General features: G+C 40.5%; 1 protein-coding gene across 1 annotated transcript; it reads right to left on the bottom strand.

Annotated features, from left to right (window-relative positions):
- Positions 1 to 610: 610 nt before the first annotated feature.
- On the bottom strand, positions 611 to 39,075 carry ACSL1 (acyl-CoA synthetase long chain family member 1). The gene is given in 22 exon segments (XM_032686397.1): positions 611 to 2,376; positions 2,573 to 2,644; positions 2,742 to 2,843; positions 3,341 to 3,484; positions 3,831 to 3,896; positions 3,898 to 3,948; positions 7,078 to 7,166; positions 7,714 to 7,786; positions 8,791 to 8,886; positions 9,638 to 9,772; positions 11,403 to 11,537; positions 13,834 to 13,911; positions 14,956 to 15,029; positions 15,824 to 15,875; positions 16,053 to 16,085; positions 18,904 to 19,082; positions 19,245 to 19,344; positions 21,407 to 21,508; positions 22,787 to 22,851; positions 23,242 to 23,356; positions 29,433 to 29,660; positions 38,944 to 39,075. Coding segments are annotated over 21 exon segments (2,097 nt in total). The 5' UTR covers positions 29,628 to 29,660; positions 38,944 to 39,075; the 3' UTR covers positions 611 to 2,235.
- Between the last annotated feature and the right edge of the window lie 21,873 nt (positions 39,076 to 60,948).

Raw genomic sequence — 60,948 nt, 5'->3', positions numbered from 1 at the left:
TGTTATGAACCTAAACCTTAGATCTAGCTGTCATCCATCTCTCAGCTATCTCCATTAGTGACACTTAGCAGTCTGTCTTTCCAAGCAGCATACACATACTTGGTTATTGAATAGGTAACAAAAATCTGGTTTAGATTTTTTTCAGTATGGAAGAAAAGTATAAAGGAACATACAGGATCACATTGAGGAGAAAGTCTACAACGGCTAGGAACAGAAGTGTGCTTAGTATCTCACAATGACATCTGTATTCACATAGAGCTCGAAGCAGTGTCCTGGTAAGTGATGCTTCATCTACCCTGGTGTGGTAACTTGGCCCGTGAAATCTTTTATATCATACCCCTGACTGAAGCCAGATGGACAGTGTAAGGGCAGGAATAAGGAAAACTACTACCACCCACAGCTACATAAGAGTTTAAGAAACTCCAGCTTTCATTCAAGTTACTTATGATGATGGTAAGAACACAACTGCCAGAAACTATACTGAAAACAGACAAAAAATACAAGATTTGTTTGTTTAGGAATATACTGAAAGAGCAAGTTACATATAACAGCATCCCTTTCTTACAAATATTGGCCAAAAACTTCAACATAAGAAGTTACTTTCCAGAAGTAAAAGTGTAAACAACCAGCTTTTATACTGTATTTAGTATGTTTATAGCAGTCGAGTTTTACAGCGTGTCAGTTACCAAATTACACCTGGGCTTGTTAGTCAGCAGCATTTCTTTGATAAACAAACACATCAAGGAGTTGAAATGCAGAAATATTTATTTTGGTTTCCTTCATTGGTTTTGAAAATTGTTTTGGTTTTATAAAACATAGAAATAGCCAACACTAAGCAAACATTTGAATTCCAATGTAACAAACTACTGCTCTAACAGTTGACTTGGATTTGTGTACCTTAATTGCACACATGTATGAAATTATGCTACAGAGTAGTGCATTACAATCACACACAAATCTTAGTGCAAACCTTGTTGTGCTTGTATTTTACATATATCCATGTTTTCAAAAAAACAGCAATGAATGCTAATGCAAAACCAATTCTATTAAGGATAGCAAAAGACTTATGCTGTAATAAGGCTTATTTCTGCTGATTTCTCAAACAAAAGGTAACTAGTTATTTTGCAATTTATCTGGGAATTAGGTTTTTATCCCTGAACAAATACCTGTCCTGGGCCAACACACAGTTCTGTTGGCATATATAAATACTTCCAATTGCTGCAAAGCATCAGGCAAAAACATTCTACCTGACCTATTTTGCTATTCAGTGAAGAATACTCAGTGGCTCATACATAAAGCATGGAAAACAGAGGTTATGTCAGAAGCTCTTCCACTTAGAGGACCTGGCACATTTTTTAAAAATGCATTTTAAATACAAGGTCATTACAGGGAAACAAGTGGCTAGTACAGGTGCAGTGTTTACCCTGGCTGTTAGCATAGCCCAGCCTCTGAATGGTTTGGTTTTTAAGTCTCTAGTGTTCTTGCCAGAGTTAGGATCAGCTCATTTGGAGGGCTGGCACCATGTAGCAGAGGCTACACTTGCTGATTTAACCACATCCACACTTCCAGTGCAGAACCACATCTGTAGACTTACTCTGACAAACTTCTATTCATCAGTCTCCTTTGAGTGGAGTGTTGACTTATGTACTTATGAAAGTACATCTCAGAACTGGATGCAGATATAGAAGGGAGATACAACTCAGATGCCTTGCCCCAGTTAATATTAGGACTAATGAAAGATGTGATACCGGCTATACAACTGTAAGGGCTTGGGGTTTTTTGGTGGTTGGGTGGTGGGGTTTTTTTGAACAGACTAAGTCATTTTTCTGAAGATGCAAGATACTTAGAGGCATTTTCATAGCTGCCAAATCCTTTGTGGAATTGACAACTGCAAAACACACTGCAGACAGCAAACATGCTGGCAATAAAACCTTAGCTCCTTGGTGAAGGCAAGTCCCATTTTTGGCCAAGGAAATATTAAATAACTTACATTAGAGTTACCATTTATAGTTAAGGCTCTTTTTGGAAATTGTAGGTCACCATAAAAACAGTATGCAACACGACTTGACAGTAAGGCAGTGTTCCATTTCTTCAATGTTCCTATGGCAAGTACCCATTTTTGTACAAGTTAATGATTGCACAGTTTCCTTCCCTATGTTTGCTGTAGTCAAAATACAGATATGAAGACCAACAGTAGACATCATATGTGTGCCACTTTCCTCATTCCATTTGCAGTTACATTTTGGCATTAGCATAGAGTTCATTTATCTGTGACTGGAAGTATTTTCGCAGTTCTGGTCTCTTCGCCTTCAGTGTTGGTGTCAACAGGCCATTCTCAATAGAAAACATTTCACTGTGCAGGGCAATGTCTTTCACCTGGAAAATAAGAAGTTACTAGCCAAGCTGCATTCCTTGAAATAGGAAAGGCTTTTAAAAACTTGCCCAGATATCATAAAGCCCATCGCTTTAAAAGTTTTCCAGATGCAAATTAAAAGCAGTTTCTGGAGAATCAGATTATATTGGTATTGAGAAGTTTAAAGAATTAGGTGTTTGGTTCTCACAAGTGTCTTACCTGTTCAAATGACTTCAAACCAGATTCTTTCCCAACTCTCACCATGTCTTCCAGAATATATTTTTTGACATCCTGTGGATACAGGAATATGTTATATAGCTTCATGCTTGTATAAGCATCAACTTAAAAAAGTTTATGCAGAACAGCTGTTTAGTCAGATATGTCTCACCTTGTTTTTGCATAGCTCTTGATAGGAGCCTTCAATTCCCTTTTTCTTGGCCCATTTGTGAAGAGAATCAGGATCAGGTACCACAATAGCTACTAAGAAGGCCTAAAAAGGAATTTTTTTCAAGTTTTTTTTTTTTACGCCAACACTTTAGTTCCTACACATTTCTTACTAGTTAGGTTTTGGAGTGAGTTTCTGATCCTGATCTACAGTCAGCAGCTGTCTGGTACCTGAGCAGGGGACTGCAGTTCAGAAGCTTGCACTTGAGAGAATTACTCTTAAAGACCCACACTTCTATTTACACTTGAAAGAACCTGGGGTTTTTTTGTATTTTTTCCCCCCCCTACGCAGTCTGAGCAAATTTATACACAGTCATTAATACCCAATTAAATTACTTCAGCTCCCCTACCTGGTCTAAAACTAAATACAGAAACATGCTATGTAACTGCTGAAATCCATTCAGAACCAAAATGTATAATGATAAAAATTTAAGATAAAAATTTAAGATTTCAGTCCCAAATCTTGGGGAAGGTGGGAAGAAGAAAAACTTTTCTGCAATCTCCTTTTGTAGTAATTTTTTTAATTACCTGAAAAATGCTTACCTGCAAGCTCTCTCCATGAACAAACACCTGTGCAAGTGCTTCACATCTCAGATACACATTCTCTATTTTCTCTGGTGCTATGTACTCTCCCTGGGCTAGTTTAAATATGTGTTTTTTCCGGTCAATGATTTTCAACGTACCATTCTGTTGACAGAAATAACTTTCACTCAGAAGAGGCACTTCAAGTGGAAAACCAATCTATGCAGCTTAAGCATGCTCAGTAAAACTGCACTAGAGCCAGAATACTGTCAAACTAATGGTAGAAGGGAACAAGTTACACATCCATCTAATCTAAACTAGGGAAAGCCTCAGGACTGATACTGCCAATACTTTTTTAGCCCCAGGCATACATATTTAGCTACAACAGTATCTATCCTCCTCCTCAAATTACTTATCTTTCACCTAATTCACTCTGTTCAATACCAAATGTTTTCTATTTTATTTGTTAAATTACTGCTGATAGCTATAGAAGTTCTATAAGTTAACTTACTGGCAGCCACTTCCCAATATCTCCCGTATGAAGCCAGCCATCTTTGTCCAGAGCTTCTGCCGTTTTTTTCTGGATCTTTCAAATAGCCACGGAACACAGTTGGCCCTTTTACACACACCTGAAAATAGCAGTTTGTTAATGTATGAAGCAAATTTAATAATCACTATTTGCAACAAATGCTTTCTCTGATGGTTCTCAAAAACCCTAAAAAGACAAGATGAAGCTCATGTGTTTGTGCAGATCTCTACTTACGGGTTTTGGAGACCTAACATTTTCCATTACTATGAAGTATACTAAGAAGTCATTGGAAGCATCTGTTCTCTTACATTCTAGCAGCAGTGTTCCTACCTGCTATTTGAAAAATCTCAATTCATCAGAAAAAAAAAAAAAAGTTTTTATTTATGTGAAGAAATTCTGCTGGATCCAGAAATACTACCCCCCTCAGCCTGGCAACATGTTCATTTCAGCTTTTTGTGCATTGTTTGCTAAAACTAGTGGGAAAACAAACAAAAAAGCTGTGTATGAAGCAAGTGACATTTGTTGTCCAAAAGTAAACCATTTAACACCTAAGGACTTAGAACACTCAAGACTTTTCTATAAAGAAACCCAGCCATTTCATTAAATTGAAGTTTGTATGTGTGTACCAAGCAGAAAACCAAGAACAACTTCTCTGAGTATAACTGGATGCATGGGAATTGTTAGGATCAAAAAATGTGGAGAAAAGCACCAACATGATTAAAAGTTTGTAGGTGAAGAGGTTGCCACAATTAGGTCAGACCTTACACACTAAAACAATAGAATATATGTCAGTAAGAGAACATAAAAATAAAACAATTATTCGGGAACATGGAATAGAGCCTGAAGCATCCAGAGACACTCCCAGATTTAAGTATTTTCTTTGCATATATAACACCCAAGGTTTTAAGTTTTCTTTGGTGGGGAGAGGGGGGACACAGTATACAACTCTTACTATTTAAGGAACAGCAGGACTATAGAAAACCTTCCCTAAGAATGAGAACACAGAGATAGGCAAGGTTAAAAAGATTGAAGCAGAACTTAAAGTGCCCACTGCACACAACTGTTGAGGAATCAGGAGTCCAAAACCCTCAAAAGCTCTACAAAATAGTCCTCAGAAGCAACAAAGGATTCAAACCATCACACTAGCATGGGAGTGACTTGCCACACATGATGACAGGAGACAGTAAAAAGGGTCTGGTCTGGGCAATAGTATCAGAATTCTAGAACAAAATCTAGAAGATATGGGATAGAAAATGCAGTTTTAAGTACAAATGGAGAATAAATATCAATTAAGGCCAATACTAGGCCAACTATTATTCTAGGGGATTAGTACAATTGTTAAATGGGCAAGGAACTGGCTAAAAAGTCTTCAGGCACTAATATAGATTCTCAGACTAGAAGAAATTACTAGTTCAGCAACCAATTCTTGAAAAACTCATCCTAAGTATTTCAGTGCTTACCACAGCATGCTGGTCAACTGTAGTACAATGAACAGGAGATGTCAACAGGAGGGAGATCAGAGTGTTAGTGAGGGTTCTGATGACCTTGTAGAGTACCAAACTTGGAACCAAACCAATATCCCAGTCAATTCCAAAGACTGACCAATCCAATGTTTAATTTTTCATGGTTCCTACTACCCCAGGAAGGCAGTAAGCGACAGCTTTTCCCAGTAGAGACAGCAAACCATTTATCTGTATCCTGCTAACTAGCACTAAGACCTCATTTTCATCTGATCATATATAACTCTATTCACAAATTTAGCCTTCTTGAACATGGATAACTGACAAAAGTGAAAGCAAGGCTGACAGAGCAGAGAATATAAAAAGCTTACTCTCAGAAAGGAAGACTGGGAGTATTTAATCCTCCCTATTGTTTGCTTTTCAGCTGGAAGACTTACTTTAGGCAAATGGATAAGTAGAGCTAGTTCCATAGCCATGGGCTTCAAGTTTTGTGAAACAAGTTGCAACACTTTTTTATATTCAGGATAGTTCACACTGAGGAAGTTTGTCTTTCAGGCCTAAGACAGTACCTAATATATTAAGGGGCTACCATTTTTATTCTGGTCCAAAATAACTCCTAATGCAGCAAACTTTTACAGCAAGTGCAAGCAAAATATATTTAAGAATTTAAAAAACAAACAAACAAACAAAACCCCACAACTTAACTGTTTCTTATTAAAAGAATTTATACTCAATTCCTCTAGCAGACCAGGCTTTAAAAGCATGCCTAAAGTGAAGTAAAAATTGCTGATGAAGACTAAATACGAGGTGATATGCAAGACAGTAAAGAATTTTGACATTGCTCTCCACTTGCAAACAGTTTCTCACTACCAAGCTCAACAAAATCCTTGAGTATTTCTGTCTCTAGTTGCATACAAACTACAACCAAAACAAAGATTATAAATTGTTTGTAGCCACAAAGCAGTCAATTTCTCAAGCTACGTTTTAACTTATTAATTTCTCACTCCCTAGCTGCCCTCACAGCTTCTCAAAAGCATATGAAAGACACCACAGTTAATTTGCTTTCACAGCTTGGGGAAAGTAAATTACTACACAGACATCTGTTCAAAGTATATACACAAAGTTCAATCTGTATTTATTTTACTTGGAAAAAAATATTTTAAACGACAGTCTATAGCATTACGTACAAAGCTGAGTCCTGAAAGTGCAATTTGTAAAACATGTTCAATTTGTGCAGGCTGCATAAAAAAAAAAATGCAGAAAAACGTGCAGGCACTCATCACAAATCATCAGCAGCCTTCATGGCATTTTATCTCCATTTCTCTTAGAAGTGTTGCAGCCATTTTAAATTACCTCATCTCACACATCAAATGCTAGGTAACAAGCTACATGCATCAGCTGCTCTCCAGCACTTGGCAGTAGCGTGGCAGGGAAGTTCTCTGCTAGCGTTCTGCTGAAGGATAAATGCAGTATGAGATAGCTACTTCTACCTTCTCAGCTATCCTACACAGCTGGAAGACAGTATGGTGGTCACACAACCATACATACTGTGGGGTAACTACATTACTATGTAAGCTGCTGCTTCTCCCCTCCAATATACTATTTCTGGGTTCACTTCTGTGAATCATTAACTGGTATTGCACGCAGGCATCTTAGATTTTAGGTAACAGGCCATGTTTAGCACTTTTATTAAACTTAGTTGTTATTTCAGTAACAACATTTTCCAAGATTTCACAAGAGGCTCATGTTGACCTTCTGAAATTACTTACCTCACCCTCTCCTTTGGAAGCCAAGTAATTCATTTCTTGTACATCAACAAGCTTGATGATACTGCATGGCATTGGTGCTCCAACATGACCTATTAAATAGAGTAACACCTCCACAGTCTGAACTGCTTTTTAACCAGATTCTTAAAAAAATAAGCTGGTTTCACACTGAAGAAAGATGGAAAATTGATTTCTGGTAGCTTAAGATTGCTGGCACTGAAACATTAAATATCCAGATATCCCTAGAATGTTAGAAGCTGAACCATCTACTTGGGCCTGCTTTTTCTTATAATCAGGATCCTCACTCTACATACATATTTAAGCAGCAGAAGCCTCATTATAGTTTCAATTATCAATATTATTTCAGTTAGGGAGGTAGAGATGTAACAGCTGACAGACTCTTCAACCCAACACCAAAAACTGCCATTTAGATTTCCAGCACATTCATTTTCCAGAACATTCATAGCTATTTAGGAGTAGAAACTTCAAGGGATGCCTTCAAAACTTTTTATTTCATTTGAAGAAAACCAATCTTCTCCTTCATGATAGGTGTTACTGAAGATTAAATAATATCAGGGACCTCTGAAAAATTTCAGCACCCTGAAATTTAACAGATAAGCGGACTACTAAACATCATACCTGCTGTCCAGTCACCAGGCAATGACAGGGAGCATCCAGCTGTGCATTCAGTCTGTCCATAACCTTCATAGAACTAGAATGTAGAATCAAAATATTATCTTCACCATTAAACATACAGTTTCTTCATTAAAATGAAATTAATATTTTGTTTCTTTTTTCTAGTTGTTTAAATTTGAGTGTAACAAGATTCCCAGCATCTTCTAAAAAGAATATTAGTTTTATCACAACACATAATTTTAAGTGCTTATATTCCACCTTCAGTTCCAATATTTACTCAAAGTCTCCCTCAATTTCACACAGCTTATGACACCTGTTTAGATTAAAACAGAAAGCACCAGAGGAAGCAAGAAAAAGAAATAAAGAACCATAGCACTAGCAGTGACTTCCTTCACATCATTTAAAGACAGGTTTGTCCAAGACAGCCAGGAATGGAATCCCTACACCCCATCACAGCTCTGTGATTATTATATACAAGACAGGCTTTTCTATGCAAAATGCATTGCTACACCAGCACACCACTGAAAAATCTGAAGTTACAGACACCTGATATTTTACAGTATTTTTGTTTTCTATCATTGAAATGTATTTCAACACATTTGTTCCATTCTGTGCCATTGTTACTCAGGTTTCACCTCCAAAACATACTCTGCAGAGGCTTTGAAGATAAATGCAATGTGTGCAAACTGATTCACCCCAACCTCATCTTCAAAGAAACAACACTACCAATATCATCACATGGATTATTAGATTCTCTAAAGCTGCAAATACTTCTGTAAGCAAGGCAAACCCCAGAAACTTAATCCAGATGTGTAATTTATTGCTTACAGCAGCCCACTGGAAAAAAAAAAATCTTCCCTTTAAGACAGGTCAGCTGGTTAGTTCATTTAAAAGACTTTGGGATGAATGCAGAAATTTCAGAGGACTGAGAGAAACTCAGAAAAAGAGTACGAACTTGTGTAATCTCCAAGAATATCAGAGAGTTATCCATATAATCAGACTACTGGAAATGCTCTAACATCAAAGCTGGAACCAGGCATTAAAATCTTTATGTTTTAAGATTAAGGCCAAGCAACTCACCTGACAACCAAGAGCTGTTCTCAGGAAGGTCAGTACACTTGCAGATACAGGTGCTGCTCCTGTAACCATTAGCCTTACTTTTCCTCCCAAACTTGCCTACAACAGACACAAGATACTGTGGACACCAAAAGCATTTTAGAGATATTTCCAGAGTCGCCTCCTATTCCACCCTCAGCCACTGTTCACCTACAGTGCCACCCACAAGCGTTAGAGAATAAAGTTTAGTCTACTATTGCAAGCTGTCTTTCTTGCGGTGTTTTTAGTCTCGTTAATGGCTGGAAGACATGATATCTCAAACAAACAGTACCAATACAGACTATACTATGGTGTCACTGCAATGCAGACTCTGCCAAAAGTTTGAAGAGCTTAAGCCATGGCCTTACAGCGATGGCTTTATTTTTAACTGCCTTCTATCAGCTTCTCATACATCCTGAATGCTATAAAAAGCAGCTAGGAGTATGTTGTACAACCAAGGTTAAGGCCATTGCAAGTGAGTGTCAGATGTAACAGCAGGCATAACTTACTAGTAACCAACAGGGAGGAGACAGTAGGGGCTACAGGTGGCACTGTGTCATATTTAGCATTCCTCCTTCAGGAGGACAGTGTTTGCTTTCAAAGCGGTAAGAAAGAAGCACCAGACTGTTTTAGAGTAACTTCCTTAATACAGTTAGCTGATACTATGAAAACTAAGGGAATTGAAAAAATGAGGTTGAAAATAAAGACAGCTCTGATTTTTATTCTGAGTAGCCACGTAGTCTTTAGTCAGTGATGAAAGCCATACCAGATTATAAACATTCATATGAAATTCAGTAACTGCAAATTTCAACTCAGAGGCTTTCAAGCATACCTGTATTTTGCGGAAGATGACTTTATCCCAGAAACTGTTATTTCTAATTATACCACTTCTGAGTTCTGCTTCTTTCCTCTTGGAAGCAAAATCCAGCAGCCACCTCTTTAATGAAGTATCTGCCTGTCCAAAAATCTATTAAGAAAGATGAACTACTGTTAGAAGTCTGGCAGACTACCTGCTATTCCCTTTTACTTACAGATGCATGCATGGTAGAGACTCTTAACAGTGAAAACCAAGGAAATTAAAACAACCTTTATTGGTAGGCATCTTAATTCTAGTAAGAAATACTTGAGTATTTTTATTTTAACCTCTACCTCAGTTCAAGTGTTGAAATAAGCACTTAACTAATTCTTGATATCCAAACTGTGTGATGCTGTTTCAGTGTATAATTTCTTCATTAAAATGTATGAATGAAAATGGATGGCTTACTGTTCTATTCTAGTATCATCAAAATTCAGATTGAGCATAATCAATCAATGCTGAGGCGCTTTCTGAAAAGCACCCTTACACAACACGTAAAGTAACGCGTGGTGTTCTGAGGAGATGCAGGTAACTTCAGAGACAACAAACGGAGATCTGTCTTGCATTCACAAACTTGCACTTTAGATCACTTGTCAAAAACTCCTTCTAGTTGTTCTCAGGAAACCACAGAGCAGACTCAACAGCAAACCACACATTAGTATATTCATTTGGAAATAGGAAGACCCAGCCACTCTTCAGCATTATGCCCCCCTGCCACTCAAGTTCCCCAACTTGTTCACTTCATGTGCCAGGTTACTGCGAGGCTGGATAAGGGTGAAACAGTGCTGTAGCAGTGTGAAACCCTCAGGGCACCAGACTTCACAACCAAGAGGACATCATGAGAAGAAAGTCCCAAGCTTTGTCTCTGCTTCTCAAATTCCAGTACAGAACGTGTGTGCAGTATGAGGCACTGCATTTGAAGCACTAAAGGTTGGTCTCAGGATTTCCTCCCCTCCAATGAATTTTGGTCCTGAGGCCAAACAGACCCTTGTGTTACTTGCTGTTCCTCTAGTCTCATAAGCAGAGAAATGTCCCAGCTAAGACCGCATAGACACCTCTGCCATTTCTTTAGCAGTCACAGGACTTAATATCCTTTAAATCCTCTGGCTGTATTCTACAAGGAGTCAGTTGTCCAAATGCAAAAGGACAACTTAAAATCTGAAGTTCAAGAAAGAATCTGCTTCCAAATTCCCAACTCAGACGACCCTGAGCAGGCAAGCAGCACACACAGGAGAGTGGAGCTACTGACACACCTTCTCTCTCCAGCACTCCCAACTGGCTGGTTTACAGTTCTCCCAGCTAGAACACAGTGGCTGCTGTGTAGGAAACTTGTATGTGTCCATGCAAACACAGGCAAATACCTGACCTTGCTTTGCAAATTCCACTCCATGAGTCAGATGCTAAAAGTGTGGCATGCAGATGCCAAGCCTCATTTTCATGTTGTAGACGAGACTTAAATAACTTGCTCAGAGCAAAACAGTAAGTCATTTATCAAGACAGAGAGAACCAAGTTCACTAGTCAAACTTCTGAACACTAGTATTTGCTGCCTGAAAGTGTTGTAATACAATCAGTACTACTCCCTGCACTTTGAGCTCTCTTTTAGGAAGAGAAACACAAATTTCTTAACATGCTCCATTTGATATTCCAGAGTACAGTCAGTTACTCCTACCCTGGCAGCACAAACTTCATGAAGTCTCTTAAAAACCCTGCACAGGTCTAGACATATGCCTGTAGACTTACCTTGTCAAACATTCTGTTCAACAGTCTTGGTACTACAGGAAATACAGTTGGCTGCAGTGTTTTTAGGTCATCCATAAGTAGTCTGATATCCCCTTGAAAGAATCCTATTCGAGCTCCATGGCACAGAATCACACACTGTTAGAAAAAAGTAAACACTGAAAACACAGGAAGTACAATGTGTTCTAGCTGTATATGTATGACTATGCAGTGTGGACTGTGCAGAATCCACCTTAAATCCTCTGAGTTTCTGGACTAGTTCTGCAGCATTCTCAGACTATAAGATGGCACTAGAAAGACCAAGTAGCAACACATGCCTAGTATACACAAGCCAAAGACTTTCAAGCTTAGCACAAAAACCCCTACGCAAAAAAGGCAGTTGGCCAAATAAGGCCATGTCAGTGACTCAAGAGGTACCAAAAGACTGAAAAGCAGAACTTCTCCATTTTAAATAAGCTTATTTAAAAATACTAAACTTCCACATGTTCCCTGATATATACTAAGACATTCTGCATTTAAACTCAGCACAAGCTATTTACTAGTCCAGTGGGGATTTCTGCCTTATGCTACTTCATTCCCATTCTCTTGAACTCCAGTTTTCCTTCTCATGTCCCAGGATTTGTTAGGTGATCAAGATGCTCTTTAAAAGAGCCTAGCAGAGCCCCTGCTTATTTCTGCATCACTTCAGACCTACACAAAGGAAGGCAGACTTAATCCTGTTGTGTTCTATATTCTCTGTTAAGAGCCTAGAAGCTTCCCCACCCACCCACCCACCCCTCCCTTCTTCTATTTTTTTTTTCAACTTACTCTTTTCAACATCTCTTCTTTCCTCAGGTTTATACCTACCTGTTTTTATTTCTCCAAATTCCTCCATAACACCTACTCCTCCCTCATTCCCTGCCATCCATTCTCTCATTTTCTGCATAAGACATGCTAAAGTGTCACTTTTCCCCTTCCCCCATGTTTTGCCACCATCTGCTAAAAGCAGCAAATGTATCAGTCCAGATGGACTAAGCAGCAACTGGCTTTACTAGGTGCAAACATATTTGTCGTGTCAAGTTCATTGACCCTCTAACTTCCTTATGAAGCCAAAAAACAGCAAACATCGACTTTATGACGGGACTCTAAAGATTGCTTCTCACAGAGCCTGTGTTCATATCTACCCCAAACAGCAACAAATCTTTCCTGCTTTCTACCAAAAGTGTTCTTGCTTCACGTCCTTATATAAACATACAAGTAACCACCTACTTTGTACAGGCCTCAAACAGCAGAGGAATTCTGCAATCCAAACACTTTATTTTCATTTTATCCTTTAGAATAAAAGTTCCCATCCTGTTTCTACTGCATAATCAAGAGCAGAGCTGTTACCTACAGAGCTTGTATCTTCTGGTGCAAGACAGGGGAGTAAAACAGACACTGAAGATGACTGCTACCAATGTTACCAGGAGAAGGAGTGCTGAAAGCCTAGAGTGCCTGTACACCTCAGTTATGCTCTAATTCTCAATCTTCATAACATATGATGCACTTATATATACATTTTTGTAGGTATACATACACACCTTTGGCAGAAAGTTTAGGATTCCTAACAGAAATCACAGGACAATTTCTGGCTCCATGGGACTTTTCACATTTGCACAGATGTTGTTTATTTCCCTATATAAACCCTGAACATATGTATTTGCAATCTCACCTGAGGAAGATATGTTAATTCAACTTCAATAAGTGCAGTAATTAAATACCTGTGCCTCTGCAGTATATAAGTAGTTGATGGAATTGCATCCTTTCAGTAATGTATAGCTCTCAACTATGGGCTCAGAGGCCCTCAAGACTGCCAGTATTAAAACAACCTGAGCCCCCTCATTCTCAAAAATTAAGCCCCAGATTTTTCTGTACAGTAAAACAAGTGATCCAAGAGAACTTCAAAGTTTGTCACTTAAGGAGTATTAAAAGCCACTTCTGTTTCCTGGAAGAGAATTCCACAGAAGCAAACCTCCTTCCTCCTTACAGAAATTGTTTGGAAGCAATGGTAAGTTTAACCAACTTAAAATTAGTTTTGTGTAAGCAAACAGGATGCCACATTATAAAACAAATTTTTCAAGTTTGCAGACTTAAGAATGGCATGGATTTTTAACAGTGCACTGATTATATTGGAAGGAACTTCTAGGCAGTGTACATGTGCTAAGGGATTGTCTCATGTTCTAGTAAACCAGTTTCTTATTAACCCTAACTGTAAGGTTAATGCTTATATTTTAGCATGAAAACCAATGGTTGAGTGCTCACTGGATATGGGACATTGTTTTCCTGAACCTTATTTCAAGCTTTCACATACATGTGCAAGAGTCAACGAGTAAGACCATGTATCACCTGGATCCAAGAGACATGCATTCTGTAAGACAAGCAAGCTTGTCAGTAATTCAATACAACAGATGCTTACCTCAACAATCCTCTCAAACATATGAGCCAGGGGCAGGAATGATATCAGAACATCATCAGAGGAAGGCATAAATGTTTTCTGAAAGTGTTAATAAAAGTTTAATTCTCACTGATTCTCTATTTTGCCTAAGAAACACAACAGTGAAATCTAGCATCTAAACTCTAGAGCACAGCCCTCACTTTAGTTTTGTTTGTGATGAAGCTGCTTTGTCTTTCCTTCATCAGGAAGACTGCAGCAGTGACTTCTAGCATGAGTAAAGACACACTGCAGAAATTATAGTCTTTTAGAGTTGATTACAGTGACCAGATTATTATAACTTACTATTTCTATTCATAGTCCTATGAATAAATTCTGATAGAAGCCACAGAAAGTTCCATTACAAGTATTGGGAGGGAGGGGAAACAAAAAAGGTTAAAAGAGTATGCCTTTGGGGTTAAAAAAACCCACTTTCATCTTAGATCAGTAAGTTTGCTTGAACAATTTACACTGAGGTTGATATCAGGAGTGCCTTACTTGAGCTAATTGTGAGACCAGTTGCTTAGTTTAAAGACAATTCTATTTGCATTGTACTTGGCAAAAAAAGTACAAGTGTACTTTTAATTGCATCTGCATGTGTTAGAACGATCTTCTTAACTAGCCTACAGATGAACTTTAGTTGTCTACTGTAAGCTATAAGTCAACACTGTATCAAGTAAAAATACAAAGTCATGCTCCTTGCTCCTTTATGCAAAGGCTTTAAATATTTTGAGGGTTTAAAATACATGATAGCTTCTCCCATCCTCAGGGGGAAAAGGTTAGGTTCTACACACACCTTCTAACAGAGCTTGCACTAATGAGAAACATTATATGCCCACGGCACAATGTAATGTCCATCCAACATCAGGATCTCTGACATTTTGCTTAGATCAGAACAATTTGTAAACCTGTCAGTTTCTTGACAGTGACAGAAGAAACCAGTAAACATTGACTTCTCACTAGCGGGGACAGAGAGCTGTCAAGTTACATTTTCACTTGTCTCTTACTAAAACCTTAAAACCTAAGTTAATGAGATTTTAACGTTTGTTTTACTCATGAGATTATTTCCCCTCATGCAAGTCTACAACATTAATCTTTGCAGTTTACCTCTGTAGTTTTCACAAAAGCTGAAGTATTGCTGACTATGTTTTGATGAGTGATCATAGCTCCTTTAGGGTTTCCTAAGGAAGAAGGATGTGAGGATTCAACAGTGAAATTTAGATCCTTTAAGTTAAGCAGTGGTAAAACTAATCTGATAGCATTCCTAGATATTAATACATTTCTTATGTATCAACTAAACAAAGGCTGAAAACTTACTAACACTTTCAATGACAGCTGGCAACAGTTAAGTAGTAAGTTTGTCCTGAAAGTTTTTTAAGGAGAGTAAATCCTTAAGAAATTGTTGTGTTTCTTGGATAAGCTTCTCATTCAAAATTCAACTGTTCTGTGAAGACGCTGCAATCAAACCCAGGCTAATTTCTGTTCTCATGGAAATTTAAAAGCGTAGCTTGTCATTGTACTCCTTCCTTTTGCTCTGTGCCAGTGTTGGGTATTAACTCACAAATGTCAAGCAAGCAACATCTTGAGAGTCTCTCTTTTGGTCTTACAGCAAGGCTGCCTAGAGGTATGGAACAATTTTGCTAATACAGTACAAAAAAGACTATGGAAGAATTGATATATTGTCTGAAGTCTGATGCATAGCCCTTATTACCATGCAAATACAGGTTCAGTACTTAACTTATTTCCAAGACCAAAAAATGTAACACCTCCACCCCCAATACTGCAATCCCATATTGATGGGGGGGGGATGAAAGAAAGATATCAGCAGGAGCCTTATCATAACACTTCCCCAGCTACTACTTGCCAAAAAGATGCAGCAGTAGGGGAAAGTCTTGGAAAAAAAAAAGTAGGAGGGCTTCTGAATTAATTTTGCACATACAGGACAATAAATTCTGCAGAATGTAATGAGGTGTACCTGTCGTTCCACTGGTGAAACAGATGACTGCTAGATCTTCTGGTTTTGGAGGCTATGAGAGTTAAGAAAGCATTAGTATGGTTAAGATAACAAGGAAAAATATTTTTCTGGACAAAATATCAAGATACTAGTGTTACTTTTGAGCTATGGGAGATAGGGAGATTTGCTAGTTTGGTCTAAAGAATGCTCATCAGCTTCAGATTGTCACTTGAACTAATTTCATACTTACCATAGGTTTTTGCCTGTGTGCTCTTCCCAGCTCCTACAGAAAGGAGAGAAAATGGGGAGAGTTTAGACATATATATGTAACTTTCTTGCTTTAAATATATTAAACATCACAAACACCATAATGCTTCACTATTTAGACTGTCTGTTACAGCATTTTAACTTGTTTAGCAACCTGATCCTAATTGGTGGCATCCCTGCCTGTGACCAGAGGGTTGCAACTATATGATTTTTAAGGTTCCTTCCAACCCAAACCATCTTATGATCACTATAAGAGTAACAAAGACTTTAAAAGACATTTTAAAAACTTATGTAATAACTACTATGTTCTACAAATACAAAAGGGATAACTTATCTAAAACTCACAAAGGTTTTTTCCAGCTAGTATACCAGAGGTCATGCTCAAGGGGATGCTCAAGGTTTAGCAGTGTTATGACAAGATAGACAAATCAATCCTATACTTCATGCAGAAGATGTGCCACTGACAAGTGTTGAATAGATGAAGCAATATCCATCTCAGTAAGCACCTCACACTATCACTGCTTGTGAGAAGGAAGACACTTTCCTCATGGAAGGGGTCATTGGTGGTTTGTACTCCTTTTATACAGGAGTGGAGGTACAGGAATCTCTCATGCAGAACCTCTTCCATCTCCCTCCTTATTTACTTAGGCCTGAGCATTAATGTCAGGGGTCTTTAGGTAGAAGAGAAAGGACACCAAAACGATCCTTTTATCAAAGGATACAATAATTAAGAAGAAATATTTGCAAGCTGACCTTCAGTATCTATGAGCTTTAATGTTTCAAATCGAGACATTACTGTTATGCCTGTTTAAGACAATAGTAGCTTAAGGACTTATGCAAGTTAAAGTGGACCTTTTGTTAAGTGTAGCTTTGAAAGCACCCTTTGAGGACAGACATCAACTTCACTATTGCCTTTACATTCCAAGTATACAACAGTTCCATGCATTCCTTTACTAGCCCTAGAATTCCTTTAGTATGATGTACCTCTCAGATCAGCCCAAGAGGTTTAAGACAAGGAATGTCTGGAAACAGTTAACATTCCCATACCTGCAGGCTTGCCTTTTTGAAAGGGTGCATTATGCAAAGACTTGCCATTATGGCAACACAGTGGTCTGCTCAAAACATCATCTGCGTTTCAAGTACCAGGGTAAGCTCAGTACCTCCCTACAACCTGCTTTGAGTAAGATCTGGTATTTAACTGAATATGTTGCTAAGATTTCCAGACACTTCTTTTGGTCTCCTAGAACAGAACTCCACCATCTTTCCCTATTAAAAAAACATTTATTCCTAGCTACTCAGCAATAAGTAGCCACAGAATACATACAGATACTGGGCACCAAAAACCAAGCTGATGGTATATGGGGGATACATAGAGGAAGTGGTCACATAACCCAAACACAGCTGAGCAATAAGCTCAAGACAGAAATCCAGAAAATAAGTACTTCAAGCTAGAAATAGTAATTCTATTGCAACCTAAGCTCCTAAACAGTTCATAGTTACTTTCCTGGAGAAAACAAGTCTCTATCCCTTAAAAAAAAAAAAAAGGGATAAAAACTTATTCCTGTTCAGTGAAGCACTGTTAGAAATATTAAAGTTTGCCTCTAACTTATCTTCAAATATTTAAACAAAAGGCTCTTGTAGCACCTGTTACTTACAACATGATGTTTTACATTAATGCAGTAAGAGCTACAAAGCACTACTGAAAGTCACTAATTAAGCATATAAACTTCTAATGTGAAAACAACATTCACTCCCAGTTTTGGTTTTATGTAGCTGAAAGATCCAGTGGAAAGCATCTTCCTCTGTCAAAACCTGCAGCTAAACTCACAGAAAGATGCTGATTTTACTGTAACAACTTACAGTCGGGCCAATCCTTTTCCAAGTCTAACTCAAACCTTTGGCCAGTGAGGTCTATGTCACTTACTCTGCATGATGTTTCTAGCCCCGTTTCACCTGGCTGCCTTGCTGAGGCTACTTAGCTACAATACAGTCAATCAGCTTTTATCAAGCAGACGTTTTTGTATCTTTACCAGAAGGTGGCCCTGTTAACGTAGCTGTCTTAACTGCTACCAAAACAAGTTCAGCAAAATGAGGCATTTCACAGGAGTTACTGAAACCTGCACAGGACAAGCACACTTACCTGGAGATATTCAAGGCCTGGTGAGCCAAGCCTTTACCAGAACTCCAGCTGAAACCAGACTAAATTCAGTTTCATAATCTCACAGTAAAGATGTAATTTATGCAATTTGATCCTGAGAGAGCGTTCTCCAAATAACAAGTGAAGTTATGAAATACATTTGCATAAGACCTATGCAGTCAAAATAACTACAAGCAAAAGTAAGACTTGGACATTAGGTGGTTAAGCAAAATGGTTTCTACTTCCAGAACATGGAAATCTCATTCCCCTGCATCATAACCTCATTCTGTAAAAAGTTTACTGACATTTTCCTTCTCCCCCAGGAAATATCTTGTAGATTCAGTGTACAGGGGAAAATGCCATTTTTCGCAAGACTAAAACCTACACAAGCTCTTTTTAAAGTAACTATTTCTGAAGTATTAGTCATGGTATATAATTATCATGTTGTGCTTCACATGGGCAAGCCTTAACACTCAGATCTAATGTTGAGTCTGGACTACGTTAATCAGCTTTCATTCTGTCATCTTGGCAGATCCACTTTTATACTTCAAGCACCAGGAAGTACTATTACCAAGTTGTTTTCTTTTTATTATTTTTTATATTTTTGTGTAAATCTCAATCCAAGAGACAGCTAAGTATCTTGAAACTAATCCATTACAATGGGATGAAAGCAGTAAATGAGGTTAAGCATGCTTACCTCTATTTCTCTCATACTGAAGATTTCCACGCCACACTTTTTGCCACGTTCCACAAGATCCGCACCAAAAGACTCCATGATAACAATGGTGTTGAGTATTGGAGTTTCTCCCTTTTCCACACTGGTTAGCAGAAGTTTGGCCTTGTCAGGTTTGTCACAGAAAACCAATGACAAGTCAGCTGATGGAAGAGAACTACATTATCAATGTGACGAGTTTAGACTAGATTCATACATAATTCAGTACGTCATAATAGAAGACTTTTCTGCAGAAGGCTATAATTCTGCCCTCAGTCAGCTCTGTCATCATATATTGACTTGCTGAATTACTGAAAATGTCCTACCTTTGTTCACAATGTATGTGATTGCTTCAGCTCCCAGTGTATCATAGAGTGGTACCACCACCATGGAGAACGCATAGCATCCCTGTTCAATGATGACCCACTACACAAAACGAAGAAATGCAAGTCACTGTTTTGCTTATTGTATCAGACTCCCATATTTAAATTCTAACAAGGAAGCTAAAAGGACAGAGCTTATTTGGACAAGTCTTTCTATAAAATAAGTGTCAATTTGTATCATTTATTTACTTTGAAGACCTACTCGGTTTTTATCTGCGAAAGGAGGAAAGAAAAATCCCAAATAATAAGGAGCTATGGCAAAGAATTACTGTGTTTTCTCAATCCAAAACAAAACTTACTTCCAGAAGAGATGACCTTCTTAATAACTCATAGAGAAAGTAATATTTTTATTGTATTTATATTTATTTTCTTTTTCAATGAATATTTAAGCAATTAAGATGCTGGAATTTTCCCTATCAGGGGTTTCCCCAACAGTTGTTCCCTGAACTGACAAATGTGAATCATTTCACAGAAAAAAACCTTCACATAATCTCCTGTCTGGATTAGTGATTATGTTCAGGATGTCACAACACCCATCCAGTATTTTTCAGAAGGGAAAATCCCAGATTTAAAATTGCTGGTTTAAACAAGTCTTTTCAGCTCATTCCTTACCCAACTCAAAGCAATGCAACTCAAGCACATTTGTGGTCCAAGAGCAAACCACATTTCTGTGCTCTCCTTCAGAAAATCCAGTTACCCAGCAGTCAAAGACTTTACACCCAAAGATCTATAGAGAAACAGTTCAAATGGGCACAACAAAACCATCTGTCTCCCTTTTTCACTTCCAGTTAATCATGTTATATGCACAGGAGACTGAACTGTAGAGCCTCTAACACCATGTAATTTAACAGCTTCCTAGTTGTGTATATTCCAGCCTTTTTGATCACAGAAATAAAATGGTAGCTGTTAGAATCAGAATTCCAGCAAGAAAATCTGAGTGGCAAACTACTGAACGCTTAGGAGTCTGGGAAAATTATTTTTTTTTCATCTGTAATAGACTAGACTTAGGGGGTTTCTTGTGGCTGGGAGAGGAAGAAGGAAGCCAAAGTCACTTGTCACACAGCTTGCATTTCAGTGACAGCAAGAGACCAAGACACTGACAGAGCTTCTAACCCTGTCAGCATTCTAGATGGCCCTTGATAATGGCATCCAGCTGGCAGTGTTTAATGAAGAGGGACAGCATCCTTTTGAAAAAACAGAAGAACCAGTCTCCTGTCTTAATACAGGTTTAGATTGAACTAGCTTAACACAGCAAGTACTAACTCAAGCTGTTAAGCACATAAACATAGGTTAGAGAAATTCACTCCTATTAAACAGATTTAATAAACAGGTCTAGAGAATACATACTTACTAAATATTTCAGAATATTTTTTAGAAACAGCAATCCAGAACCACTTCTAGGTTAAAATGGATAGACGCTAGCTAATCAATCTGACTATCCCTGTAGTTGTTTCAAGGTTTCTTCTTTAATTATGTCACTTTCAGTCTTTCTACCCCTTTTTACTAAATTAATTTTCAGTTTTTGCCTTCATCAGCAGTTGTTCCTCCCAGAATCTTTATGCCCAGAGCCTCTGGCAGAGACAGAATTATCACCTTTAGCCATGTTCTATTTGTCCGAATATTTAATCACTAAGTGTTTCTCTGTGTTTTGAAGGGTTTAAACACCTCCTTGTGACTTCCAACCACTTTCAATTATCTTGTACTCTAATGTCACTTTTTAAGAGAAAGCAAGTAGTGTTTACATTCATTAAGTACTACATTTGCTTCCTATTAAACAAGCCTCCTCTATAACCAGGAAACAGAAGATAATTAAGTTCTTCTGGATTCCCTGTTTCTGTTCCTGCTCTCCAGCCTTCTGCATTTAGCCCTGGGAGCAAAAACCCCACAAAAATATAAGACACTAACAGCTGTGCCAATTACGAGTTTTGGTTATTAGCTGAAGATGCCATGCCTATGGCTTGTAGGCCTACAATGACAGCCTTTAGCCTTTTTCCAACACCAAAGGGGCTCTCAGTAGGGAAGTTCAGTACACTGCCAAGAGATACATGAGTGAGCCATTTCAATAACAGCTAGACCACAAATGTAAACACTGTCAATTAAATTACCTCAGGTCTGTTTTGTGAAAAGATTCCTATATACTGAATGTGAGATGGTTTGAAGCCTCGGTGGAGTAACGCAGAGCCCACACATTCAGCTCTGTCTGAAACCTGGAGGGGTAAAAAAAAAGAAAAAAAAAGAAAAAAGACAAAAAAAATAAGAGCAAGCTTATAATTGCAAAATCCTCTCAACATTATTTTACTATGGCTTGCAAAAAACCACCAAAAATTGGTATGAATGAGACAGAAGTTTTCTAGGCTATTTTGAATGTCCTCTGTGACTCTGACAACCTAAACACTGCACTGATTATAGTTACTACACTTGCACTCAATATGCAGCAGAAGAGACACTTAATCCAGTCAAGACTTAAAAGTGTTAAAAAGTTAAGCCACATACACAGAAAAGGGTGTTTTGTTGTGTCCGTGTTAAACGCAAGAAGTGACCCTGGAATGATTCAATATTTTATTTCTGCTCAAACACAAGCACTACATATGCCATCCTTCTGCTTCATTCAGTGTCTCTGGGGATAGCACTTCTCCCTTCAAAAAGCAGGAGAACAAGGAGGCAAAACCCAGTTAGTTCTATAAACAAAGCTTGGGAAGGCAATTTTCTAAATTCTTTCCACATAACATGGATTCAAGTCATATGCTAAGTCACATGACTCAAACAGAAAAGCTTTAATAGAAGAGAGGTTGTACCTAAGTTCCCACCAAAGTCACCTTGGCAAAAAGTGAGGTCTGCTACATACAGGTGTTTAATGACCTTAACAGTATGCAATAGGCTAGGTTTACACAAATTTGAAGACAAACTGATTAAAGTGAAACAACCTAAAAACACACAGCTGTTAAAGGAGACTTACATACAGATATTTTCAGGGATCATGAAGCAGAATGCTGCTAGTTAGAAGTGTGTCTGTTAACACTCTATATAACCATCATTCAGCACTATGGAGACAAGTTGTCAAGAAGCCCAAGCAACACCTGGAGATAGGACTTCTAATGCAAAGTGAGCCTCTTGAAAGCAAGCACCTAAAGTGGTAGCAGTCTGAGCTTCTGAACACTGCTTCAAAGCTGCAGCCTTCCAGAGGCAGTGTCCAATATCTAAACAATTCAGCATCGAGATGCTTAAGACTGCCAAGATAATCCAAAAAATTCTGAAATAAAACTGTACTCAACCAAGTGCAGGAGATGCTCTTTTCTCTCCCTTGCACATACTTGAAGCTGTTCCTCTAAGCCACTGTTATAGGAACTAGAACCTTTCTGCAATATTCTGCTACTACTTTAAAACATTTATAAATAATTCATATTTGTTATATCACATTACTGGATGTTGTATCAACAGTGTTAGACCTGCTTTTGCTTGCTGAGATCAAGTTAGAGACCACTTACCTCTTTATAGGAGATCCACTCATATGGTTGGTTTGGTTTTCTAAAACCTAGACATGGACCATTACCTAAAAAAAAAAAAAAAAAAAGGTAATCAAAAGTTACTGAAAATTTAACCCCGACTCCTCTGTCCTGACACTGCTCTCTGTGTTAAGCCTCTACATTCTCTGCAGACACCTTCAGATAACAAATGCGGGGTTTTTTCAGGGGTGTAGGGAGGGATGCTGGGAAAGGACAGAGACACAGATGTTCATTTAGGCTAAGAACACAGCACAGACTTTATTCACACAACTCTTCTTCACAAGAGGTCAGTTAAATTTGCCTTCAAAAAACCCTCACATCCAAAACATTTTTTCATATTGCTAGGCAGAGATCCTCTATCCCCAACTGCATTTCAAAAGAGTTCAAACACCTAGTTCCTGACATACTGAAAATATTATCTTTAATTTTAAACTTACTTGATACTTGCAAACCCCTCTGGAAAATATCATAAGCTGTTCTCACATCATCATAGTAGTAAACCAGCAGTTCATCACTGTTAAGAAGAGCGGACCTTCGAGCATGTTCACCGCCCTAGGAAAGTCAATTAGAAAGGTTAGACACACTTGTTGGCTATAAATGAACAGGAATTTCTTCAGGGAATAAAAATACTTCATCCATTAAGTTTTGTTATGAGCCTTGGCATATTCTTCTTGAGAGAACTTGAGAGATATGCAAGGTTTCCCAGGACATTGTTTCAAGAGTCAGACTGCTCCCTGTGTTACCAAAAACCTGTCAGGCAAAATCTTATGCCTCAGCTATCTATGATAGGACAGAACATAGGAGAATACTAAAGACTGTCAAAGGGCATTTTGTCAGACAGTTTTTCTTAAGAAATGTTTTACTCTATTAGTGTAGTATATAGCATAATTAATTTCATCAAGCTTTCTAAAAAAATCACTCCAGCCTCAGAGTTCTCTACACAGAACATTAATGCTGCAATCCTCATCTCCTTTTCTAATCAAGATTACAGAACATAATCACATTTGAATCTGTGGTTTCAAAATCTAAATGATTTTAAGGGTGGTCACCAACACCCTAAACAAGTGTTCTCATAAGTAAAATATTCTGTTCCAGATAAAAATAGAGCCCTTTAATCCAATTTAAGTTCCATCTTACAAAAAGGGTTTCCTCCTGATCTATTTAAATGCAGTCAAGACAATATAATACCTTGAGAATTAACATAATTTTTCAGCAGGTGAACATTCACATAGGCTATAATTGGAAGTCAATACAAGAATTTAACAGTTCAGTTTTAACACTTTTTTAGAGTGACTGATTAAATAATCTCATTTTATAGCAATCTACAGCAATCAAGTTTCACAAATTGCAGCTATGCAATTACTATTGGGCCACAGTTATTAACCCTGTTATGATGACAGACACCTACAAGCAAGTTCTTATCAAAAGAGCCCAGCTGGTTAAACAGAGGGTCTTGAGTAAACACTTCATAAGATTTTTCTCTCTATCAGTGGTTGTAGTCAATATCTGGCTCTTTCATAAAGTCTAGTCCTGGGTTAACTAAATCTGTGTCTGGATTATCTATCATCCACAACATCAAAAACCTGCTCATATGCAGTCATAGGTTCTTCACAGCCATTGGTTTCTTTTCCTGTTTTTGAAGTATCCTGGAAGGCCAGACATCATCTGTATGTATAAGCTACATAAACATAGTTTTATCTGCAGAAGATATATTGCCCATGTTCACAGAAATGAGCTAGCACATTAAAGGCACAGAGAGAGGAAAAAAAATATTTTTACACTAAAACAAGTCTAACTTGTTCTAGCAAAACACTATGCATAATGCAGTGCTAGCCACTCCTTTGACAGTGAGCCGAAACGTACATGTGAACATGACCCAGAACAAGTTAATGAGCAGCTCACCTCTAAAAACTTGTACCATTAGAAATTCAAGGGTACACTTGCTCTCAGACCAACATCTACTCTAGAGGAAATGAACAGATCACTAATACATGTCTCAGCCCGGAAAGAAAAGGAAGACTTTTGCACTGATTTCTCAGACCAAGGTCAGCTTCTAGATTTTCCCAGTTTTGCCACCTCTGGAGCTAAATTGAGGAAGATCACTAAGTAGTTTGTTGCCACGGCCACAGGTAACATCAACAAGTGCAGTATATCACATGTACCATGTTTGAGGTGCTGTAATTTCTGCATCAGGTGAAATACAGTATCCTAAGCCATTCCTTAGCAACAGTCAAGAAGTATTTCTTTCTCTTCATGTGAGCTAGTACTGTTTTGTTTACAAGCCCTATTATGCAGTACCACAGAAGCAGTTTTTGCAGGGCCTGGGTCACTAATCAATTTGAGGATGAGAGTTATCAGACAGCACACTGCTTAGACATAGGACTGATAGCACTGTCCTGAAAAAAGAGAAACTATAACAGACTACTATTGAAGAGATCCCACCAGTTCTTAGGAGTTTCCAGTAAAGGGAAATATAACCTTTAAAGTTTTGCTTACTTTGTTCTTTTTCCCATAGCAAAGTAGAATTAACTGGATTTTCAACAGCGCTAGAATTTTGCTGAAAAATACACAGTTCCTTGTGTGAAGACCATAAGGAGTTCAATGTTATTAATGCAGTAAAATACTCCCAGATATGCTGAAGGTCAAACTAGGAATGTAAGGCAAGGTTTAAATTAACTTATCTACTAGAAAACAGAATTGATCTACACTTTGCTTGAGAGTAGCAAGAGCTACTATTTTAAGAGCTTGTCCAAATGGTCCTTATCCAGAATATTTGTGCAATATCAAGTTCTGTTTGCAGCAATCTTGTCTAAGGATCACTGGTAGTTACAACCACCAAACATTTGAACCTCAGGACCGGAATACACGGCTGACTTCACACGAGTTATCTGAGTGGGATCTAACAGATCGGTCCAAAAGGGTTGCCAGTTTTAACTAAGTGTTCTTAAGGAACCAGGCAATAAAATCTGATTAATGCAAGGAGAGTTTCTAGTTAACTTGTGTAGAGCAGCCCTCACAGCAGCTCAGATTGTTGCAGGAAATTAACCCGTTAGACATCAAGTGCTAGACATTAAGTAAAACCTTGGCATTGGTTCAGAATAGCAGCAGCTGAAGGAAACAGATTTAGTCTAGAACAGAAGTATATATTACTCTATCAACTCCTACTCAGGTCATATAAAATTAGCTGCTTTTGTTCAAGCCACAAGTTTGCTTCTCGTTGACACAGGATGACACACTCTTTAGGATTCGCAGTAACGTCAAAACACACTGTGGGCTCCACCACGCCTCAAAGGAAAGAAACTGAATTTCCCTTTACCTGAGAGGGAAGGTATACTAGCAAGTGGTGCTTAGATCATCAACATGCATATTCTGAGCAGCAAGTAGTATAAACCAGAGTTTTCAAAATAACCATGTAACTTTAGGCATGCTAATCCCTAGGTGAGCATGCACCACTGATCAATTCACAGGAAGACTAGCACACATCTAATCAAGTGATTCTTGAAAGACAAGGCATGCTAGAATTCTGGTAATGTATCAGAAGAATGTAACAAGGCTTAAAAGCTTTCATGAGTTGAATATCTCTCTCCATATTTGAATGTCTTAAGGGAACAAAAAAGCCACTCACAAATCCAAACTCTTACTCTACTAGAAAATACTGACATTCTAATATTTATTTCTATTCTACTACATGCTTTAGCATAACTTGGGACAAATACAAGTTTAAACAAGGTTTAATATATTTGACAGCCATACACTTGCACTCAAAGTCAATAGCCAAAGACATTCCGCTGTCCGTCACCAGTGGAAAGAGCAAGCAATCTACAAGCAGACAGATCCAGATGTGGATGCTCCATCTCTGGAAGTGTTCAAGGCCAGGCTGAACGGGGCTCTGAGCAATCGAGTCTAGTGGAAGGTGTCCCTGCCACCTCTTTGTAACCACATTCAACTAAGTGTGCAACCTCTATGCTTACCCAATGATGGATCAAATGGGTCACTGGGTGCAGGCCTACCAAATCAAAGCTTTCCAGAGCCTGGAACAGCAGTAAATAGGATCTTTTTCCTCCTATATGAAGATTTGTATCAGAACATGTAGAAACCCTTCTCCAGTTAATGACTTCACTTAACCTTGTTAGAGGCCAAGGAAATAAATCACAAGTAAGAATTACGTAGAAGTTTTCTTCTAGTTCAAAATTGTTATTATTAGTGAACAGGTAGATTAGATATTAAAATGGTAGAGAAGAGGCATTGCCTTCTGTTATGTCTTTTTTGGAGCACATTGTTTAGTCCTCAGTCCTTTTAACACTGTACTGCTTAGGCAGGAAAAAAAAAGATGTGAAGACAATTTGAGAGCAGTATTTGATTATTTTTTTCCCTGTGGAAGTGACATCTTAAAATATACATAAGAAAATGAAGTATGTGAAATTAAACTCCAAGAAAAATGTAGTGAGAAACTGAATCCCAAGCACTGTATTACAGTCTTGTTACCAATTCCAACATACACTTGAAATTTGCTTCGAAACATAGGTTCTCATTTGATCAGTTTGGTACCGTTTACAAATCATTAATACTTCAGATGCAGCCCTTAAAGTGAACAAAACTGGATTGATCTTGCTCATTTCAACACGTTCTCCAAGTTTGAACTCTTATCACCTGCTAACACATCAGCTGTTTTCCATTTAAGTTTTATTACTCTTCCGTCTTCTTATTAAAATGTATTTTCTAAAGAGGCAATGAAAAATAATGCTGTTATACCTATCTTGCTCTGATCAGAGAGCCAATGATAATTAGTATAATATGGATCAATGATGCATTAAGTAGCTTAGTGAAGTTTCATAGCACCAAACAGTGATTTCAATCTCAGAATCCAGCAGTGACAAGTAATTTAGCTTGAAGAGATAAAGGCAGTGAACTGAGACTGCTGTAAAGAGTCTCAAACAAATATGCATTTGTCACTGGGTTTATGGACAGTTAAGAGCCACTGTTTTACCACCTTAAAACGCAGTGCCCCCCCAAAAACTGCTGAGGTCTATATTGACTAGTGAGGCCCTGCACAGTGGAAACTTTTCACTGCTAGTTTATTCCAGCAACAAAGACATGCTCCTTTACAAGACAATTCAGCCCACTGTCTAAGTTGCTGGTGTCAGGATTGGAAAAGGTCACCAAGAGAAGGAAGATCTAATATTTAGATCCTTACTCTACATATGTTGCTTGAAAAGAGGAATTTTGGCAGTTATCACATTGCCAGAGCATATTTTTGTACTTTGTGTACTTCTAGAGGCAGACCATTACTTGCTATAGTAGCATGACTGTTGTGTCAGTAAGCTTACTGTATGCTTACTGAGAAGATTAGGGAATAATGGTACTTACTAAACTTCTGAATGGAAGGGCCAAGTAATGTGTCATTCCTCCATGTCAGTATCATGAAACATCAAAAACAGTGCCCAATTTGAGGCTATGACAGGAGTTTGCTTTGCTGAAGTTCATGAAGTTGACCTACTGTAAATTTCAAACTGTTCCACCACATTTGTTTACCTCAGGTTTTAGTCACATCTACTATTAAGCACAAGAGTCATGTTAATTGCACTTGATATAGGACAACTAGAGGCTGTGTATTCATGCAGAAGAATGTGCTGTAAAGAGAAACTACAGTTGAAAGTATATATATATATCTAAAAAAAAAAATCTATAGTTTCTGACAATAAAGACTACTTCAAAAAGCTGTCAGCTTTTCAATCCTACATTTTATAAGTATCTCCCTTGAAGATCACAACCTTTCAAAGCTGTCTCCTTCCTTCAAAACGAGAAGACACCTTGTCTACCCTGAATAAACACAGAAGTACTCCTGAAAGAAAAAGTAGTCTTGATTCTGTAGTGAACAAGGGGAATCAATATAACCACTGCTCAAGAAACCTCAGCCTTGTAATCAGTTGTCTATATTTGCTTATAAAGCAACAGTTTCTCCCAGTCAGACTGTTTGTGTGTTTAACTTCACTTTTAAATGCTACCACCTAACAGTAACTGTCTACCTCTAAAAAGCATAAGACAAAAGCTAAGCTGGCATATGCAGAGTTTAGCGGGTGGTTGGTTTAGTTTCAATTTACCCTATGGCTGAGATCTCTTGGCAGACTAATATTTCTTTCCACAGATCATCTGAGGACAATTAGTACTCTCTTCATGCTTGTAACCCAATATAAAGTCTCATATGTCAGCTATTATACACTAAAAATAACAGTAAAGTATTAGCCTAATCAGTATATACCAGCATACATACTCTGACCCCCAGACCTAATTTAATAGGTCATCACCTAAACACATGGCGAGGAATTGAAAATTACACTGTGCTACTTCTAACATGAACAAGTTACCTGCTACCAGTCAGATCAGAAACTTAATTGTCTCAGCACAGTCTTTTTCTCCCATGCTAGTTATTGCCACTATGACCTCAACCCTCAAGCTGCTTTCAAATTCAGAAAGCCAAAATAATGAGTTCAAGCCATATTTCAGAAATGTATCGCCCACACACTATAAGTTTAGAAACACTTATGTAAATCAACTGTTTGGTCTCTTTCAATGCTGCATCTAAGCTTCAAATTTCAGTGAACTACAGCATCCATCAAGCGACACTTACCTCTACTTCCACAGACTGCATTGCTAAATCACATGGTGGTTTTAGTGCTTTTGGTCTTGTTGCATACCAGTAGGTCGTGAGAGCAGCAAAAGCACCGAAGCCCATCAGCGTATTTGTCGGAAGGGTGCGCACATACTGTCTGACATCCCCAAGTTCTGGCATTCGTAGGTATCTAAACAACTCATGTGCTTGCATTGCAGTTCAGTGCAGTTGTTCCAATGCTGGAATCTGTTGGTATAAAAGAAAGTTGCACAAAAAGAAAAAAAAAAAAATCTGAAATCCCCGTCTGATTCCCTGTTGCTGTATGAGCACAATAAATGCTTTTTCCTACTGGCTCCCCGCTACCAAAATAACTAGATCTGCTAGTAGACAGGCAGTATCTTTAGACTTCTGTGCTGCAACTAAGTAAGCAAGCAATTATTGGTTCATGCTCTAGAAAAACAGGTGGGGATGAAAGGAGGGAATTTCTTCACGGTTTTAATATTGCTTTTAACAGAGACTGCATTAAAATTAAACAAATCCCAAAAGTTTTGGTAAAGGAGAGCATTTCACAAATGTAAAATAGTTATTTGTAGAGTAGCTGTACTGTAAGATTATTTAAACAGTTAAGTGTCAAACAGGGAAGTCTGGGAGAGGACGGGCAGGGACATAGGTTATCTTGCCTGCATATAACAGAGAGCATCCTAATCCTATAGTAGCGTAGCAGGAGCAGGATTTTTCCTCATTTAAGTCCGGTAAAATAAACTCTTTCCTACTCTCCCTTCAGTCACACACAGAAAGGTCAGCACAGCAAGCTGCCTTCAAAGCCAATATCCTCCCATAGCTCCCCTATGCTACTAGCAAGTTTCCTATTTCTCCCAGCACCATGCCAGCAATTTATCTCTGGTCATGAGGCAGACTAAAGCAGCGTCAAATGAGGCCCAAGGCAGCAGCACACGGCAGTACAATCAAGCACAGGAAGCACATTTAATTTGTCACGTTCACACAGAAGGAAGAGCTGCAAGAGGCTGCTCCCCGCCAGCACTCACTGACACGGATATTCCACAGCAAGAACCAGCTGCAGGGAAAAAAAACGGACTGCAGTCAGCTCAGCTGGTGCTCTCCTCTACAGCCAAGGTCTCCCGGGACGTTTGTCACATGCCAAACCCACCAGTCCGTGCCCACTAGGTGAGAGGTAAGCAGGAGGCCCGCCCGGGGCCAATGGGAGCCGCAGGCGGTCACCCCACCGCCGGCCGGAGGGCACTGGCGCGGGCGGCAGCGCGGCTGGCACCGGGGAGCTGGGCCCCCACTCCCACGGCCGGCCGGCAATGGCCACTGTCAGCGAGCAGCGCTGCCCTGTTTGCTTGAAGAGCAGAGATGTATTTACTCCGGCAATTTAGGTCCTAGCAATTTCCTACGGACGATAAAATTAAACGAAGGCTCTTAAGAATGTCAGAAGATGTGTTTAAACAGCTACAACATACTGTGTATCAATGCACTGGTTCAGGATGGCAGCATAGGAGGCTCTGAAATCCAAATAGAATTATATGTTTATTAGTTTTAAAACTAACCGTATCAGGTTAAGATTTCATAATTCTACAGGAAAACCTCTAGTTTACAGTCCAACATTGAAATCTTTACTGCTGCAGTTTTTCAACCAGGCAACAGAATAGCAGTCTAGTTCATATAAAGTCTAACCAGTATTTGGACAAGGATTTGCTAGAGACAGCAGAAAAGCATAAAATTAGTTCAAAGGGCCCATGGTTTCACAATGTTAACAGGACAGGCTGAAGTAAGGTCATGGATGGGGGTAGTGTCAGGATGGAGTCAAGTTCCACCTGGAACAGTCCTGGACCCATGGAGTGTTCCCCAGCCTGCAGACAATGCCCTCTCCCCCGCCCTCCCTTTTCTTTCCTGGCATAGCTGTACAGCACAGGACTGCATCACCTAGATACACAGTGCAGGGCCACTACAGAAATGCCTTTTGGTTATTTGCACTGTGATACACAGCAGACTGTAGTCAAAATCCACAACACACCAGGTTGTAGTGATGGAAGGTAGAAAAAAACCTGAATATATTAACAAGTTCTTCATCTTCCCTTCGTATTAAATTTTATTAAAAAAAAAAAATCAGTTACTGGCTTAATAGTTAGAATATCATACTGTTGCGTTTTATGCATCAAATAATGTTCATTAGCATTGCACCATGAAAACTACTTCTTAAGTTTTAATATATGCAGACGAACAGTAAGACCAAAAAAAAAAAATCACAGCAACAATGAAGTCTCCACTTACAAGTTAAGTTTTGCATATATCATAGACACCATGTCATGAAACTAGAAAAAAGGGGGCTCTGACGTGTGTAAAGGCTAAAAGCAAGCGTAGCTTTTTCTTCTTCAAGCTCCACAAAGCATGCTGGACTTTTAAAATTGCTTTCCTATCTGCATTACTCATGAAGTGTCCCACACACACACATTATGATTTAGGAATGCAATGTAATTCTAATTACTCCTTAAAAAGGCTCTGGTGCCATTACAGCTAACAAGAACTGAAGTAAACATCATCATTTCATTCATGCAAGAGTTCCACTGTAGTCAAGGAGCTGCTAAGATTTCAGCCTAGGTGAAGAGAAGAGATGCACACCACTGCTTTTCATTTCCTTGACCAGCTCTTTGTAGAGCAGCTGTAGAGCTGTGATAAAAACCCTTCTTGAGCAGTTATACCACAGGTTATCTGGTACATAATAATACATTTTACAGCTTATGTTTATATTGATTATATTTTATTATACCTTATGCCTCATCAGCACAAAAAACAAGGTGAAGGCAGAGTTTTCTGCAAGACTAAGCAATTCCTGGCTTTAACACTACCTGTTAAATCACATCAGCTCTTGTTTTCTGTATTTAAGGCAAAGCTAGATGGAACAGGGAGAATAAATTCACATTCTTAACATATGCATCTAAATATGGCCCATCAAGAAAGGAGACTTCAGTGCCTCCCAGCCTTCTTTCAGCCATCTCAGTATTTACTTGGCTCATACTCCAACCACATCAGACATCCAGGGTTTTCACCATGACCAAGGAGAGTGGTTTAGAGCCTTTAGACTGAGATACAAAGATCACAGTGGAGTGTGGATCTGGATTTCAGTCCTTGTCCTCAAGGAAGGACCCAGCTAAATTTGCTCACACAAGACAAGCATAAAAGCAATGCTCTCTTCACAAATTCAGGTCCTGCAATTGCTTCTCACCAGACAGGATCTGGACCACAAGGTGGACTCAGTAGCTCTGCCCCAGTTTGAGACACAGCTGAAGACCCAAAGGAAGAAGATCCAAATGAAAGTACCAGTCTGTGATACTCAGGTTGCTACATGTAGAAAAAAACCCACCACAACAACAAAACAAAAACAAACCCAAACCCCGCAGAACTGAGCTCAAAAGCACTTTTTTCTCAATGCAACCAGGAGACCTTGGTCTCTCAGAAACATGACTAGACAGATATGGGAAAGTGGTTTTGATAACAAGGCAAAACTACTTCAGAGATAGCTACCTCTCCTGACCACCTCCACAGAAACAGTTCCCAAAATCCAGCCCAAGAAGGCATCCCTCTGAACTCACAGAACTCCGTAACTGAATTGATATGTAAGGCTCAGACAATGCCAGCTCTCTCTGCTCACACACGCACACCCTGCAGCACCCAAGACTCATTCTTTACAGCAGAGCCAGTATCTCAAGGCAACAACCCAAGTTGGCACGACTGTGCCGTTCTTTGCTGCTCCTACTCTCGGCGTACAATGGTCTATTTACACTGGGCAGCAGCCTGCCTATTGTCTATCCATAGCCAGACATCGTTCGAGTGCAACGGAAGAGAACAGGAGCAGCCGTCAGCTTCTGTATAGCAAAGAAAACAACCCCAAGGACCAATGGCCTCTCTTCCTTTCTATTCTTATATTTAGATGAACAGCCCAGAGCACTGCAATTGCCTGCCATAAGGGCAGGTCCACCACGTGGTGTAGAAGAGGCTGTGTTATTTCTACAGCCTCTTACAGGCAGGAGAAAGCTACAAGACAATTTGCCTACCTCTTATTGTGAGCAATATGGCACTAAAATGTTTTTACTATGACGTGCTGGAACAGGGAGCCAGTCACCCATATACCTTTGTGTTGTCCTGGCAGAAACTGCCATTGCAGTTTGTTGTTTTCTTACAACTGTTTTCTTTCTTTTCTTGTAACTCTTACAGGTTACACTGCACAGCTCCCATAGATCTGTTTTACTTAAGCCTTTCTCCACTCAACCTTTGAAAGAGCAAGTGCAGAATCATGTTCTAGCTCCTTTATTACATATCAAAAAGGGTACAACAAATAGCTTTGCTATTAGCCAGAGAAATCCTTTTGTCTGAATAGAATACATAATCCTAATATCAGAGTGCATTTACAATCAGCTTAAATTTGAGTCAGTCCAACTTGTCCTAGATAAATGCTCCCACAACCCCCTCCATGCTGGCTAGGCAGTCATCTGATTTTCCTCGGTTAGTTGTGATGCTAGTTCTCAACTAGATCAACTCTTGTCTTGATGACCAGACAACCATTAGCTCCCAGATGGAAACATGACAGCACAGCCAGGGAAAGTGATGGACTGTTGCAATAATACACATTAAGCCATGCAACTCCAAACACTGCATGCAAGTCCTCCAAGGATTTTCTGCCTCTGCCCTGCAGTCAAGGCAGTAACTTGACTGAGGTCTTGCAAACACCTGTGACTTTGCCAAACTGCAGCCAGCAAGCAAACCACAGTCACCCTTGAGATACAGCAAAGGAGCTTCAGTATTTGAGATGTGAAGGAGAAACTCCAGTTTAAGTCCTGTATAACACAAATAGGACAGCAAGATGCCTCCTCTGGTGCAGCCTCTCGTATCATGCATGATGTGACAGTCTCTCCTCAGCCACAGAAGACTTTCCTGAATAAACCAAGAACTATTGAACTGCCTGATCCCCTACTCTGCCCTCCTCCTCCACGTATACCTCATTCCCTGCCCCCTCTCCAACTAAAAAAAAACCAAAAAAAACCACAAACAAAACAAACACCCACAAAACCCCACCAAGTATCTCATCCAAAATTACCAAGTTCACTGAGCCAAGCATCAGAGCTAGAAACCCTCCTTTTAAAGCAGTAACTGACAAATTCCTTTCCTGCAGGAGTAAAAAGGGAGGAACTAAAAAGTTGTCAGTAATGAACACATCCCATGCTCAGAGAAGAACCATCAGGTCCTTAACATTCATTCCCCCCATCCAACTCCTGTTCAGTCTGGCTCTAAGCAACCAGAGGGCATTCATGTAGTGAGGTTCAGGTGCCTCTGCAGGTTCAGCATCTGTTTCTGCATTTGGGACAAGGCAGACCTGCAGTGAAACACTCTAGAAGCTGGATTCAGACCCATCAGTTGGGCCACAATGATTTACTTCATAAGCTGCCACTGAAGTTAAGACTCCTGCTGCAACCTTTACAGAGCACTGCATCTGATAGTCATGTCTCAATGCTCTGTTCCTATCTAAAAGGAAAGTCACAGCCCTGTCTTCAGACATTTGACTGCAATCCTCTTGCAATCAAGTGGAACATCACCTGGAATCTTGCATCTTAGTGATGTCCAACAAGTAATCTGAGTGCGCACTAGTGAGGTCATTGGAGTTCATTCAAGTTCAGGACCAGAATCACATGACAAGAACCTGCTCAATGCCTTTTGTGCAATTACAGTCCTCCAGCAGCACTTGGTAACCCTGTGCATTAAGGAAAACCAATACTTGCCACTAAAACCTTTCAGACAGTGATTGATTTAAGTTACTTTTAATCCATGCCCATACACACACAATGTCACTATACAGTCTTACTGGTTTCTCACCTTCAAAAACCAGAGAAGATGCTTACAAACACTTATTTTGCAACCTAAACTGCTATCCATCAGAATTACATCCCTACAGCTCTGATTTGCAATTACATCATGGTACTGCTCTGTTAATGTAACATCAATCCAAATACAGTAGAGATGAAAACCACCCTAAAGAAGCATATTGCTACAAGCCAGCAGCTTTCTTGTGCCGTAACAGCTTGAGTAGATCATACCAACTTATTCATTCTACTCTCCCAGAAAAAACCTACTACTCAGAAAACCCAGTATGCAACATCAAGTTAACACATGCTTCAAGTGCTCACCTGAGGCTCCATGAGAATGAGTTTCTTAGTCATACTTATGACACCTGAAGTCTTGCAGAAGACAACCTGGGTCAGGCATACTAAGCCCCATTGCATCACACTAGAGAGTGTTTACATTCAGAAGGTTGTTTTAAAAAACATATTCCTTAACTCTATGAGACTGGACAGACCAATAATTTATGAAAAGCAATTGGTTCGCTGAGTGATCTCCCAACACCAGCAGCACAAGGAGTATAACAAATCAAGTAACTTTCTGACCTCGGGTATTAAGGTATGCCTGCATTTCCTCTGAGTCAGTGATAGTAAGATTTTCTTCTAGCTTTCCTAGGAAACCAATTCAACCTTACCAGCCTATTATTGCAATCCAACTGCAGAGGCCAAGTTTTTAAAACATGGCACAAGCAGTACCAAACTAAAGCCTAAGAGTTCTGGGTTCAAAAACAATAATTCACACAAAAAGGCAGAAGTTCTCTGCTGGAAACAGGACATTACACTGTTCTGCTATAACCCTTAAATGGTCCAACTACAAAAGTAAAAACCATTTTTCCTCTACATCTCTATAAAACCATGCAAGCTGTTTTCAGTCAACAAACTACCAGTAATTCTAAGATTCAAACTGTAACCAAAAAGAAGAATTTTACTTTGGTTTGGGTTGGATTATTTAGTTCCCAGCTCCCTGCCATGGGAAGAGAACCATATTTTACCCTATGTAGATGAATAACTCCCAACATGAAAGGCAGAAAGAGAGCCTTACGTTATTATCAAATGTCCTTGTTTGAGGAGTCAGGTAGGATCTGCAGAAATGCAAGCCCCCCATCTGCAGCCAGGGTCCCCTCTACAGCCTGTAAAGGTCAGTGCTGTACAGCAAAGCTTCCCTGAGCCATCATCATCATGGCTAAGCTTTGCGAACGAAGATTTAGGAAGGCACTGTCCACGTTTGTTACAGGCACGCTGGTGACTTATGAGCCCAATACGAGATAGACATATCCGATTGCAAAAGGCACAGCAGAAAGACTCCTTAGGTGGTGTATTCAGCAGGATACGATTCTTTCTGCGTTGTCTTTTCTCCTCAAGAGTAATCCTGCGCCATACAGTACTGTAAACTCCCATGCAAAACCATTTGCCAATGAACAAACATTTGTCCCTCTGACTTGCGAGGATTTCTGTGGAGTTACCACTGATTGTATTTACCAGATAAAATATTTAACTTATCTGAACTTGTAATTTCGCACAGCAGGGAAGCAGGATATGGCAGGCAGTCTATTCATAAGACCACTAGAAACCAAATTTATCAAGCAATGTATTCTTTGGGCCAGAATATCTCTCTCCCTCTGCTGCACATTCAAAAAACTTCATGCCATTAGTCTAGTTGAGTCTACCCAATTCAATCAGCCATATTACTAAGGTTTAGAAAAACAAATCAAAGTACAGAAACCTACTATTACCTTCTGTTGCTCACATTAGTCAAAGTGTTGTTTTCTTGGAGGGGAAAGAGAGAGAGAAGAAACTGTTTATTCTTCCCCACGGGAGAGCAACACACACAGGACAGGGAAGATATAACTCACCTCTGTCTCCTCCAGAAAATCCCATGCAGTATTCACTTCTAGTGGAGTGATGAGATAGGATAACCAGCTACACAGACTTTGCTCGAGAAAAAGAAGAGTCACTTACCCAGACAACTATTTCAAAGTTGTCTTTCCTTCCATTTCAAATTGCTGGCTGTTTTTCCACTGATACCAACCTTGTACTTGTCCTTGAATCAAAAGGCTATTTGGCAGTTTCCTCCTCAAGAAGGGAGACTTACTTCAAATCTCATGTTGGCCAATTTGTAGTTGTAAAACATCTACCAAATTTAGAAGCTGCCTTTGTAAATTCATTATAGTCATGCAGTCCTCAGACTAGGCTAAGGCCGTTTGCTCAAGACCTAGAATTGAGTACACTACACACAACAGTTACTTGTAATGACAAGCTTTAGGTTTTTCCTGTCAGTCATCCTTCAAATATTTTCATATCCCAATACAAGCAAGATACATATCCTTAAACTTCAAAAAGTCAGGGAGTAACAGCAAACAGTTCCATGAGGAACTTTGTGTATCAGTTTTTGCATTATTAATACTGCTGTTGTTGCACAAAAAAAAAAAAAAAGGTATTTCTCAGTAACCTCGATGCCCTCTTAAATTCAGGATTTCTTGATCCAAGAAGTCTGATCCAAATCCTTGAGCTGAGAAATCTCAGCTTGTGAGCTTGAGAGCACGTTCCAAAGTAGAAAGGCAAACATAAACACTCCTGAGCAGGCTCAGGAGACAGCATGATTCCCTGTAAAGCAACGTCGATGAAAAAGGAAATCTGCTAACATGGAACAGTTCTGTGGAACAGGTCCGGGTACAGACAGAGAATCATGGGGTATCGATAGCAGTTGCTTTAGAAGTCACTCTTTCCTATCACAGGACGTGACCATCATATCTCAGACACTAACCCAAATGAGGCATATGTTTAGATGCATTACTTAGTCCAAGAGCGTGTCCATAATACCCCAGACAGCTCACAGACATGCCCTTTAGAAATTCAGAAGGCTTCAAGTGTTGCAATTCCTGTTTAACAGGAACAAGAAATGTATGCTAGAACAAAAGCGTCGTGTAACCAGGCTAAATCCCTGCGCTGTAGCACTGCAGGTCCTACCTAACAGCAGAGGAGGTCTGCAAAGTCAAAGCCCCTCAACCTTCCATTTTAGGCCACTTTGCCTCACGCTGCATTTCCATACGCGCCCTAAACTGCTTAAAAAGAAAAAAAAGAAAAGAAGCTGCTTCAAGTACATGCTGCATTCGTGCCCGAAAGAACAACCTCACTGAAGGCAAGGTCCAGCAGCTGACCAGACGCGAGCCACCGGGTCAGCCCCACTACCTGCTGCTCGGCCCACCCGAGCCGTTCCCCCGCCAGGCCGGGCCGTGCGGGGCGCGGGGCAGCGCCGGCCCGAACAATGCCCGGCCAGCCCGAGCTGCCGCAGCGCCGGGGGGAGGCCGGAGGCAGCTGGCTACGGTCTCCTGAAGGCTTTTGCGCGAGAAGAAGCCGAGCCGGCTCCGCGGGACGCTGGTCCCCCTGCGGGACGGGAAGGAAAGCGGCAGCCTGCGGGGATCGGCGGCGGGACAGGACGGGACCGCCCGGCCCCGCGGGTGACAGCGGCCGCGCAGGCCACCCCGGCCCCGCGGCGGCGGCCCCGGCAGGCCCAGCCCGCCTCTCTCGGCGGCGCGTCCCCGACAGCCCACGGCCCCTCAGTGGGGCCGGGTCCGCAGCCCCGGGCCCCGCCGGCAACGGCGCCCCCGAACCCCGCTCACCTCCGGCGGCAGCGGCGACCACGGGTTGTACGCGGCTTGCACCGGCGCCGCCTTATTTAAGCCAAGCACGGCGGGAGCGGCGTGTGCGTTGCCGAGCCCGCCTCCTCCTCCTCCCTCTCCGCCCCCTCCACCGCCTCCGCCCGCCGCGCCGCCCGGCGGGCGCTGGGGCCCTGCCTGCCTCGTGTCGCCCGCCCGCCCGTCCGCCCTTGCCCCCGCCCCTGCCCTGCTCCCGGCCCTGCCCTCGGCCCTGCTGCTGCCCATAGGAGCGCACACGAACCGGCAGGGGGGCCGTGGAAGTGTAGTGCTGTGCGGGCACGAATGACAAGGATGCGCAGGGAGCTGAGGGGAGCGTTGGTCTGCAAGGTGCCTCGCTTAACACCTTCCAAGTCTGAGGTGACAGCTTGCAAAGGGATGGTTTTCTTACGGCTTCCGAAAGGACATCTGCATCCCGTATAAATATCCTAAAAGGACATACGTTGCAGTATGAAAGTGTTGGAAGAGGACAAGGGTCTTGTTGCAATTTGGGGAGTCATCTGCTTATCTCTGCTAAACTTTGTTTGTGAGAGGCTGTGGGTTTGAGGGGCATCTTGGCCCAGCTGGGGCCACGTCAACAGCCCCTGATAGTTGTCACAGAATCATAGAATGGTTTGGGTTGCAAGGGACCTTAAAGATCATCTTGTTCTAATCCCCCTGACATCGGCAGGGGCACCTTCCACTAGACCAGGTTGCTCGAAGCGACATCCAACCTAGCCTTGAGCATTTGCAGGAATGCGGAATCCACTTCACTGAGCAAACTGTTCCAGTGTCTCACCACCCTCTCAGTAAAGAATTTCTTCCTCATATCTGATCAAAACCTACAGTCTTTCAGTTTAAAGCCATTCCCCCTTGTTCTATCACTACATGCCCCTGTGAAAAGTTCTTCTCCAGCTGTCCTGCAGACCCCCTTCTGATATTGGAAGACTGCTGTAAGGTCTTCCCAGAGCCTTCTCTAAGCTAAGCAACCCCAACTCTCTAAGCCTGTCTTCAGAGGAGAGGTGCTCCAGCCACCTGATCATCTTCATGGCCCTCCTCTGGACCTGCTTGAAGAGGTCTATGTCCTTATGCTAGAGACCCCAGAGCTGGATGCAGTGCTCTAGGTGAGGTCTCACCAGAGTGGGGAAAAGGATCAGAATCACCTCCCTTGACCTGCTGGCCACTCTTGTTTTGGTGCAGCCCAGGACACAATTGGCTTTCTGGGCTGCAAGTGCACGTTGCCAGCTCATGTCCAGCCTCTCATCCACCAACACCCTCAAATTCTTCTCACCAGGGCTGCTCTCAATCCATTCCCTGTCCAGCCTGTATTCATGCTTGGGATTGCCCCAACCCAGCTTGCACTTGGCCTTGTTGAACTTCATGAGGTTCACACGGGCCCACCTCTCAAGTCTGTCTAGGTGCCTCCGGATGGCAGTTGTTACCACAACTGGTTTTGTTTTGGCCATGTGCTGCATCAGTCTATTAGACCTGTAAATCATCAACCCACATGTCAAAGTCCCACAGTGTTGCACATTCTGCATTGTCATAATCTTCCTGTGTCTCATGGGTATTGTTTGGGTTATTTTAAGAGTGTTATCTGGGGGGGGATTAAGGCTGTACACTTTCATATATATATATTATATTTTATAAATTACCAGAAGTACTTTTATTTTACATAAAAGCAACTACTGTTTCCTGATGCTTCAGTTTATACTGGAGTATACCAGGCAAACGATTTCCTGCAGAACAGATTTTTATCAAAAGAAGGAGCTTGTGTTCACTTTTTAGCACAAAGGAGGAGGGCACTTGTGAAGCTGCTGATAGGCCCCACTTCACTTGGGTTCACACTGTGGAGTGGCTCAGAAATGCAAAATAAATTCCTTTCTCAGGAAAGGAGGTGGAAGCACATGATCCAGGAGTGCCTCTGACTGACTGCAGCTGCTCATGGGCATGGAGTCCATAGCACCATGCTAAAGCTAGTTGAGTAAGGCCCCAGAGCACGGGCAGCATGGACATCAGCTGCTCTGCCACGGGTGGGCTCTGCTGCTTTGCTCCTGTTGCACCACATTTCGTGCTCATGTTGACACAGCTAGACTCTGCCGAGTGATTTTTTGCGTTTTGTCCAGGGTTTTGGATGAAGGAAACAAGTGATGAAGAAATGCATACACCATTTCAGGTACTGGTAATTTCATGTTTTGTCCTGAATGCATCTAGATTCCATCTGCCAAATGCCAAAACTTATTATTATATTGACTACTATGCTAATTAATCCTTCATTAGGACATCTTTCTCCATATCTGGGTTTCTAAAGGCCATAAACCACGTTTCAGTGCTTTCTCCAAGAAACTTCAGTGAACTGATTTTCTCTTGTCTTTCACAGGAGAGTATCTAAAAAATATCTCTCTCTCTCTCTCATGCATACCTTTTCATGAATTCTGTCAGCAACATGAAATTGCAAAAGTCCCAGCTACACAATATTTAAAAAGCTATCTCTCTAATGCCAGGTATCATTTCTCTGATGCTCCTTGACACTTACCACATTATACATCCAGGGACTACATTACTCTCTGAAACTGGCTTTTTTCCAGCTACTCAGAAAAGATAGGGACCCAGTCTCAACCAAACTGTGTAGAGAAACATACATAGAACAAGTGGAAGTAGGAGCTGTACATAAACAAGGTCTACAGTAACAATATTGGACTGTCTTACACAGGGGTACTGAGGAACCGGGTGTTCTTGTGGACCAGCAGGGTTTAGGATCCTTTAGCAACTACATAAGCATTTTTAATTATATTTGAGGTGTAACCAATTCTTTTTATTGGTGTACATGGTATACAGACTCTAAATCCATTTAATTAGGGAAATCTGCTCATAAAATATGTCAGATAAAACAAATGAGTCAATAAAGACATCCAAAAGGAGATTCTGGCTTTCTTGTTTAAAGGAAATTCCCTATATTCCAGCCTGTGTCCATAGCCTCTTGTGCTTTCCCTGAGTATCATTGAGAAGGTTCTGCCTCCATCTTTGCCCCCAAAACAGGTATTTACACACATCAAGAAGATCCCCCCTAGCCCCAAATTTTTCCTTCTTGAGGCTGAATAATCCCATTTTGCTCGGCCTCACCTCTTATGACAAAAGCTCCGGTCCCTTTACCATATTCATGGGCTCTCTCCAGTATGTCCATGTCTCTTTTGTAGGGAGGAGCCCAAAGTGGACACGGTGCTCCCCAGTGTGGCCTCCCGAGTGCTGAGCAGAGGGGAAGGATCATGTGGGGGTGGACTACTCTTGAGCTTGGAGAAGGTGATCTTTAAAAAATCAGTCAGCTTTCTTGGACCCCTCTTCTCTCCAGGACCACGACATTAACAGGGCAATTATCCCATAAATAGATTACCCAAAACAGAGGATTTCCATTTCAGCAATATATGGACATTATAGAATTTTCAGCACTGTTATTTGCTTTTCCCAGTAATGCTGATGTCAAAGTACTGTTCTTGTATAAATGTATTGGTGCTCATTGAAAAAATAAATTAAGCATCTGACAGGAAAAAATCTCTTAGCTGTGTTCTTTTATTTTTATTTACAGGCTTTGCACATGACTCTACTGAATATGGCAGTCCCGAGTGTATCATTTCAGAACCATCCTAAGCATATCATTTTTATACAAAACAGACTGTCTAGCCTACCATTCTGTATCTGCATCTGCTAACACTTGTGTTCAATCGCAAGAGAAGAAAAACAAAGATGTTATGTAAATAAGCACTTCAAAATGTCTAGCATATATAGCAATTAAAAAACATAAGCAACTACACCACTCTGTGGAGCAGGACGTTACTTATGTCTTGTCAATCCTCTTCCTAGTAGGAAATGGAATAATGTTGATTTTGCATTTGTAACTTTCATACACTTGAGAAATGGAATGTCTGTGCTGACAGGAAACACCAGGGAGCAGGAAAGGGGAGTGGGGTCCCTCCATAGTCAGGGACCAGCAAGGAGCTGAGGTCAACTCCAGTAGAAGCAAAGCTCTTTTCCAGGACCAACAGCCTTGGGTAATTTGAGGCAATAAGTCAGGTTTGGGGTCCATATGGAGACCCAGTGGGGAACAGCAGGAGCCAGCACTGAGGAAGACAAGGCTAGGACATATGTCACCTCCCTTGACTTGCTGGCCACACTTCTTTTGATGTAGCCCAGGATGCAGTTGACTTTCTGGGCTGCAAGTGCACATGTTCCTGCCACACACTGAAAGACATTGAAAGACACGGGGACCTAAGTTTCTTGAAGTTATATGACAGTTATATAATGGTTGGACTTGATCTTGGAGGTCTTTTCCAACCTAAATGGGACAAAAAGGTACTGGGTAAAGAAGATACTAGAATAAGATATTGTAGGCTTGAAACAGACAAACTGGTTTGTTGAGGACAACTGAATCTGGTTATCTCTATGCCAGGTCTATGTCACTGTACAAGTGCATTTTGCTCTAAGAAACAACACATCATATTGGGCACTGCAGCAAATAACCCAAAGGTAAGAGATGCCCAGAAGTAAGAAACTCTATCCTAGACCAGAGAGAAAAAATATATTTAGGGAGATTCCTGCAAACTACAGTCGTCTGCCTTCCTTACACGTGGATGAACACAAACCCTAACGTACTAGGGTCATGAATGAGCTGTACTGGCAGGACTCTGGATAAAGGTCTGTGCAGAGCCAGCCTAAACCATGCTTCAGTCACCCTCCATATGTTACCTTAAATAGTTCTTCAGCTTAGAAAGACAGAAGTAAGGAATTAATGAGTGTATTGAGTTCCATGAAACATAGGTCTTCTGAATGTCGAGATACCTAATGAGGAAAATAAAATGTTTACAAAATCCTCTGCATAAAAGCACAGAAAAAAAAATTATGAAACTTCTATTGCACACCAGAAAAGAGACATGAGATAGATAGATAGATAGATAGATAGATAGATAGATCTATGCACATACATACACAAATATATCTAGAGAGACTTAAAAAACAAAAAGGAAACAAAACTAGAAAGCCAACTTAAATAGCAATTCCATGTTTTTAAGCATGTAATGACTTTGTTGTGTTTTGAGGATTTTGTGTGTGTTTTTTTTTTTTAAAATACAGGAAGGATTTTTTGGCTATGCTTACTATTCCTTCCACTTTCTATTACTGTCTCTGTTTATCAAATAGTTTTCCTTCTCCTACTCCATACCTCTTGTAAGATAAATGTGTAGCTTATGGTTTAGGATCTTCCAATGAACGTTTGTACAAACTGACAAAGTCTCTGTTTAGTTCACACTCAGCACACAGAAACTGCCCTTCTCAAAGCATTCAGGTATCAGTTTGAACCCCAGAAAATATGAAGGAGATTGAGGAGTCCTATGGAAATAGTATTCCGTCCAGTAAAAACAAGACAACCTGGCCATAACTGATTCAGCTTGCTTATGTCAGGCTAACAAAAATGTTATTTCCTCAAATGATAAGGTACCTGTGTAATGACACAAGACTGGAAAAGTCAGCCTAAAACAACAACAGATTAAATTGTGTCAGCTCATTTGCCACTAGTCCTTCTTGTTCTGAACTTTGGTTCACAGGCTGTGTTTCCACCTCCTTCCTCCTCTAAGCTCTACACGTGTGAAAGTTTACTAGCAAGTTTACTACTTGGTTAATCAAAATTATCAACATAAAGCTTTTCAAATTTGAGAGTTATTTAAGTTAAACCGCAAACATAAGAAGAATGTTCTGCTAGTTGTTTCTCTCAGTACAATATGAACAAGACAACTTGTTCGCTTTTTTCACTTGTAAAGTATTTTCCAACCACCATTCCTCTGTATATATATCTTTTTGAGGGTCAAAGGCACCACACAAAAAAAAGATAAAGTTTATGTTCTTTACTTCTAAAATCTATTTGAGAACAGAAGCTGCAATATATAAAGCTATATTACTGAAATATATGAACCAATGATAACGTTCTATCCGCTTAACTGAATATCAAGCAAAATATTACACAGAGATAATCAGAGCAAGAAAGCTCAGAAATTAAATATTTATCGTGTTTAAACTGTAACTAAGAAACAAATTGGCTGTGTCAAAAAATAAAATACCACCTCTTCTGCTGGAACACATCCTGATCACAACATTTTCCAGCTCCCAAAAGGAGTAAGTTGTTTTATCTGGTAGAATTCACAGTTCACCGGCACACGTTTAACACAAAAATGAACAGCAGAACCCCAGGTATTGCCAGCCCACAGTATATCGAATGTCCCTTGCCAACAATGACCGCTAAATGCACAGCGTGTTCTCACATTCTTCACATACCCACACCTTCTTGCAACTATTTCTAATGAGAATCGATGCATAAGCACAAGTTCAGCCTCAGGAGCAGTCTAGATGCCATGGCAAGGAACATCTGCTTTTCAAGAATATCTCAAGTTCAGTGTGCCCATTTCCCCAAAGCTGCCAGCTAAAAAGCATGCTCCGCCACTGCAAGGGTTCGTTTGGACTCAGAAAGGGAAACCAGAAAGAATTAGCTCTCTTTCCCAAGGCCAAAGAGCTTGTATGTAGTGCTTTTGATACTACGATTTTAAATTAGTGCCTAGCATTCAAAAAGGCTTCTACAAACCTTATTTCTTACAAAACATATCTGCAGACTGAACACGCACATTAATTCTGTTAATTGCATTTTCATATGACACTTATGTCACAATACTTGAACCATGTGTGTAAACAGAACTCTGCTTTCAAAAGGTTGGCCCCACATCTCATCTGCCCGAGGCCATCAAATGCCAAACAAGTTGAGCCTGAAGATGCCAGACCAAAACAATGGGCGAGCAGATGCTGGAAATTATCAACTGCCTGCCTTAAACAAAGGGAGAAGATCCACAGGAGCCACCCATGTAAGCGTAAAAAGATGCCAAAGCACAGGCTTCTGGACAAGACTTACAATTTCCACATGTGGCAAGCCCTGTTCCAGTGCTTGGCTTCTGTGGGAAAGAGGGACTAAGTGCAGGGAGCTCAGGTTGGCAGTTGGAGCAGCTCAGGCTTTAGTTAATGCTCTTTGTCTACAAATCTGAGGTTGTGCACTCCTTCCTGCTTCAGTGCAAAGCTGTGTTTGGACAGGGAGAGAGCTAGAGGCAACTCACAAGTTGATGGTGTGGTGAAGACAAGTCCTGGGAATACTTTAAATAAAAGGCTTGAAGAGCATGGATAAGATCAGCATGGCTAACGTACAGCTCATTGAAGTATTCCACAGCAAGGTATATCAGTAAACTACATCTTCATTTGGGATAAAAGCCAATCCAGGGATTAACTGAACAACCTGTCAAGGCCCTTCATCATAAATCACCTGTCTCTGGAAATGGGTGGAAACAATTCCACCCTCCTTCCTCCACTGCGATGGGGTAATTCATAGAGTTGCTGAACAGGAAAACAAATAAGTCTGGCTTGGGAAATAGACTTGAAAACCAGGCTAAATATGCCTCTGCTTGGTAAAACATTGATTATAAGAAGAAAATAAGCAATTTTTGTCCATGCCTATGTTAGAAGGAACCGTCATTAATCAGATTATCTATTGAGCATGTATCCAGTTGTCTACACAAAATAGCTACAAGGTATTTGCACGGTGTCCCTACTGGTGAGTGCTGGCTAACACATACTCCACCACCACACTTGGACCCAGGAAAGTTTTAGAGTTGGAACACCAAGTAGTTCTTGGAAATGAAGTTTCCCTATCCCGTTCCTGAACAGCACAAGCTGTTGAAACCATCACTTCTGCTTCCCCGGCCCATCCCACTTGTGACACCTACCACTCCAATTACATCACTCCAATTACCTATCGTGGAGACCTCACTTTATCATGTCCCTGATCTTCCCTGGCTCCAGCTGTGGCCTCTCATCCATGCTACCCTCTGCTGCCTCATGCAGTAGTGCAGCCCAGCTGGAGCAGAGGGATCCCTGGTATGGGATGCAGGAGCCTCTGCTCCACACAGGAGCATATTTGTTCTTGCAAGTTGTCCTTCCCCAGGCAGCGTTCAAGCTCCTGCAGAGAGGGACATGTGAGGCTGCTTGAGGCTACTTCCTTTCTCCTATGCTACACAAGACAGGAAGATACACATCAGTGGTCTCTACTGAGGAGTGACTCAGTGAAGAGATCATTTGCAACCTGTTGTCTTGTGGGAGGAACTAATGAACATGTCTAGGGATATTTTAATGGTCTAAGTTTATTCTCTATTTTGTTTTCTTATATTTTAAGATGCAAACCTCCTAGAGTCAGCTACATCCAACACTATTTTAAGTGATGAAAAAGCATTTATCTTTGGAAATACATCTTTTACTATACATCCTGGTAATGAAATTCCTATTCCTTAGATAGAGATGGGCCTGGAGGAATATTTGAGTACTACTTCATGTAACAAACCACTTAGTGATATTAAAAAATATTATTTGAAGTGCTTAGCTTTCATGGACATTCATGGACACCTACATATTTGTGCTTTAGAAAACTGATTTTCCAAGGTCCCTGTCTAGAAATATCTAGCACCAACAAACATTTACTAGACAGAATTTTATCTGTCTCAAAAATAACTACATTAAGTTCCTTCCTAACATTTTCTTCTATGAAACAGTGACAGATCCTACTGCAAGGTTGTTTAACCTTGATAATGCAAATTTTATATGACCACATCTCAAATTGTATTTCTGAACTTTCAATCACTACCAGAGTAAGAGAGCACTCAGATGAAGAGATCTAAGTCTCTTAAGCACTACCATAAATTTGTATATGTATAAAGTACATGGAGACCCTAAAATGAAAGGCAGTGGTACTTGCAGCATGTGACAGAACACACAGGCAAGTTCCTGCTGGCTGCAGGTGCCAGCAGGTCCAGCACAGTCCTTTCACCATATTATTTTATTCATTACCTTTATGATACCTGAGGTGTTTTGATGAAAGCATCTATAAGGCTGATGGTCCTTCACTCTTTTAAACTTCAAGACTTCAATTAAGGAAACAGCTAGAGTCTCTAGAATGGGCTAGTGAGTCCCAGGTGCCACTAAACAACCCAATGCAATCATTGCTTCTCAGTGGCTAGGACCTGTTCTCAACAAAAACATATAACACCTTCAAAACCTACAAAGCGACCATCCTGAATTTTGTTACATAGGCAGAACACCCCAGCAGTTGGGCTGCTATTTAGATAATGGTGCTTTTTTTCCCACAAGGTAAATACAGCATATATATTTATATTTTAGCTGGAGAGCTGTAGAGAGAAACAGAGTTAGAAACTAAGAAATTATTAGATCAATATGACGGGTGAAAAGAGCAAAGATTTTAAATTCAGACTTAAAGTTTAATGTTAAAAAAAAATTGAGTTGATTAAGCCATACTTAAGTTTGGGTTAGCTAAACTTAAAGCAGTTATTTTTATTTCAAGTTACATAAACATTCTGCAGTTTCTTTTCCTATTTGATCCCCCATTCATTTGTGTTTTGAAATTATTAGTCCCATAACAATGCTTAAAGAGAAATCATACGGTCAATCAATTTGGAAGACTGAATTTATTCTAGGCTCCCTGCAACAGCAGCCAGCACTGCCTGGTGTATCCAGACGTGGTAACAGCAGTACGAGGTGCAGGCGCTGGCAGTGCCAGCAGGCAGGAGCAGCTCTGGCAGTGTGTGAAGCCTGCGGCTCTCGTGCTGGTCACAAGCACTTCATGTGCTCCAAACCAAACTGCTCTGCCAGGCTGCTTCACTGCCCTCCTGTGCTCTGCTTGCTTCTCCCCAGAGAGGTCAGCACTCGCTCATGCTGGCTGGCACAGGCTACTTGTGTAAAAAGGGCAACAGGTGGCAAGGCTCACCTCAAGGTCACCGAGAAGCCTGTGGCTCCCAACTGCCCGGAAATAAAATCTACCTTTGCATTCCCACTCCACCGGTGTGGCACCAGGTACTGCTTTTGTTACACGTGAAGTTTCCATTACATGAGCATTTGCTGACAGAACTTTAACAAAACACACATTTAGGGCAGGTGTTTTTTTAACTTTTTATTTCTTGAGGTGACCATGGAGAATGAGGACCCAGAGGTTTAGTATGGAGCACTGAGTACATTAAAAAAAATCCACAACAAAACACCAAAGTAAGATTAAAATACACTTTCAGCTGAAATTACTAAAGGTTGAAACATACTATTTGGCACAAATCATTGAAGAATGCAAAAGACACCAGTTTGGCTTGTCTGAGTTAATGACAAACTGAAAATTATCCTATAAGCCCAGACGAGGAAGTTTTTGCTTACTTGTTTTTGTTCTTACGTTATTAACTGCACACCTACAAGGTTAAATACAGTTGCTGCTCTTCTCACTAAACCCATGGCATCTTAGAGTGAAACCACAAACTTCAGGACTCCTGAGCAAATATCAAATGTGGCAAAAATTTCAGTATCCTACACTTCCCCTTCAACTTTGGACATGAAAAAAAATTGCAAATGTGCAGCTTGCATAGGTTCTTCCCCAGGGCAAATGCAAACTTCCCTCTGCTCTCTTTGGCTAACACCTTAACAGGCAATATAAAGCAGAGGTAACCTTTAGATAACAATCTAGAGACTAGCTGGTAACAAACTAGAAAAATTAGAAATTTAACATGAGCTGTTAATAAAAAATTAAGAAAAAAAAATCCAAGAGCTAGTAACCTTTCCAGAAAGTAGGGTAATATTTTTCCCCCTCAGCAGCTGCTTTACCCTCTGTAATGGCACAGCTCTTCTCTTCCTGCAGCTGGCCCATGGCCTCCAAGGCTGCAGGGCACGTGATCCCCATGTTCTGTACCCACTTTGGAAAGAAGCAACATTACACCAGGTGCATCCTGTAGCATGTCTCTTTTAGTAAGCATAGGCTCATCTTGAATCATCGGTGGTAAGTGATGAAGCTGAAAAGTAGCTCTTGGCTTTGTAAAAACACGAGTTCATTCATTATCCTTCAGTAAACTCAATATTCTCATTTTGCTTTCAAAGGCTTGTCGAATGCAACTTTCTCTCTACTGTTATCTACCCCACTAAGCTTGGAAAAAAACCCTTCAAAGCCTACAATATAAACCCTGGAGCAGCCACAGTCACAAACTATGCTGAGTTATCAGAGATCTTGCTCTTACAAGGATGACAGAACCTTTATCATATTACCAGAAAGTAGTGGAGGGCATGGCTTTGCCTCATGCAGAAGGAGTTCTCCCTCCTGTGAGAGGGTGGTTTGAGCTTGCCTGGAATGCCAGGAAATTGTGTCGGTGTCCAGCAGCCTGGTGCAGTCATTCAGAACACATAATGAAAGCTATATAACTCTGAACTTCAGGAAAACTACCCAACTGAAGCACATCAACAGATACTTCCTGACATCTGTTATCACCTACTGTAGCATAGGATGATGAACCACAGGGACATTTCTGACAGGTTAATTCAATAAGAATTGTGAAATAGAAATACAAAGGGAGTGAAAGGAATGCAGAGATCATCTTCAACCTTTTTTTCAATCAGTCCAAACAGGCCATATACAGTAATGGTCTCCTCCTTATCACCATAGTAACTAATAAAGCAGCACTGAATTTTTAGAAGTCCTTTAATGTGATTATGTGCACACATGAACACTAGGGTCAGCTAATAACCTCATTCAACTTCTTCTGGAGTTGATGAAAATCTTTCCCCTAGAAAGATTCTATATTCAACAGAATTTTTAATACACAGCAGGTGCAGTGTACTGCCTAAAAGATCTATTGCTGCTTAGTGAGGTTTTATCTACAGTAAAATGGCACTGGTTTTACACAGTTGTATTTACCCTTGGTATGATCAGATTTTAAAGACACATATAGTTTAAGAATGTGTATGTCTTAAAATGCAAGTTCTCCACCAAGTAAAAAATTCCCTTCAGTATCCGTGAAGGATTCACGAAGAATTTTACAGTACCAAAGCAAATGGGTTTGACCAAAATGTCTCTGAAAACTTAAAAACTTCAAGTATTCAAACTCTTCATGTAACAAAAATATTTCTCAATAAGGGACCTTTATGAACCTTTCCACTGAGAGAGCATGCGGCGTGTTGGCCGAACAGCAGCACCCTCCCACCAAGCAGGGCCTTCTCTGCAGGACATGCAAACATGGAAAGACCTCCTCACTAAATTGCAGCTGCACAGCACTTCTGGTTAGGAAAAGAGCAGTATAAATGTTGGGAAGCACAAATCGAGGTACTTTTTTTGGAGGGAGTGTCTTGGTTTTCAGTCATTTGAGACCACGACTGGAAAAGTAATTAGTTAATTATCCTTAAGAAATAAAAACATGGAAAAAATTCCAAGTGAAAGGGCAAAAATACTGTTTCCATTTTATAGGAAGATGCTTGTATCTTTCAGATAACACTCCAGTTTTAAGACTGTGATTATTTGTGTGCATCAAAATTCTTTACTAATGACTTCCGGTCCAACAGAAATAAGTTACCTCTTGGTGCTGAGGGATTCACAGGTTAGTGTGACTCTCTCAGCCCTACTTCCACGGAAATCTAGGACAAGATTCCCCTGGCTTTTCATATGGTAAGGTCTGGTAAAAAGAAGGTCATCTCCAATTTGCTTAATGTTTCCTCTTTTCACCATACATAAATCCCTAATTAAAAAAAAAAAGGTAAAACCAGTTTGTTCTTCCTCAGACTTTCTTGCTCAGCTCACTGTGTACCTACTCCTTTCAGTAGCTTTCTGGCATGAAAGGGTTTCAGCTTTTCAGTTAGGGAAAGTGGGAGGGGATTTTTATAAAATCTTGTATTAGGACTCTTTTTTTTTTTTGTGCTAAGTGGGAAGAGGACCAAGAGTGAGAAGTTGTGATCAGTGGGGAGAACCAGAGGAATTTCACTACTGATAAATTCCCCTTTCTTCCCCAGGAGCTGCTTCCTTTGACACAGAAAAATTGATTCTTTTCCAAAGCAAGCAAAAAAAAAAAAGCTTTTATTTTGGTCCTTTAGGTCATAGACAACCACTTGCTTGGGGTAAATTAGTCAGAATTAGTAATTCTCTTTCCTGTTTGCAAGTATTAGAAATAAGTCTAGAACTCATACACTGTGTTTCAGGATGGTTATGAAACATTAATTTTTAACATGATGCTATCTTGTAGACTTTCAGTTTCCTTTAACTGTTTTTTTCATACTCAGTTTGTGTGCATACAGTTGAAGTAGACTTATTCACAAAACTACATGTGTGTAATATTAGACTTGCTACAAATTTCACAAGCTACAAGAAGAGCTGAGTGGAAAGAAGAAAAATTGTTCAACCAATATCCACATTTCTCAAGGGACCAACAAAGTGGAGAATATTCTCCTTTATATGTACAGCACCAAAAAGTACATAATGTGAATGAAATTCAGAAAGATTATGGAGAGGTGTTTAATCAAAAGATCTCTGCCCAACTGAGAAGCATGCAATTGGTATCTTACCTTGCATGAATGGACTTGCAAATAAGTACAGGATGTAGTAACTACACACCTTATCAGTATTTTAAAATCCTAACTAAATCATCAGGGAGCAAATATAATATCCATCCTAAATTTCAGCAGACTACTTCCCCTGATAATATCAGGAGTGCTTTCCAGGTAAAGTCAATAGCAACAGCAAAATCTTTGGATTGTGGAGAGGAAAAAGAAATCATCAGGGTAAAACCATTACTTGATGAAAATTTGTTTTAATATCTTAATCACTACTTGCTAAATTTTTGTTCAGATGAGAGTCTGTGCATTGATAGTCTGCATGCTGGTGTCACACCACGACTGCATTTTCCCTTTCCTCTGCTACACTGCTACCCCCAGTACAGTTGTTCCACATCTCCCACACCAGGACAATAGTTCACTCTGAGCATCAATAATTATTTTATAGGATTAGAAATAACAACCTTACACAGACTGCGTACCACATTAGTAAATTGTGGACCAAGTTGAAAGATGCAGTGTTTAAAACAACATTTATCTGAGGTTCCTATAGGGGACCATGGTGTGTAACCAGTAACAGAGTTGAGCTGACACATGCACTGCTGGGTAATCCAAATCCTAGGCTGAATATAAAGAGCAAGCCAGCAAGGACTTCCAAAACCAACATCACAGTCTTACTTAGAACCATCCATATACTTCACCTCTCTCTCTGCAACAGGGCAGCAGGGTCCCCTGGAGAGCTACTGTCACATCTGGACTGGGAATCAGCCCCAATTTGGCTCTCAGGAGCATGTCTGTGAGCCATGAGAGACAAATCAAGAATTAAAACCTTCATGAGCACCTGCTGGCTTAAGCCTGGTTACAAGGAAAGAAAACTAAGAAGCTTTCCTCAAGCTAGAGGAAAATCATGGTTCCCGTGACGAAGCCTCCACCCTGTGCCTTGGGTGCAAAACCACCATGCAGCAAAGCCTTCCAGAGCCTTTCCATGTGCATCTTCACATGGTGCAGCAAAATAATGGAAGCATAGGTATAAATGGAGTATAAAACAACCTAAATGAATAAGTGCTTCAGAGACATCTCCACACCAGTGCTCTCAGGTGGTACAAGATGATTAAATAATTGACGAGATTAGCCCAGAGCTGACACTCTACTTAGACAAATGAGTCCAAATAGCTTTGAATGGCTGAATTATCTGGCATCGTTGCATTGAGCAAACATTACCTGAGAAGCGCAATAAATGCAGCTCCCTCTCTGCAGTCACTGAGAGCTGGAGAGGCTCAGCCTTCTGTGGACATTCACCTCCTTGCCACAGCAGAAAACAGCACAGTGCAGCTCTTCAGGACAGTCCCTGTGCCCCAGACCATGCTTTAGCTTGATTCCCCTCCAATACAGAAGATCCAAGATTCATCACAGCAGGCTGCACAGAACTCAGCGTGGATCAACTGCAAGGGAACAACAGCAGCAACAAAAGGAACTCTTGGAGTTCCAAGCCAGTGCCACTGCACAGCTGTAGAGGGCTGTTCAATATCATTTGTGGCCATTAGAAGATGTGAAGTTGGTTAGTGATATTCCTAGCATCCTGCAGTAAGGGAAAAGCACATGTAGCTCCAAGTCCAGGGAATTCTTCCAACTTTGTCCACCTTCTACAGCATTACACACCTTGCAGTGCCTTCAGGAGTAGTCAAATATTGTGTGTCAGTGCATTTTACTCCTCCACAATTCCTTCAAAAAGGCACACGGTTTTCTTCTTAACAGGCTTGTAAGCTACATTTGTGTGACGACAGACTGAACTTCTCCTCTAAGTTCTGGAAGAAATTAAGATTGATAATTGTTCTTTCCAGAAATCCTTGCTTCTATGTAATGAGCTAAGCCCAAAGCAAAGCTCAGTCACCTCCAGGCCTCTAAAGACATATGAAACCAGAATGAACCTTTGCTGTAACAGGGTCCTCTTCCCCAGCCCCCTACCCAGCTTCACTTGCGTAGCAACTTAATTTTTGGAACTTCATACACGCGCAAGCACATTGTGCTGCTTTCTCACATCACCTGTTGAAAGACCAAGTGTCTGAGTGTTATTTTGATGCAAATACTGCAATAGTAGCTTATCTAAATCTTTTTATTTTGCTACCCTATGTTTGTCATATCCGTTTGTGGAATGTCACATTCAGTTGCACATCCAAAACCAGCATCTACTGCCATTACACAATACAAGGCTCAACAACCCCTGGACTCACAAGCTTGCTGGCAAGCTTCCTTATTCCTTTTCTACTCCCCTACCAGTTATGCTTCCATTTTCCAGGAAAAGAGCTTCCATTTTTGTTAGGAGATAACTAGTGGAAAGCACCTACAGATAGGTGACTGATGAATTCTGATTACGGTATTGATATCCGTATCTCAAACATCAGGTCTTTTGTCATCAGAACTCTTTACAAGCATCAGTAATAAACGCTCGGTGAGATAGGAGTGGGTAATACAGTGCTAGGCTGGACCTGAAGACAGATGGCCCCAGATAATTTTGACTGACTGGAAGGGGTGTTCCAGCAGTGTTACATTTAAGCAAACCATCAACTACCTTAACAGTTATTTAGGACCTCCTTTTCATGGCAGGTCAAAATGCAAGCCCGGATGTTGTTATGAAGGCTTTATCACTTTAAACAAAGCAAAACAAAACTCTCCAGTGCACAGAAAGAAGGGCACTTGGAGCTTGGGTGAGATGGACAAACCAAAAAGCAAGGCCGATTTTCAGCCAGTTGTGGCACTTCAACAGTGGCAGAGTGCTTGATCTTTATCCCTCGGGGAAGACGGTACTGCAAAGCCATAAAAACTGAGAGACAATTCCCACAGGGAGATGGAGATCAATGTTGTAAGATCTGTGACATAGTTCACTACACACAATTGGCCAGAGCACAACAGGAGAGGAGAGCACAGCAGTGAAGACATCACAAATACATCTCTAAACAAGCCCTTGGTCTCCACAGGTTGCAGCCACAACTCTGACCTACCTTCTCTCCATAGCACGCAGTAATCTCTCTCTTACCTTCTGACTAGCCCAGCTAGGAGGAAAAACTCCATGACTACCCAAACCAAATATTAGCTGCAATAATATCTTGAAAGAAAGTATTCAAGTAGCTGCTGCTTCCCTGGATTAGCTTTATCATCTTATTCAGTGTAGATTGCTAATCCTTGATTTATATGGTTACCCACTCACATCCACACTACACAAGTGTGGTGTCTACAGACAGTGGAGTTGGGAACCTGCAAGGCTTACGAAGTAATTTAAAGATGATGGGGTGGAAATTATTTTCTGATTTTTACTGGAACTGGCTGGTAAGTACATACCTCTTGCTTCCTTTCTCCTTAACACAGGAGCACATGCTGGTAGGAATTCTATCAGCCCATGACTCCAAACCCACTACATCCAAAGGCAGCTGTCTCACATTTCTGCACTACTGATCACTGCCATCAAAACCAAGTGATCTTCCATATTAATTCAACAATAGCGGTAAAAGTCCACTAAACCCTTGGTACCTGCCTTCATTTCTGCATAAAAATCTACTCTAGGGTCAGTTCAAGGATTTTATATGCTAATAAATTGAGAAGAGGAAAAGTTCTTAGGTTAATTTGTTTCCAGGTGGGCTGTTCCTTCCCTTTCCTGTCTGGAGAGAGGAATTTAGCACTGAAAGGTTTGCTTATAGAGGTGGCACCTCTTCAGAAGCAATGGAGCAGCTGAGTTCTGAATTCACCACCCCTTTCTGCAGCGGTGTTTTATAGCTTTGCTGCTCTACAGTCATGCTGCTGGGGCTCACTTTACAGCAGAATAGTGAGTGCTTAAGCCACGCATTCGTCCGTACTCCCTGTAAAAGTCCAAGAAAAACAGTATTTGTTCAGGTTTATACATGCATTGGCATATTTGTCAAAGAAACAAGAAGTCCTGAGCTGTCCTCTGCCATACAAAGCTATCCTAATATAGCAGCTGCCTTTAAGGAGGAACTCCTTTTGCTTCAGAGAGCTCTTGTGCTGCAAGGCAGGGGGAATCTGAGGTCTGACTGGATTAAGTTGTGCTACCGCAATCCTGAAATCAAACTACACTGCCTAGGCTTCCAGAATTCTGATAAGCTCAGCTAATTTACATGAGTGGAGGAAGAAGGAAGAAAGTTTCCGATGCCTTGTGAGAAGCACAAACAGAGTAAAAAGGAAAAGACACGTAGGCACTGCAGTAAGGTCAGAAAATTTGGACACACCCAAAAAGCAAGTGCATGGACTCTGTTTCTTAAAGTATTGATCACAGTTCTGAAAAAGGAACAGAAATAACACCCGATGCAGAAATCAGAATTTGGGAGATGGGGCAGTACCTGACTCTTGCACAAATCTAGGCTTTAAAACTTTGTTACAGACTTAAACATTATTTATTTTAAATATATAGTTTGGTCAATGGTCAGATAGCACTGGAGTAATAGTCTGGCTTTTCCCTCAGCCCCGCCACTGCTGTGAGCACAAACCACTTGACTGTGGAGCCTGCATACATTTTTTCAAGCAGCCTCTGTCACCAGAGAGCCTTTTGCTCCCTTAATCCCAGGTGCTGTGATGGATCAGTGATCACAAATATAATTTCAACACCAAGGGCTCCCTGCAATATATTGACAAATATTCACTCTTCCTTATCATTTATCCCAAGGCATACCCTTCCTCTTTCCTGGCAGTAGTTTTCTTGCTCTCCCTCTGAAACTGCAGTCATCTCATACCAACACATACCCTAGCTTCCCTTCCCACATCCAACTCTTCTCACAAGCGCAGCATCAGCACAGTTTACACACTCCAGCTTCAAGAAGACAACCCACAAACTTGCCATCACCCTTTTTTCCCTACTCTAAGTAGCAGTCCAAACATACAGAGTGGAGAAGAAACATCCAAGAAAAAGATCCCTAATTCCCTTCTCACTTCATATCCACACAGAGGTGCAACACAGGAGTATCTTTGGGACTGACTTATGGAGACACATCTGAAGCTGCTGCTGCCAGGAGAGCCACTTGCTTCCATTGCATGGCGCAATGGATCATCAGCCTCTTACACATGCGATACAGCAAGAGAGAAGAGGAAGTCCTGACCCACTCTGTGTCAGCTCAAGTTTCTGGTATGTTAAGAAACTTCCTGGGAGCTGAGCAGCCAGACAGCTGTGGTCAACGGGAACCTGCTAATCCTAATGGCATAAAACTGAAAGACCATTTTCAGCTATGATTTTACTCTTTGTATTCATTGGTTCTCTGATGACCTCTTCCTATCCCAAACACCATTCAGAGAGGAACTGAGAGCATATCAGCTACATCAGGCAGCAGCAATGCAGCAAAAGCTCTGGCAGAGTCCATGCAGGGCATGCGTGGGGAATGGAGAGCTAGAAACAAGAACTTGTGAGGACACCAGGCTTCTGTCACTCCAATAAATGCTCTCTGAGATTTTACTTTTCAGGTAATATGTCACATTAGACAAAAGCCCTGCAGTATGTTAAATCTCCTCTGCAGAGATTTTGTCTGATCTTTTTGCTGCTAGGATAGTTTTGGAAAAAAAATACAATCTGCATATAACCTGAAGTAGAGTTGTTCTGTTCTTTTCACAGCAGAGAGGAACAGAAGCAATAGTACAGGAGTTTAAAAGCCTCCATTCTGGAAGAAAGACAATTTCCCACACTGCACGTACTGCATGCCTACCATTTTCCCAGCACATCCTCTGAGCCTTAGACAGCAGACAGTGAGACTGTAAACAAACCATGGACAAGTTCACAGGGCTGCCCAGAGGGCAAGCTGGAGTGTGATTGAGGAGAGGTTGGTATAACTGAGCCAGCCTTTCAAGAAGTCTCTTTGAAATAGAATATATCTTATTTCCAATCATTAAAGAAAACAGTTAATTCCTGGTTTCCTACAGAAGAGAGGGTAACTGTCTCCTAATGCTCTGGTCAACATATTTTTTTCTTTCACAACCACATTTCCTAATTTCCTTCCAGATCTGCAGCTACCACAGAACCAACCACAAGACACGTACATTTTGATTACACCAAAAGCACGTCTCCTGTAACAGTGCAGATCTTGCCTTCCATTTCACAGCATTATCATCACTAGTAGAAAAGTCACAGTTTCAGTCTTACCCTCCTGAGGTCAATTTTTCTGCTGACACATACCCAGACCAAACCAGGACTGTTTCCAACTAAGTCACAATGATGCTGATCTCTTCAGGTTTCTGAAACTGCCCTGGGATTTAGCCCGCAATGGCATTGCCCAGCCATCTGAAATCTCAGAGCAACATTATCTCCGTTTCACAGATTGAGAAAGAAGGGCAAAGAGAAGTGCACTGATTTGCCTACAGAACAAAATTAATATCAAGAATAAGAGCAAAACTGCAAAATGTTTCTGCCTCAATGCCTACTACTAGGTCCTCAATGAAAAGTGGCAGGATAAAACCATGTATTTGTTGTCTGATACTCCAGTGCCTACTTATTAGTGACTAAACCTGAAGTGCCAAAAATCTTTACTTCTATTTTGAATTAAACAGTTCAGATACAAGTTGCAAAATTTCCCTGATGTAAATCAGGGAAAGGTGGCAAAAGATACAGTCCCATATCAACACAGTTTGGCAAGGGCCCCCGGTGTTAACATGACAACACTCAAAAGAGCTGGCATGGCTTATTTCACCCAGAAAAATAGGGAGTCTTGCCATGTCTGCACTGGTTATTAAATGTCCTGGCAAAACACTCCTTCGCCAGACTTGGCTGTGCTGCTCCACCCAGGACGGACTGCTGCAGCTGATGTTTTTGGAATTCCCTTTTAGTGCTAAAGTCACTTCTTGAGTAGTAGCTAAAGAAAAAAGAAAAAGTAAAAGAAAACCCCTGCCCATTCTCTGTATGTTCTCTTTTACACATTTCCTAATATCAAGTATTTTTCTTAAAGAACATAAAAAGTGGTAAAACATTTTTCAAAGCAGAATAATGTCAGTACTCAAGTTTACTTTGTAATTGTCAGCTTTGATCTTTTTCATTGTATGAAATGTATTTGATATCTAAGATGATTGCAATAGGAGTCAACAACCACAGCACTGACTTTTTTTATTCCCTTGTTGCTCACAGTTTGACAAACTCCTGAATTTCTTTTCTTGCAGACATCCTCAGAAATTGTGTAGGGACACCACAAGTTGAATCACACCGTTGACAGCATCAAAGCTAGCAGGTCTCATATGCAAGCGCACAACAAAGTCATGAACTTAACCCTTGAGCTTTCCCTACTTTAGTAAGCAGGGAAATTTCCCTACTTTAGTAAGTAGGAAAATACATCAGCATTGAGATCTCTTATTTCCAGATGATACTTGGTCCTTTGTGCCCTTTGTAACCTTTCAGGATTCCCACAGTATATTTGGAGCCAGAGCATAAAATGTCCTCATTCACCTCTGTATGGTGATCACAACAAAAGGAACCAAAAAAAGATTCTTTCTTCTAACTGTCAAGAAAATGGTCTACAATATCCATGCTCAGGCAAAAGCTAATGGTATGACAAAAATTTATGCTCTGGGTATTTTTTGTTACTTTAAGCATAATTATGTGTTGAAGCTGATGTCTAATCATATCTTTCTCCATTCAAAATCCCCCTATAACAATAAAACATCTGAAGGAATGAAGTTAAGGCTGAATGTAGGGTGGCATGTGTCATCAATGCTGAGTTAATACATGACTAAGCTTTGACTTGGACTGTCACACAAAGCTCTTCTGTGTCCTCCTCCTCTTGAAGTTCCCCAGCAGCTTTTGATGGCACTTGCCTTTCCCAAGATTAGCCTGAATTGGGTCAAAGTTTATCTGAGGAGGGGAGGGACTCTTTTTTCTGCTTTCTCCTTGAGCAGTGGTGGAGAAGATCAGGGGTCCTTGAAGTTGCAAAACTAAGAACTAGTGTTAGGATCTGTCAGATGAACTGGCATAAAAACTCCCGAGAGGTAATGAAAATTGAGTGACAAGATGTATGTTTTGGAGTTCATACTCAGGCTACCCCCTGTGACTACAAAACACCTGGATAATACCACTGAGCTCCAGGAAATAGTCTCGCTTCAAACTGATGAACAGAAATCTGGAGTTCCAGTGGTGACATTTATTTTTGTCCTTCCATAAACTACTTTTATGGTGAACTTTGGAGTGTCCCTTGTGCTGATTGTTTTTTTTAAATTAATTTAAGTTCACTTGAACACTCTGAGATATATTGAAAACTTGTTCAAATTAGTCTCTTTCCAGGGTAAAGCCTCCATATGACACTGATCCACTATGGACAAACCCCTTGGTCAGCACGAAGACTTTCTAGAGTTTCAGGGGGAGTAAGTTATAGAAGGAGTCAGAGCATAAAGCAGCATCATTTTCCTTTAATGACCCACTGAAAATGAAACAGTGCTCCTAGAAGATGTAGTGGAGATTGTAAAAAGTTCAGGTGAAAACAGCATTAAAAGGACTCCTATATGCAAGGTTTGGGTAAAAACTCAGGTATCTCTTGTGTGATAAAAGGTTCTCAAGACCTTATGTGGCATTCCCTAGACAATTTTCCCACT

Source organism: Chiroxiphia lanceolata, chromosome 4 (assembly GCF_009829145.1).
Source record: "Chiroxiphia lanceolata isolate bChiLan1 chromosome 4, bChiLan1.pri, whole genome shotgun sequence".
Taxonomy (NCBI): Eukaryota; Metazoa; Chordata; class Aves; order Passeriformes; family Pipridae; genus Chiroxiphia; species Chiroxiphia lanceolata.
This window is presented reverse-complemented; position numbering and strand designations above follow the sequence as displayed.